The 72,089-nt window shown below is 43.7% G+C and overlaps 1 protein-coding gene across 1 annotated transcript; it reads right to left on the bottom strand.

Annotated features, from left to right (window-relative positions):
- Nucleotides 1-22,903: 22,903 nt before the first annotated feature.
- LOC128472427 (gastricsin-like) lies at nucleotides 22,904-29,377 on the bottom strand. Its single transcript, XM_053454269.1, has 9 exons — nucleotides 29,280-29,377; nucleotides 28,593-28,734; nucleotides 28,261-28,378; nucleotides 26,971-27,101; nucleotides 26,024-26,223; nucleotides 25,640-25,747; nucleotides 25,093-25,240; nucleotides 24,782-24,880; nucleotides 22,904-23,191 (listed from the first exon to the last, which is right to left on the bottom strand). The coding sequence occupies exons 1-9, from the start codon at nucleotides 29,330-29,332 to the stop codon at nucleotides 23,039-23,041; spliced, it is 1,152 nt and encodes a 383-aa protein (XP_053310244.1). The 5' UTR covers nucleotides 29,333-29,377; the 3' UTR covers nucleotides 22,904-23,038.
- Nucleotides 29,378-72,089: the final 42,712 nt, after the last annotated feature.

Here is a 72,089-nt window from a genome sequence, read left to right as displayed (position 1 = left end):
AATCCTATCCCTGGCAGACAGAGCAGTTCTATAGGAGACACCCCTTTATCCCAAGACTATCTGAGATTGGGCACTTTGTGTGGTATGCCTGTTGGGAAATGCAACAGTTTCAATCTCTTCTGTACGTCGTAAAGCGGCTTTACTCCTCATGGATCCCAGGTTGGCGGAATGGGGCCCTAAAGACCTAGGTACAGCCGCTTACTGTTTGGAGACACATTTGTCAAAGAATCAAACCGCCACGTATCGTAGATGACATCATGGAATAAGGCCAAACTGTCAATGAGGAAGGTCTTTCAGACTGGCCCTCGTTTTTCTGGGAGGGCTGGTCGACTGCCGGGCCACCAGCCGTTCATCTTGAGGCTCCCGGTACTTCCCTCAGAACCAGATGTCCTACAGGACTCCGTTCCAACAGAGGGCCTTCAACCCACGCGGGGACAGTAGAGGCGCTTCTGGATTTCCCAGGGGATGCTCCGTTTTCGGTAAGTCCGAATGTTTCTTGTCCTTCTTTCCCTTCCTTGGGTTACGGGCCATATATCTTTTTCCACGACTGGGTGTGGATTTCGTCGGACCCTTGGATCCCCCTAACGGTACAGGTTTTCCAGATAGTTTTTCAGCGCTCCCCCCTTTCAGGTACGCTGACCGCCCACATCTCGGAGGGCATTACGGATCAGGCCTTAATGGAAGCAGAACTCCGCACCTTACGCGACAAGGGGGCTATCCAGTGGGCAAAAGGATCAATCGGTTTCCTCAGCTCCTTTTTCCTACTACGCTAATGCACCGGGGACTTCCGCCCAGTGATCAATCTACGGGCTCTCAATGCTTTCGTTTATCGCCACTTCAAAATGGAAGGGATCCATCTCTTCTGAGACCTTATGTTGGAAGGCGACTGGTTTACACGGTTAGACCTCTCGGACGCTTTCTCTCCGTCCCGATTCACCCAGATTCCGGGCGATTTCTTCAGTTTTGCTGGGGCAGGCCGGTATGGCAGTTCAGGGCCCTTCCCTTCGGCCTAAGTTCAGCCCCTTGGTGCCTTACAAAGCTCCTGAAGCCGGTCATGGCTCTCTTCAGGTCCAGGGGTATCAGGTATATAGTCTATCTAGGCATTCTGCTCTTCTCTAGCTGGCGGGAGACCCTGCTCGTCCAGACCGATTTCGTGGTGCAAAATCCTTCAACTAGGGTTTCTAGTCAATTCTCTCAAATCCGACCTGGTCCCAAGCCGCTTTCTCTTCTTAGGCTTCTTAGACAACATGTCGGCGGTTTGGTATATCAACCGCTTAGGGGGTTCTCGGTCCAAGAACCTCACAGGTAACAAAGGACGTTTTTCGACTTTTGCCTTGCGTGCAGCATACTCTGCAGACAGGATACCTCCCGGGTGCCGAGGTTCTCTTGGCGGACGGGTTCTCCAGACACTGGCGGGATGCGAGCGACTGGAGGCTTCTCAGTCAGGTCTTGCACCTGGACCTATTTGCATCCAGGACGAATCGCCTGACTGTCATTTCGAGGGTCATCCATCACCTGTGTTGGGACGGGGGGTCTTTGGTTCTGGTGACCCCCCCCCGTGGCATGCTCAGCTGTGGTTTCCAGCCCTGCTGTGGGTATCTGCCCAGGATCCTCTGGAGATCCCATCTCTGTACTATCCCCTGACGGGCCCGGAGGGCCAGGTTCATCCGCACATCCTGGAAAGACATCTCCTCCTGGTGGTATGGACGATTTCAGGGGACCCCGAGCAGTCTTGGGCCTATTGGAGGAGGCTCAGTCATTGCTCCGCAAATCTTAGGCTCCAGGTACCAGTATGTCATACCGGACAGCTTGGCGAGGCTGGGCTCCTTGGAGTTTGGGACGGTACATGGATCCCCTTGGCTCCCTTAGTCTGCCACCTTTTGCGTGGTATTCGTTTATCCCGTCCTCCGGCGCCACGCTACGGTTCTCTGTGGGAAGTAGCTGTCGTGTTAGATTTCCTTCGGGATGGCCAGACAACGATTTGCTCTCCCTCCGACGGTTGTCGGTGAAACTTACCCTTCTGTTGTCTCATCATTTTGTAGGGTTTTGGATGTAAGCGCTTTGGATGCTCATGCTGTCTCTATTCTTCCTGAGTTGTTCTCATCTGTATCCTAGCCGTTTTTTCTAGGCGACCCAAATGTGTCGCCAGGTGTGTCAGGACTTATCTGTCACGCACGACGTCGATGTGTCTGGTCTTGACATCTCAACTCCTCTCCTTTGTGAAACCTTTCAAGGCTGTTTTCTTCTCCTACAAGAGCATCGGTGCTCTTTCCGTCAGGGGAGCTGCGGCCTCCTGTGCCCTTCGGGCTGGTGGAGCTTTAGTGGATATTCTGCGAGCGGCAGATTGGTCCCGTGCCTCCACCTTTTCGGGTATTTTATTTCGCCCAGTTTCTTCAGGGGCAATGGCGTTGGTTTCCGGCGTTAAAAATGCAAAATAGGAAGCTTCCTGTCTTGCCTTAAAATTTGAAATTATTCTAGCCTTGGTGCCCGAATAATTATAATTTTATTAAAGACAGGAGGCGAGTATTTTCCCTCCCTGCCCTCCCGATGGTTAGGTGTACACTCTGGGTAAGTAGGCCAGGTTTGAATTTGTTTTTTGGGGGTTTTGGCTGCTCCGTTGCGTTTGATAATTTGTGATGACAGTGTCAGTGATGCTCGTTCTAATGTGTGTTACCATGTTTGTGAAGAATTTGGTTCTGTTATGTCTCTTTGTTTCAGCTTGATACCATTTCCGTGTTGGCGGTTCTGTTTCCCAGTTGGAGTGCGTTGTCGCCTTGCTCTTGACTTTTTGGTTCCAGTTCGGGTGTTGGGTTTGGTTTTAAATTGCTAGACGGTTTGCTGCGTTCTACAGTTCCGGTTCACAGCGGACGAAAGAGGAAGATAGTTAAGGGGGTTTATATACCACCTGTGTACTGTTTCTATTGGTTGTTTTCACTTGTGTTATTAATTCTTTCTTTGCTGCTGTTGGTGAGAGTAAAGGAAGATATGCAAAATACTCACCTCCTGTCTTTATTAAAATTATAATTATTCGGGCACCAAGGCTAGAATAATTTCAAATTTTTCTTTATATTTAAAAAGTGCATCACTAGGTACGTTGTCTAGAGCTTTACACATCCTTAGAGTTCCGGTTAAAAATCCCGAGACATCATCTATGAAGAGTCTACTCCAAATGGGCAACATGAAAATGGAAGGCGGTTTCCTTGATCACCCCACCACCACTGATGCTGAAAGGCTCACAAAAGATACAGAGTCTGCTATAATGTATTAGGAAGATGATGATTGTTTGTTATGGCATACAATCATTAGTTTACATTTTTAGATCATAAACTTGTCTCCTTTTACATTAAGTTAGTGAGAGCCACAAGGGGAAAAGGAGGCATTTTGAATTGGCACAAATCCGATCCATACTTTTCTACCCTGCAAATTCACGATTTGGCTGGATTTCTTTGCCATAACACATAACTTGTGCAAAAAATGCTAAGCAGCACAAATGTGTTGGTAAACAAAGTGCAGGAAACTATTGCTATGGCTAAGTTTGACAGTAATTGGTGGCCAAACACCTGCATGACAAGTGTCTAGAAGCTCCTAGTATCATACCTTGGGTTGTCTGCTTTATAACTGTATTGGGATATTTTGAATTAGGGGGGGGCCAAACAGTCCCAAATGTGACATAGAACAAAGCAACAATTCAGTGCATACCAAGCAATTGCTATTCAAACAACACATAAATATTGGGGACTGGCAATATATGGCAATATATTGCTTAGCCTGCCACTATGTCAAAGTCACAGAAGGCATTACATTGCTTGAGAGTCTCATCTGAGTTAAAATGCAAGTGCAGTACCATTGATTCAGTTCTTTGGTAAGCACTATGGTCATGAAAAACTAGATGTGACTCTCCAAACTTGGAGTATCTTGCAGTGGTGGCAAGCTAAGCAATGTACGGCAGGGTCACCAGATGTCCCCGGTTTCCAGGTACAGTCCCCAGATTGAGGACACTGTCCCCAGACAAATTATGTCCCCGGATGCAGGGCTTGACTGGCCCACAGGGAAACCCGGAAATTTCCCGGTAGGCTAACATTCAAAGCGGCCGTGGTGCGGCTGCGAGGTTGAAAGCGGCCGTCGTGCGGCCGGGAGTTTCAAAGCAGTGGCCAGTGGCAGTGCCTCAGTGAAGCTCTTCGTCCTGCCCTTTTCAAGATGTGACACAAGGGGGCGGGCTCATAGAAGAGTTCCTTATGACAGAGAGATGATTGTTATGTGGGAGGAGAGCAGTAAAATAGAGAAGCAAAAATTTAAGTATTTCCAAAAAAAATAGTTAGGGGTTAGAGGAAAGGGGGGAAGAGGAATTGCCTTGGGACATCATTAAAAATTGAATTATACAAAAGAGGTGTGTGGCTGGGTTTTGACAAAATCAATATAAACAGTGGGGTGGGTGGTTGGGCATCACATATAGTATCTCACAAAAGTGAGTATACCCCTCACATTTTTGTAAATATTTTATTATATCTTTTCATGTGACACCACTGCAGAAATGACACTCTGCTACAATTGTTACATAGGCTGAAAAAAGACATGCGTCCATCAATTTCAGCCTTTCCCATATCTTGCTTGTTGATTTCTTGAACCGAAGGAAGGCAAAAAACCCTTTCCTTTGCCTTAGACTAAATCTCCTTTCTTCCAGTATAAATGCGTGACCACGTGTCCTATGCATAGTCCTGTTTATGAATAGATTTCCACACAATGGTTTATATTGGCCCTGTGAGTGTACAGCCTGTATAACAGTGTAAATTTGCTGACCCCTCAAAATAACTCAACACATAGCCATTAATGTCTACCATTAATGGCAACAAAAGTGAGTACACCTCTAGGTGGAAATGTCCAAATTGGGCCCAATTAGCCATTTCCCCTCCCCGGTGTCATGTGACTCATTAGTGTTACAAGGTCTCAGGAGTGAACGGGGAGCAGGTGTGTTAAATTTGGTGTTATCGCTCTCACATTCTCTCATACTGGTCACTGGAATTTCAACATGGCACCTCATGGCAAAGAACTCTCTGAGGATTTGAAAAAAAGAATTGTTGCTCTACAAAAAGATGAACTAGGCTATAAGAAGATTGCCAAGACCCTGAAACTGAGCTACAGCACGTTGGGCAAGACCATACAGCGATTTCATAGGACAGGTCCCACTGAGAACAGTCCTCGCCATGGTCGACCAAAGAAGTTGAGTGCACGTGCTCAGCATCATATCCAGAGGTTGTCTTTGGGAAATAGATGTATGAGTGCTGCCAGCATTGCTGTATAGGTTGAAGGGGTGGGGGGTCAGCCTGTCAGTACTCAGGCTATATGCCACACACTAATCAAATTGGTCATCCCAGAAGGAAGCCTCTTCTAAAGATGATGCACAAGAAAGCCCGCAAACAGTTTGCAGAAGACAAGCAGACCAATGACACGGATTACTGGAACCATGTCCTGTGGTCCGATGAGACCAAGATAAACTTATTTGGTTCAGATGGCGTCAAGAGTGTGGCGGCAACCAGGTGTGGAGTACAAAGACAAGTGTGTCTTGCCTACAGTCAAGTATGGTGGTGGCAATGTCATGGTCTGGGCCTACATTAGTGCTGCCGGCACTGGGGAACAACAGTTCATTGAGGGAACTATGAATGCCAACATGTACTGTGACATACTGAAGCAGAGCATGATCCCCTCCCTTCAGAGACTGGGCCGCAAGGGCCGTATTCCAACATGATAATGACCCCAAACACACCTCCAAGATGACCACTACCTTGCTGAGGGTAAAGGTGATGGACTGGCCAAGCATGTCTCCAGACCTAAACCCTATTGAGCATCTGTGAGGCATCTTCAAACGAAGGCGGGGTAGCGCAAGGTCTCTAATATCCACCTGATTTGTGGCATCTTCATGGGATTAAATGGGGTGAGAAATACTACTTCGCAACCCTTTTAGTTTTTGGTTCTAGGAGTAGTCCAAAACTCTTTCACACCTTAGCAGAGGCGTTGGCTTGGCTCCTGCTGAATTCTTCCTGTTGCCCCGTAGTTATTCATTACTTGGATGATTTATTAACGGTTGAGGTGCCCAACGTATCCCCTTGATGTCTTCTGAAGTTGTTGGAATTATTTAAGGAGCTTTGTATCCCGGTAGCCCAACATTAGACGGCAGGTCCAGTTACCGTCGTAGAATTCTTGGGGATAGTTCTGGATTCGAATAAAATGGAAGCTAGTCTGCCTAGTGTTAAACTCCAGAGAATCCAGGATATCATCCAGATTTTCATGAGGTCTGATACATTTTCAAAACTTCAATTGCAATCCCTTATAGGTCATCTTAATTTTGTGATGTGGATAATTCCTCAAGGCAGGTCGTTTATCTTCCATCTCCTGTCTCTGCTGTCGGCGTCCCATAGGTCTGAGGATCCAGTGATCATAGATCAGACAGCTAGGTCTGACCTCCGTATGTGGGCTAGGTTTCTTAGGACGTGGAATGGACGCTCCATGTTTATTCCCCAACCCAGTCCTTCTTCCCCTAGAATTTTTACTGATGCCGCTCCCACCCTGGGGTTCTCGGCTATTTGCCAGGATCAGTGGAGTTGGCCTTCTCAGATGCTCAAGATTCCCTACTTTCATAACACCTCGGCCTTGTTCGCAAGTGGACAGGTGAAACAGTCACCTTCTTCACAGATAACATGGCCACAGCAGAGATTGTCAATAGAGGGAGGTCGTCCTCAGTTCACATTATGGGGTTTATGTATAAGCTTACTTGGTTGTCATTATATTATAAATTCTCTATTAGATGTTTGCACGTGCCGGGTACGCAGAACATAGCGGCTGATGTGTTATGTCGTTTCAATTTCCAGAAGTTTTTCGAAGTCCAACCCTCAGTGGCAGCAGCACCGACAACTATGCCGGTCTACGACGTTTAGTCTAGCATAAAACAGCATCCTCACACAGCTCGCCATACTATTACGAGAGCGTTGTCCAGCAATACCAGGAAGGCGTACAATTTGTGCAAGCATCTGCCCCCAAGAACGGTTATTCGGTTGGCACTCTCCTAGCTTTTGCAGCGTACTGCCATTCTAGCCTAACCCTCTCGTATGTTATGATTAAGCTTTCTTTAACGGGAGTCCAACATCACATATCGCTAAACATGGGACTATGGGAAGCTATTTAGTGACAAAGATGCCTATAGGAAATTGGGGACAGAGTTTGCCTTTGCCCCCAGTCTCCCATAGGCATCTTTGTCACTAAACATGGGACTATGGGAAGCTATTTAGTGACAAAGATGCCTATAGGAAACTGGGGTAAAGGCAAACGCCGGCTGACTCACTTCTATTTCGAATCGACAGGGGTGGCAATTTAAGAAGCCGTCCCCGTTTATCCGAAATAGAATTGAGTCAGCTGGCCAGCGCGACTCAGTGACCTTCGTGGGCGGTGACAGCCCCGTTCAGTGAGGAGGGTGGGCGGAGCCGCCGTCAGCAGCGGGGTTGTCTGCATCGCACAGACATCCGCTGCTGCCGGAAAGGAGGATCCAAGTCCCCTGCAGCGCCGCGGGGGATCTGGATCCTAAACCCAGTTATAGGCTGCACAACCACTTTAAGTGGGGGGAAAGTGCGGCCTATAATAGGACAATTAAGAAATGGTTCGCGCGAACCGATCATTTTTTAAGAAACGGTTCGCGCGAACCGGCTGAATCCCACCACTGTTTCTCCCCCCTGGCTGCTGTTTGCGGTGTGGCAACGCCTGCTACCTCCGCCGGAGTAGCCATCTTACGCTAGGGCCTAGTGTCTGAGCTCTGGAAGTCCGCTGCCAAACATCAAGGACTGACAGTGTTTGGATGCTTTGCCCTGGGGTGAAACAGGTGAGCGGGTCGCCAATTGCCCACTCATTCGCCTTTTCCATTTCCTTTTCCATTTCATTTTTTTCCGTCTGATACACAACCTACCAAACATAACACATATAACACAGTGACATAACACACATAACACACACATGTACAATTCACAAATCACAAGGACCTTTCCTCCTGTTATTTGCCCTGGCCTTCTACACTCACTAGCATTAACGCAATAACTCACACTTCACCCTATAACATTTTTCCATCCGCATACCTGCCAACAGACCCAACTTTTTCAGGGACAGTCCTGCTTTTTTCCAATCCTGTCCCATCAAATTTAGCTAAACTAGGTATGCAAATGCAGGTAGGTAGGTATAGCTAGGTAGGTAGCACTATAAACATTACATAAATATAATAAAGTAAATACTAAATATAACTTTAAAAATATAATAAAAAGAATTAACCCCCTAATTTTTTTTAACACCCATTAAAATTTAAATTAAATTATTATTTAGACATAATACATCTTTATCCAAACCAGTGCACTGCTACTACTCTTAAACATAACCGTACATTAAGCTATTTTTAGTTCCTGTCCCACATTTTCCCATCCGCATACCTGCCAACAGACCCAACTTTTTCAGGGACAACTTTTTTCTAGTCCTGTCCGGTAAAAGTTGAGTTGTTGGAAAGTATGCCATTGTAAATAGGTAGCAAATGTTAGGCATGTACCGTATTTGCTCGATTATAAGACGACCCTGATTATAAGGCGACCCCCCAAAATCTAAATATTAATTTAGGAAAAAAAAAAAAAGACTGAATATAAGACTACCCTATAGAAAAAAAAGTTTTACTAGTAAATATTAATGCATGTAAACAATTTTTTCATATCTAATAAAAGCTATGATTGAGAAAAATATATATTTTTTTATTTGCCAACCTGCCCCCCCAGTTATGCACATCTGCCCCCAGGGTTGCCACTCTGCCCCCAGAAATGCCTTTTAACCCCCTATTTGCCACTCTGTCCCATGATGTACCTTTTAACCCTCTATATGCCAGAGTGGCATATAGGGGGTTAAAAGGCATATCATGGGGCAGAGTGGCATATAGGGGGTTAAAAGGCATTTCTGGAGATATATATATATATATATAATCTGCTAACAGCAATCACACTACTATCAAGCCAAGGCAGCCAGTACATGATGGAACCTGGGGATGATAGGAGTGTGAGTACAGCCTCCCTATGCCATGCTACCACCACCACCCACCTTACACATCCATGCTATCATACACAAACTCATTCACAAACATTTAAATACTCATTCATTTCATTAATCACACATACTTGCAAAAGTGGTCTAAAATCGATTTAAAAATGTAAAATCCCTATTCTTTTATTAAACATCTTTGGATATGTGTATATGATAAATAAGGTCAAGTTCCTCGGAGCGTTTGTCTAGACAAGACAACTGCTCGGAGGAACTTGGCCCTCAGTTTAGGGCAATGTGTATTGTGTACACCTCGAATAGCACCATGAAGGTACGTGTGTGCGACTGTATTGGTCATTTCGGCAGGGGGCTCGTCTGCCATCTACCAATGACGTGCATTCTGCAGTTCTGCAATTCATTTGTTGATGCCAGACAAGCCCCCGGCCGGCGACCTATACAGTCGCACACACGTACCTTCACGGCACCAAAGCATCTGCTGCTGCTGCTCGATGTGTTCTTAACCCCGTATTAACCCCTGCTAGGCAACCGGGAGAATGTCCACGAAGACAGGAACGTGCGAATATTCGCGGAATACGAAGATTTTTTTCCCCGAAGACGGTCACGAAGAGCCCCCTGGTGCCCAAGTCTACTGCATGCTATATTCGGCTACTCTGTGTTTTCATGCGGCTTCACACATCATATAAAGCTGCTCAGAATTTCTTTCCAATATGTCGTCCAGGAAAACCCTTGATAAACCTCTAACTAAAAGGAAAAAAAGGTGAATAAATGCACTGATCGTATTAGATTTCTCTATCCTAGATTTTATCACATAATGGTTCTTATTCATTGTACGCACCTTAAAGGATTAACCCTTTGTCAGTTTTTTTTCCCTCTTTAGAAGATTGGAAACCATAGATATATTACATGTTTGGCCGTTTCTCTTTAAGATAAGCTCAATACCTAAGCTTCCCCTTCTCCAGGTTCAATTATGGAATCTGAAATACGTGCTTTATTGTTAATGACAAGCGCAACTGTACAGAAGCTCATGATGGGTGTTGATTCTTCTGTACATTTTATGTTTAATGTTTCTTTGGTGTTGTGTGCGTCGCAATGTATACTATGGGGTTTGCTCCAGGGGATCCTCTATTTTTCCGTCTCTAATCTTTTATGGTTAGATGGATGACGGTAAATGCGCAGGGATTGAATACTATATATAAAAGAGATGCTCTGTCAAATATGTTGAAAAAAGAATGGATAGATGTTTGCCTAGTCCAAGAGACCAATTGGACAGTAGTTGTTAAAAAACCAAAAATCCAATACTACAACTTAGTTCTAGAATCCTCTCTTCTAAAACAGAAGAAAAGAAGAGTTGCAATACTGATTTCTGAAATTTTAAGGTATGAACATATTCACAGTGAGACCGATCAGGAGGCAAGACTAATAATCCTTATATGTAAAATAAATGGACATCTCTATACCGTTATGAATTTATATGCTCCTAACAAATTTCCCCCAACTTTTGTCAGAAAATCAATTGAGAGGGCTGAAAGTATTAAGCAAGGCTTATTTATCATTGGAGGAGATTTTAACATGGTGATGGACACAAATTTAGATAAAACTTTTCAAAAAGGTATTATTTGTCCCAAGAAATTGAAAAAACAATCTTTAGCTTTCCAGCAAATAATCAAAGAATTCGGTTTATATGATATTTGGCGAGTCTTCAATCCAGACCAAAAAGACTTCACCCATTTTTCTTATTCCTATCTATTTTATGCTAGATTAGACTTTTTTGGGGGGGATTCCTGGCTAACCAATATCGTATCTAAATCCTTTATCAAGGACCTTCTTTGGACAGATCATAATGCTGTAGCAATATGGACAAAAGACTCTCCGACTAAATCCTCAAACTATAATCCTTTTAATCCCAAAAGAGAATCAAAAATATCTAGAAAATACAACACAGTTATTCTTTGAAGAAAATAGGTCAACTGGTCAACTGGTATGCCTACAAAGGAGAGGAGATCACTAAATAAGTCACTCCCAGAACTATATATGACCAACTAACTAAAAGCAATAAAAATAATCCCACTCTGGGAGTATCCAAAAAAATTGTTGAAATAAAAGGCAAGATTAATATTTTACATATGTCAGAGGTTAAAGAAAACCTTACCAAATTAAGACAAACTTGGTATTATAAAGGCAATAGAGCTGATAGGCTACTAACCAATAAATTAAAAAAGAAAACTGCCCAGCAGCGAATATTTAAAATAGTAGATAAAGATGTCATGTACTATAGCCCTAAAGAAATTGGTTCCGCCTTTGGCAAATACTATGAAGATCTATACAACATTCCTAACTACCCTGATGAAAATTCAATAAAGAGGTACTTAGGTAATATTAAGCTTCCAACTCTAACAAATCATCAATTAGAAACACTGAATTCTCCCTTTTCACTAGAAGAGATTTGGGCAGTTATTAAAAACCTAAGAAATAATGTGGCTCCGGGCCCAGACGGATTTTATAAAATCCTGATGTCAAAAATAGAGAACCATCTAGTAGAGCTCTTCAATTCAATAGATTCCAACCTAGACTTCCCAGAAGAGATGCTACAGGCTAATATTGTAACTATATTAAAAAAGGACAAAGACACGACAGCAATTAACAACTACAGACCTATTTCTCTTCTTAACCCCTTAAGGACAATGGGCAGTCCCAAAACCCATTGAAAACAATGCATTTTGAGCCTGTACATGTACGGGCTTTGTCATTAGAGGGTTAACGTTGACACCAAACTTTATGCATCGCTAATAGCCAATATGATGAACGTTATAATTCCCACATTAATCAATAATGTCCAGCAGTTTATAAATGGTAGATGCCCCAGCAACAATATCAGAAGACTCATACAAATATCAGATATAACTAAGAGACAGAAAATTCCCCTGTTGACCCAGTTTCTTGATGCCGAAAAGGCTTTCGACAGGGTCAACTGGAACTTTTTGATGGCCAGATTAAAGACCTTTGGCCTTGAAGGCTAAATCCTGAATAGGATAGCTACTTTATACAAATCTCCCGTTGCAAGGATTATCGGGGCTGGTATCTCCTCCACTTGGTTTACATGTGTGAAAAAGATCAGAATCAAAATACCCAAACCGAAAAAAAAAAAAAATACCAATCTGGATTATTCTTAAATAACCTCAAATAAATATGAATATCATATAGGTGTGAGAATATGTGAATAATAATAAAATGAAATAAAAAAATTAAAAAGATAAGAAAATATACTTTTCTTTGGTGATTTTATGGGCAGACTCCCTGTTACAACACTCTCCGAATGTTGAAAACGAAATGTAAAAATCAAGGTCCACTAAGTGGGGCTCACGTAACCACAAAAAAGAGAAGAGATACAAATTGATAGTACAGACTGCAACAATGTATCCTTTAAATCACCGGAAGTTGTATACGCGTATTGGGTAGATGTCCTCCGCCGGCCCCGCAAGACACCCGGGAGTCTGCTCTGGTAAGTCAGGGGGGGGCAGAGTGGCAGAATATCTCGAAGGGGGAAGCACAGAGTGGCAGCATATCTCGGGGGGGACAGAGTGGCAGCATATTTCGGGGGGGCAGAGTGGCAGCATATCTCTGGGGTGGGGGGGACAGAGTGGCAGCATATCTATTACAAAACTTTTTCTTTAAAGAAGCACCAAACTTTTAGGGTGTGACCTAAATTCAGGTGCGGCCTATATCTTAGCCAATACGGTATTTGGTTAGAGAAAAAACCTAGAATCAGTACTAGAATACTACATAAGAAGATAGGAGGAATTGGGCTCCCAGACATACGTAAATACCATGATGCCTATATGCTAAAACATCTAATCAAATGGTGTAATGATAAGTTTATTAACGAAAAATGGTATCAGATAAAGACCCTTATCTTTTTCTAGACTTTTGTGGAAGGAAAAAAATGATCTCTTATTCTAACTTAGTAATAGAGAGCGTTTTGGGCTTCTGGGCCTCTTTTAAGAGAATCAAAAAAATTGGTTTTATTCCTCTACCAAATGTTTCTTTAAAATGTCTGGAATCTAACATTGATAACCTTTCACTAAAAAAAATAGTCAGAAAAAGGTCTGTTAAAATATAAACAATTAGCAAATGGCGACTCTCTCCTGATGAAATATTTACCTGTTTAAGAGTCGGGAGCAACATTATGGGAACCATAGGTGAGCCAAATTATACTCATAATGAAGTATTGATTAAGATGTTCACTGAGGACCCAAAAATTTGTCAGATATATCATAGTCATCTCTTCGAACTTAAAGATTTCTCCAAGTACAAATCAATTGTGAGAGAGAATTAAGCATAGAGTTTGATTTAGAGACCTGGAATAAAGTAATAGTTAATTTAAAAATAAATATACACTGCCAAAATCTTATCGAACTTCAATATAAACTTTTATATAGATGGTATTTAGGTCCAGATAAATTAAACAAATGGCGTCCAAGTTTTTTCTGCAGTGGGCCACTTCATCAGAATTGTATACATGTGAGGGCCGCACTCATTTTTCACTGTGAGAAAATATGGCCTTTAATAAAATATGCAGATTAAAATAAAGTAAATGACACAAAACCTTTACTTTTCCTCTCACTGATTTCTGGGCCGAGAAAGGTTTGTGACTGCAAATTCAGGATAATTAAAAATGAAATACTTCTATTTATTTATTAGCAATACTTCTATTCTACTTAGGGATGCACCAAAATGAAACTTCTGGACCAAAACATTCACGGTTCACTTAGCCAAAACCGAAAATGACCCCCCACCTTTAAAAATAATAATAAAAACTCACATTTTTAATAAAAGTAGGTAACACACCACAATTGGAGAAAAAAAATAGCAATATGACTTGGCATGATAGGAGTGTGATTGCTAACAGCAATCACGCTCCTATCATACCCAGGCAACCAGTAAATGCTGGAACCTAGGCAGGATGGGAATGTGCTTGCTGTGATTGCTGTACATGCTGGTACAGGGTGGCTGTAAGTGATGTGTAGACCCCATACTGCTGGCAGCATCAATACACAAGGGGGGCAGCTAGCTAGGTTTCAGCATGTACTGGCTGACCTGGCATGATAGGAGTGTGATTGCCAACATCAATCAAAGTCCCATCATGCCTAGGTTCCAGCACTTACATATCCAACCAGTAAATGCTGGAACCTAGGCATGATGGGACTGTGATTGCTGTTGGCATGATAGGAGTGTGATTGCCAACAGCAATCAAAGTCCCATCATGCCTAGGTTCCAGCACTTACATATCCAACCAGTAAATGCTGGCACCTAAGCATGATGGGACTGTGATTGCTGTTAGCAATCACACTCCTATCATGCCACGTCAGCCAGTACATGCTGGTACAGGGTGGCTGTAAGTGATGTGCAGACCACATACTGCTGGCACCATCAATACACAAGGGGGCAGCTAGCTAGGTTTCAGCATGTACTGGCTGACTTGGCATGATAGGAGTGTGATTGCTAACAGCAATCACAGTCCCATCATGCCTAGGTTCCAGCACTTACACATCCATGCTATCACACACACACACACACACACTCATTCATATACTCATTCATTCACAGATTCATTCCCTCAATCACGCATACTCATTCAAACACCCTCCCCACCCCCTTACCTGCACTGCAGCTCCTCGATGCCGCTCACAGACTTCAGCAGAGGGCGCGGCCTCCCTCTGCGTTCTCTGGTACTGCACAGAGGAAGCAGAACTGGAGCAGTCATGTGATGTCACGTGAACTCTGCTAGGTTCCGCTTCCTCTATGCAGTACAGAAGACCCTCCCACAGGTAAGTAGCAGGGCTCGAGGTGCGGCCCGCGTAAGATCGCTTGCGCATGTTGGACGCCCCTGTCCTAGCCTATGCCAATTTTGGACTATGGTTAATAGCATTTTAGTATATTTGGGGATAATTGATATGAGGCAGAATAGTGAAATATTTCTTCTCCATTTAAATTGGCCTAGATTGGATAATATAAAACATACTTGCTTTCCCATGTCTTAATTGCTGCTAAAATAACTATAGCTTAAAGCTCAAACCGAATACCAACTATGGTAGAAAAGAGTCACACATTATTTTTGGGTGTATGCTACAAGCCACCCAACATTAGTGATGAGGGGGAAGATCAGCTGTTATTTAAAATTGAAAAGGCTGCATATAGGAATGAAGTTTTAATCATGGGAGATTTTAATTACCCAGATATAGATTGGAATAGTGGAACTTGTTCCACTAAGGGCAGCAAGTTTCTGAACCTGCTTAATGACCAATTTATGTCTCAATTAGTAGAGACCCCAACCAGAATGGATGCCTGTCTTGTATGTAGGTAGTGTGTACCGTGCATTGCAAACCCGTTACCATTTAACCCACCAAGTAACGACACGAAGACTGAAATTGGATAAAGCAGGCCACAGCACAATTTTATTACAAAACCATAAAAACACTGTGTTGGGCTAAAACACCATAAACCAATAAACAAGAATATACAATAAAACCGATAAATAATAAATACAAATATACATAACACATTACCATAACCTGTCCTGATGCACCAACAGCGGACCCCCCACCGCCGGGCACACCAAGAGAAACTCGTGAACCGACGACACCGGGCAAATAGGTGAGCCCGCAATGGAACCCAAACAAACGCAAGACCCCCTACCCAGGACATCCGTCTTCGAGCGCCGAATGCGAAAGCTCAGACCACCCGCCATCAATTCCACATCCTCCACCAAAATACCCCCAGGCACACGCTTACTAGGGCTAACCAACTCCCCTTTCCGCATAGCCCCGAAAAAGGCTAAGCTAAAAGCCGCCCTGAACAACCGAACTTCAAATTCTGAAGAAGCAAGCCGCGAACCCGAGCAGCGTGAGTCGGGAAACCCCCACAGTCGTCCTCAAACACTGCCCACTCGTCCCACACCTTACCATACATCCCCCAGGTGGACCTGGAAACCGAACCTCGAATCCACTGCGTTACTCGTCCAACCCAAGGGCCCACAGGTCCACTGGACACGAGACCCCTTCTTCGTCCGCGAACGGTGCCGTAGCTCAAAACTCTGCCCACTGAAAGTGAGAAAGAGCATCAGCCGGGTATATGCACGTTTTTGACACCGGGTATATGCACTGCCTTACAGGTCACATTCAGACCCAAACACCGCAACACCAGCCGACGCAAAAGGCGAACCGGAGGGGATGAAGCCGTCAAAGTATAGCCTGAACAACCCCCAGGTTGTCACAATGAAACAGCACCCGCTGATCACGGAGAACATCACCCCATACCTCCACCTCCACCAAAATGGGAAAAAGCTCCAGGAACGCCAGGTTCCGGGTGAGCCCCGACTCCCTCCACGAGACTGGCCATTCCTCAGCACACCAGTGCACGCCCAGGATAGCCCTGAAACCCACCGACCCCGCCGCTTCCGTGTAAAGATGCAGCTGGGAATTAGAAACCTGGGGCGCCTGCCAATACGACCGACCATTGTAGGCATCCAAAAAAGACCCCCAGACAGCCAGGTCGTCGTGCAGCGGACGAGTGAGCCGAATAAAATGGCGGGGCCGAACAACACCCGCCGACGCCGCATCCAGCCGCCGGCTAAAAACCCGACCCATCGGCAAAATGTGACAAGCGAAGTTCAACTTCCCCAACAGCGATTGTAACTGACAAAGCTGAACCTTCCTCATCCCCCGCACCCTGGCAACAAACCCCTTCAAGTCAACCAGCTTATCAACAGGCAAGCGGCACTCCATCGCCACAGAATCGATCTCGATTCCAAGGAAACTCAGACAGGTGGACGGCCCCTCCGTCTTATCGGCCGCAAGAGGAACTCCAAAACGACTCATCACGGCCTGCACAGTATGCAGGAGACGAAGACAATCCCCAGAATCCCCTGACCCGATACACAAGAAATCGTCCAGATAATGCAGGATAAAAGCCAAACCCGCCTCTTCCCGAACAACCCACTCCAAAAACGTGCTAAAACATTCGAAATAGGAGCAGGATATAGAACAGCCCACCGGGAGGCACATGTCAGCATAAAAACAACCCTCGAACTGACAACCCAACAAATGATGGCAAGCCGGGTGAACCGGGAGAAGGCGAAACGCTGCCTCAATATCCGTCTTTGCCAACAGGGCGCCACGACCCGCCGCCCGCACCATGTCAACCGCCTTATCAAAAGACGCGTAAACAACCCTAACCATTTCAGCCGAAATGCCATCATTAACCGAACTACCATGGGGGGTACGATAAGTGATGAATCAAACGAAACTTACCAGGATCCTTCTTAGGAACCACCCCGAGTGGGGACACCCGCAAATTCGCCAAAGGCTGCACGACCAAAGGGCCCGCCATGCGCCCCAACTCAACTCCCTTACGCAACTTGTCCCTCACAACATCAGGAAATTCCGCAACAGAACGCAAATTCTGAAAATTAACCGAACTAGGGGCATCCACAACCCCCGCAACAAAATGTCAGCAGCCCGTCGGTCCCTATAACGGCTTAGCCACGGGCGCATCGCGGCGACGTCCACTGGCGTCGTCGCCCTTCGATCCCACATCTGCGCGCTCCCCCCCTTGAAGCAGCGGGAGTGGGGATGGGCTCCGCCACAGCCGGAGCACTCATGCTTGAACCGACAGGACGCCCCAAACTTACACTGCCCGTCGTTAAACTGGTAACAGCACCCCGGTCGCCGCTGACCGGCCGGAGAGGGCGTGGCACCAGATACCCCCCCGGCCCCCCCAAGAAACGACGAGAAACCGCCCTGGTGCGTGGCCGGCCGAGTCATAATGGCCAGCCACAGACCAGTGTCCATTTGATCCCAACCGATAGATGGCCGGACCGCCAAGCGTTGGCGGAACTGTTCATCGTACCGCCACCAGCCCAGACCCCCATAAGTCCGACACGCACTCCAGATGAGATCTTGATACGCAAAAAGTGCCGAACATTTTTCAGGGCACCTTTCGCCTATCACACTAGCCAAGATAGAAAAAGCGCGGATCCAATTACCAAAGGTCTTTGGAATCCGCGATACCGAAACTTCTCTTTCTCCTTTTCCTTATCCTTCTCCTCCACCGCAGGGGGAGGAGCCTCCTCCAGCGGCAGAAGGGAGAAAATCCCTTTACAGATCTTCTCCTTAATCTCCTGTTTTAAGTGCAGCCCAAGTGGGCCCGACCAACACATGTAGGCCGCCCCACGAGCCACGTCCGCACCCCTAAAGCCGCATCTACAATCGGCGCCGAGCCGGCGGGGCTGCCACCACCAGAACCCCGGGGGCCACCGGGCCAGACGTCCCGGCACCAACCGACACCGCCACAGCAGGCGCAGAAAGGGAAACCCAACCTAACGACTCCGCGCCACCCCCAGGTTGCTCCCACACAGACCTGACTATCCAGCCCAGACCCCGACGGACCAGCACCCCCACCGCGCTCCCACGCATTCAAAAAACCCGGCAGACCTGAAAGAAAAGCACAAATAGAAGAGCCCGAGCGACCTTCCACCCCGGCTCCCGAGAGGCCCACAGAATGCGAAGGTAACTCACCACCAAGCGGCCGGCAGACCTCCTGCGGCGCCGTAGCTGAAGCCGTGTTGATAGAAGGTCCTTGAAGTCCTGGTCCCAGCAGCGGCGAAGCATCCTGCAGCAGCACACCAGACACAGCCTGTGTAGAGGAAGTGGATGAGTTAACATGTCCTGGAACAGCCGCAGTACCAGAAACCACCGGCAGGGGGCTGAGCCTGGGCAAGCCACCACCAGGTGCCGTATGGAAAGGGGGGAGGGGGGTAGCAAAAGCCTCCGCATCAGAGGAGCCGTATAACAGAGGTGGAGACCCCCCCATCCCTTCCCCCTGAGGAGGTAAGCGGGCCGAGGGCCCCTGAGAGAGGGGCAAGTCGTCCCCGGAGGACCCCCCTGCCTCCTCCGAGTCATGCCCCCCAGCAGGACCCCCAGCCGCGCTCCGTGCAGCCCCGCCGGGCCTACTCACCCCCCCCCGCGGCTTGCCTGACCCCGGATGGGGATGGGGCTGCCGCAACCGATCGCGACGTCTTCTGGCAGGCTCCACCAACCGTCCACGGCCACCGGAACGGCCGCGACGAAGCACCGCATCCCGCGGCGCCCGTGCAGGCGCCGGGGCCTCCGTCGCCGGCACCGGCAAGGAAGCGGCAGGTCTCGCGAGCCGTGAGGCAGCCTCGCGAGACCGCCACGAGGACGCACGCCGCCGCCGCCGCCGCCGTCATCTCCAAGACCCGAAGCGCGCCCGTGAGACGGTGCCTCCACGGCCCCACCAGACCCGGCAGTCACTACAGGCACCGCAGCCTGAGGAAGTAAGTGAGCAAACTGCTCACGAAGCGCCCTACCACCGTCCTGGTCCGCACCAGCCCTGAGAGCAGCGAGGATCGCCTCCACATCCATACTCCAGGCCGTCAGGGTACACCAAAGCACAAGCAGGTAAGTCTGTTGGCCGTGTCTGTAAAAGGACAGTGACCGGGGTCACCCATAGGGCACCTTATATCACCTAGGGTCTCCCGCCCCTCAATTAACATACCCCAATCAAAACACGGACATGCCCTAAGCATGCACTAACCCACACACATACATGCTTCCTGTCCATTTAGATACGCTGATTCCCAGGGGCCTAGATCTGGTAATAACTAACAATCAGGGCAGGCCCGACAATGGAGCCGAGTGGGGCACTTTGCCACCCCAAGCCCTTTTTTTTGTGAGTGGTTTTCACTTACAAAGTTGTCAGTACCCGCTCGGCGCCCCTCTCTTTCCTCTGCGGCGAGTCTCCCTGTTCGGTCTCTGTGCCGGCATGTATACTATATATTGTTTTTTCAAGGCGAGATAGAGCTTTCTCTTGATACCATAGTTGGATGATTAGCTGAAAATTTAGAATGAGAAATTTAGTAAAAGCTAGTGAAAATGTGAAAAAAAACACCTAATTTTTTTTTAATTTTCCCTCTGAATCATCACAAAATTAGGTAAAGTGATGGAAAATCCCCTCCAAGTTTATCAATTCAGGTGTCCTGATTTCAGAAATACCTAATTTATATAGATTATCCATACTTTCCCAGCACCAGGGAGCATACTATAAAGGCGTACATTTTTTGTAGAATTTTTATGCTTATGGCTTAACGGGTTTGGGGATTGTGAACGGGGGCAGGAGCGTTATACTGGGTAGATGGGGCAGTGCTAGGGCAATGGGATGTAAGGTTTTTTTTATTTTTTATGATTATTATCCTTTTTATATATGTTTTTTAATTTTTTAATTTTATTTTTTATATATATATATATATATATATAGGGACCTCCTGAACATGCCAGTGATGTCACAATGACATCACTTAGCTCACATTATTATTTTTATTATTATTATTTATATTATTATTTTAATTATTTTTTTATTATTATTTTTTAAATGAATAATGTTTTTTTTTCTCCTTCTCTGTTTCAGGACGGGAGGGGGGTGAGAGACATGGTTTCTCACTCCCCTCCCCGCGATCCCCCTGCACCGATCATACTGTGATCTCTATGCATGTCCTCAGAGACGTACATAGAGATAGCAGCGTCTGTGCCTCATCGGAGGACAGAATATCCCTTGCAGGGGATATCCTGTCCTCAAATGAACTTCTGGGTTACGTCATCGCGCAATCGGGCAGTTTGAAATGTGACAGCTTTTCCAGCAAACATGGGATTGCTGCAACGGTTCCTTAAGATTAGCCAGCAGGGGCTCCGTCATTGGCTCTTCCTTGGTATAAACAGAAGAAAAAAAAGCATTTAACCCCTTCAATCCCCTATGGACGTACCGGTGCGTCCAAAAAACGCTTTCCAAGAATCCCCTATGGACGTACCGGAACGTCCAGCCCTTCTTGCAGCGTCAGGAAAACATCCCTGCCGCTGCACGGGAGATCAAGCTGTCCTTTGACAGCCTGGACTCCCCCCTGACAGCAGAAGCCGGCATCGCTGGCTTTCTGCTGTCTGATCTGATGTAACAGCTTCCCTATTCCCTATTCTTAATCATTGAACGTTCTTTTTTTTAATAAATGAGAACTCATTGCGTCAACTCTAAATATAAACAACAACAACAAAAAAAACATCAATTCTTGTAGGGATCCAGTATAGAAACAAATATCACCTACACAGGGATGCAAAATGGGCTATTGTACACATTCCCATAAACATTTAACCCTTTAATGACCAATGACGCTACAGGCACCTCACGCAAAAATGACATTAAACGCTTTCTTTGCTTAAACGGTGTTGCTGAATGCCTCGACATCAGCATCAGGGGCCATGTCTGGGTCCTCCCCAGGGTGCCCATTTTAAAAGAGTTTAGGAGGCGATCAATGATAGCGAGGCATTCAGAACATCCACCCCAGGACGTGACCCAGTAGCGTACCTAAAGGGAGGCGTGGGGTGGTGGTCCGCCCCAGGTGCCACTCATCAGGGGGGTGACCTGATCGTCGCCTAATGCGGGCCCGCAGCTTACTGCTGTGGCACCCGCGCACTGTATGAGGGAATTATTTTCCCGCACTGGGGGAGCAGGAACGTGGGCGGGAATAGAGTCGGGCCTCATAGATGACCCCCCCCGGTGATGCATGGCTGGCCCCCGGACCAGTGGAGTCTGTAAGAGAGGTAAGGGGGTTCGGGAGAGTGAACGGGTGAATGAATGTTAGTTAGTGGGTAATTAAATGAATGAATGAAGTTAGTATGTTGGTAGTGAGTAAGTTAGGGTTTAGGCACAGGTAGGCTGCTAAAGGGGCAGTGGTGGCACAGTTAGACTGCTAAAGGGGCAGCGGTGGAACAGGCAGGCTGTTTTAGGGGCAGAAGCCTATCACGTCAATGTCTTGCTTCGTATATACTTATAGGGGTTATGCTGCACTACCATCAATGTCTGGCTCAGTGTATTGTGGTGGGAATTACGCTGTGCTATATCTGTTCAGTAAATGTTATTTATTTAAATAATTTCATTCATATTTTATTTTTCCAGATTTCTATTTTTTTTCCAACTGACATACAGTTAAAAATGGGTGAAATAAATACTCCTGTCAACATTATTTTTGTGTGTGTGTGTGTGTGTGTGGGAAGTGCCTCATACAGGATCCGGCCTGGGTGCCAAATACTCTAGGTATGCCCCTGCTGAGGAATGGACCTAACAATCTTGAAAGCTTGCAATTAAACTCAGTTAGTTAATAAATGGTATAATTTTAACTATATGTTTCTTCTGTTTTTCCATGGCTAACATGGTATAAACATTTTGATCACTTAAATCTTCTTTAGATTCTTAAATCTGTAATGAAACCAATCTTCCATGTGTGTTTTTGCTGACAGTAACATATCAAAAAATACCCGGGCTCCTATGCGCAAACCTTGTAACTTCTGTGCTCAGGCTACCTGGATCCTACCCTTGCGGGATGCGGCCTGGTCTTCCCACTGTGACCAGTGGGAGGTCCCGATGACACGGGGGGCATTCTTGCTGACATGTTGGGCATTCCCGCTGATGTCAACAGGCGTTCCTGCAGTTGGCAGTGGGTGTTTCTGCTGACATGGTGGCGAAACACCCCCATTTAAAGGGGAAATGGGCTGGGAGTGGGGCATGTCAAGACCCCGCGACCCGGAGGATTCGAGTGTTGACCTGGAGAACTGGAGCATTGCCACTTCTGGAGTTCTCCGGGCCAAACCGGGAACGTTCCCAGGTATGCCCATGTAAGACTTACGTTTGGGGACCCCAAGCTTAATCATACACACAGTAAAATGCTTACACTTACAAACAAATACTAACACACATAGCATAATTATGTATTAAATTTTATTTTTTTAAAGATTAGTGACCCTACAAAGACATAAAGGAATCAGCAAGCCCAGAGTATGATGATTCCTTCCTCACTCAGAGATCTTGTGATGTCGTCAGTTTTATTAACTCATTGTTAACAGCAAGCAAATTATGCTACTGAGGCAAAGCCAACACGGCTATTTCCAAAGTCATAGATGGAATAATATTGCCTAAGAAATACATCTCCTAGAATCCACAAGGGGTCCCCATTCTGAGCAGGAAGACTAATGCTCAAGAAGTTGGCATAGCAATATCCATTTTCCTGCAAGACAAAATCAATGAAATATCACGTTAGTGAAATTTTTTTAAAATATTTAGAAAAGGTCCAAGCACATCTTTGCAGCCTAAATACACATTTATATACAGATATATTCTGTGTTCCTAAAGGAAATGGTGGACTTTATCTGTGTTCATGCATAAAATTATTTCAAGTGAAAAAAGTAAAACAAAATATTCTAAATGTATTAATGTGCCTTTAATACCCAACTATTTATTTCTGCTGTCATGTAATAATAGGAAAAACGTGCCCCTATAGTGGGAAAACAGCAAGGCTTTGTGTGCTTAAGGAATTTACCCCCACACCAAAGTGTCCCTATGTCATCGCCTACACTTCTAAATTTCCTTTAATTTCTCCTGTATGGCATGCATCCTTGTTGACAGACAACACAGAGAATTGATTTAATACTGCAGGTGTCAAAGCAGAGATTACATATACAGATTGAGCAACTACTTTGAGACTATTGGTCTAATGTAGGAGGAATCAGACACAGATCCTGCTTAAATCTATTATTATATCACTCTTTAATTGCCTTTTTGTCTCTTTAACCCCTTCATGATGATGGACTTAATAGTAGATCCCAGAATTCTGGCACTTGATGCCAGAGGACATACGTAGGATATTCCCTGGTCAGTTCAGTTGGCTCTTCAGGGAACATAGGATGTAAGGGTGTTTACTAATATGTAGAATATATACCGTATTTATCGGCGTATAACACGCACTTTTTTAACTAAAATATGAAGCTGATACGCCGATAAATCCTAGAGCCAGTGGCGGAACTACCGGGGTCGCAGGGGTCGCAACTGCGACCGGGCCCTGGAGTTGCTGAAGACGACCGCTCGGCAACTCTCGGGCCCCCCTGACTGACAGAAATCCAGGACTTCTCATATGACGTCAGACGCCGGCGCTCAGCAGTGAAGCGCCGGCACCCGAGACAAACGCCTCACGCTTCCAACACAGGAGTTGAAGGTAAGTGACCGGGGGGGGGTTAAGGAGAGAGAGGGGAGATCCTGAGAAGGGGGGTTAGGGAGGGAGAGGGGAGATCCTGAGAAGGGGGGTTAGGGAATGAGAGAGGAGATCCTGAGAAGGGGGTTAGGGAGGGAGAGGGGAGATCCTGAGAAGGGGGGTTAGGGAATGAGAGAGGAGATCCTGAGAAGGGGGGTTAGGGAGGAAGAGGGGAGATCCTGAGAAGGGGGGTTAGGGAGGGAGAGGGGAGATCCTGAGAAGGGGGGTCAGGGAGTGTGTGTCTGAGTGTGTGTGTCTGAGTGTGTGTCTGAGTGTGTGTCTGAGTGTGTTTGTGTGTGTCTCTGAGTCTGTTTGTGTCTGTGTCTAAGTGTGTGTCTTAGTGTGTGTGTATCAGTGTGTGTGTGTCAGTGTGTGTGTGTCTGAGTGTGTGTGTGTGTCTTAGTGTGTGTCTTAGTGTGTGTCTGAGTGTGTGTCTGAGTGTGTGTGTCTTAGTGTGTGTGTCTTACTGTGTGTGTCTTACTGTGTGTGTCTTACTGTGTGTGTCTGAGTGTGTGTCTTAGTGTGTGTGTCTTAGTGTGTGTGTCTGACTTTTTGCACAGCTCTACATACCTGTATAATGTAAGCAGATGGAGGTAGAGGTAAGGACACTCCATTGATGGTAAAGCTGAGAGTTGGCATATTCTGGAGATTGTTGCAGTTGACATAATACTGAAAAAGAAAGTCAAAGTGATATATCATACATGTATTTATTAGTATTGCTACTAACACTTATCAGCATTATCTTCATAATAGTAATTTAGTGATCACTTAAACATCTGTAAGATATGTTCAGGCATTCTTCATAGGTAAAGGGTCTAATGATACTGTGTATTGGCTATCATTTATAATATATTTTTTTCTTGATGTTGTTAATTCCTTACCCCTCCATTTTGAGTTTGTTGGATGCCAAGGTATGGCAGCAGCTGCCCCATGTATGGTTGTGGGATGTTGAGCTGTGTGGTTCCAGTGTCTACGATAGCTTGACAGCCTTGGCTACACCAACCAGTAGCTTGTCCGTTAATGGAAAACCTGCAAATTAATGAAGATTTTGATGAGAAACACTCTGATCTAAATCGAACACTTTGTTTTCTACTCCACTGTTCAATTTTATTTTGCAGTCGCAAATTGTAAATATAATTATTTCTTGAAGAAAATAACATATTCCTCTATCTCTAACCAATACTAAAATGTCATGGTAAAAGGATGTCTGGCATCAAATTGTCAACAATGCTATACTTGATCGTAGTTATTATAGTTTTTTTTTTGCAAAGTGAATCTGAGTATGCAATGCATTGTTAATCAATAGCCATATCACATGTTTGGTTAGTTAGTCTTATGTACAAAAATAAGATATTGATACTAGCTAGAAAATAGCAGTACAATGTTTAGGAATATGTCTTCTGGATTCAATACTTAGCATGGCCTTACTCTTGGAGGGGGATCTGCCAATAGAGTTCTTGTGAGAGAGGAGCCCAGTAGATTTGTCCAGTGTACAGGTTGCTGTCTACCCCTCCAAAAATAACTTCACCTGATTGGCTGTTAAAAAAAATACATGGTTTATAAAGATGTTGTTCCAGATTTAATTTTTATCATCATTAAAACAGAAGAATATTCAGTGCATTAGGCCATAGCGTGAAGAAATAATAAGATTCACATTCATGCACAGACTGTGATGACACTGTATTAAGTACCATAGTTAAGACTATGAGGGTTAGAAGTGTTAAAGTAAGCAGACTACAAGGATAAAAATGAAAAACAATCTACTAACAGGATCCAAGAAAAACAAACAAGAGGAAAATAGTAATGTAATACCTTCCCAAGAAGACACTGAAAATAGGCTGATTCAACACATTCTCCTGCAACATTCCCTGCATAACAGTAGTAGCTCCTCCCACAGACAGGCCAGGATAAGCCAACCCCAATATTCCATCAAATGGAGAGTAGTAGAAATTGGAGCTAGGCTCAGTAATAGTCAACCCAAACTCTTGATTAGCAATAGAAATACCTTGAATCTAACAAAACAAACATAGTAAAATACATATTAATAGATATAGGTTAAAGTACATTTTATTCAATATTCTATTATATTCTACTTGGAATAATATTATCTTTGAATTCAGCTAACATTAATCGTAGGTTACATAAATAAATGATGTAATCTATTGGAGTCATCTTTTTATTATTATTATTAAACAGAATATTCCAATTACAAGGAGGGAAACATTTAAATGGAGCTGTCACAATGTCTCCAATTGAATAAGAAGGCTGGCTGTATCTTTGTTTTTACTGATATATGTTTTTTCAGTAAATATGATGTTATTTCAAATGTGGTACTTTCTATTTCAGACGGATAAACATATTGTTAAAAGTGGAAATCCCTGCACTTGTGAATTTACATTCTTTTGCGTTGTTTCAGATAGGAAATGGGATAGATCAGGCTCACATAGATTAAAATATGCTTCCAGAACCTGTGATGTGAAACATTAGGGGGGGGGGTTGATGTCAAGTTCTCTGAACAGATGGGTTTTCAGAAAATGTTTAAAGGAAAAAAAAGTTGGTATATGTACGGCATTGACAGGGGAAAAGAGTTTTCAGAACAGTATTTTGAGCAAACATATAAGTATATGATGTTATTCAAGGCTCAGTAAGTTAATCAGAACTAGACTTTTTGATTGGTATAGATATTTAGGTATTAGGTTGTAGTAGAGGGACTATGTCCACATGGCAATATGTTTTCCCCTTCTTTATTCCCAACTTACAGTCACAGTGTCATAGCCAAACACACCAGTGACACTGCTGGCAACATTTCCACCTCCATATCCCATAGTAAAGCGCTGGCCGTTGGAAGAGTAGGTGGAGGACTGGCTTGGATTAAACACATGATGGTTTGCTAGAATAGATAAGGTAGACATAAGTTAGACTTAATATGTGTCACCAGCTAGACCAATAGATACATAAAAATAAGGTAGATAAAAGTTAGATTGTAGTAGTCATTTCCTCAAGCGTCTCATAATTAAAACTGCAAGACGACTTCACAAGCCCACATCAGAGTGACTTGAAACATATACTGGTGCAAAACATAATGTATAAAAAATGTGGACAATTTAACATACTGATGCCTCCGGGAGCCAGAGTGGGCCTTGACTGGGATGCTAAGTAGGACTAGGCCTGGCAGCGTTTTTGAGTTTTGGGGTGGAGCTAAAGGGAGGTTAAGTAAGGGTGTCATTAGGTTAGGGCCCATTCTTTGTGTCACCCTACTCCGTGTAGTTTGTCCCACCCTCCCTCTTTGTTTGTAGTGTTTAGGTGGGTCGTTAAAATTTGTCACAGTTAGGGGTGGAACCATTTGGCAGTATTCTGGTGGAAGGTTCCGGTGTGGTGGAGCTTGGAACCTCGGGGTTGGGCATTCGGTATGTCCTTGCCTGTGTTGGTGGGATCTTGATAGCTTGGTAAGCTTAGGGGAGTGTTTCTGTCATTGTTATTTATTCATGCTAATTATTTGTTATTTTTGTTATTTATTGGAGTTTAGTTTTTGGTGGTCATTGCCCTGTTAATGTACCTTGTTTTGGTTTAGGTTGAGTGGCAGTGACTAGGTTAAATAAATAAGTAGATCGTCTATTATAAGTTATAAGTAGATTGTCATTATTGAGTAGTCAACTTGAGTTGGAGGCCTGGCCCAGACATCGTGGATACATCAGTCAAGAAAAAACACATTTTCTGGAACTATTCTTGAATAAACATAAACACAGTTAATAGTCAGGTCAGTTCTTGTTCATCTTTAAGTCAATATCATAAGCATAGAAACAGAATTTGACAGCCGATTAAAACCAATCTGCTCTTCTAATGTGCCTATTTTTTCTTGCTCTAAAAACTCAAACCATAATCAGCCCCTGGTCTCATCTTAGATTCAGGATAGCAACATGCTTATAGCAAACATTTTTAAATCCCTACACTTTTTAAAATGTACAACATATGTAGTATTTCATCTGATGACTGGTAGACATTGGTGTCTACCAATCACAGGTTGACAGGTACCTATCACAGGTACTTACTACAAGCTGTGCTTTGGCAGTAGGTTGAGGGAACCCAAAGGTTGGAAGAGCCAGTGTCAAATAAGACCAGGAAGTTCTGGGGTGGGGTTCCAATGCTGATTTGTCCGTAGTAGTAAGTCTAAATATGGGAAAGGCTGTAGTTATTATAAGGTAAAATGAACAATACCTCACATTCAAAATAGCCCATGCATTGTATTATTGTTAACATTTTCAAATCTTGTATTGGGAGGAAAAGAAGGGTGTGAGAATAAGTAGCAAATGATAAAAAGTGTTAGAAGAGTATGCACTGATTGATGCTTTATTTGTAAGACAATAATATTCTGAATACATACATCAAAATACATTGATTCGGAAGCGACAGCATATCCTGTAAATCGGTCAGACAGATCAATCTTGTGTGTCTGCATGTACTTGTTCAGAACTCCAGCTTCACGCATATTTTGCCGGATAGACTTGCCTTTAGTTAGAGGAACTCTGTAAAAAAAAATAATTGTACAATATTTTTTTGTAGCCATTACTTTATAAACCAATGTTCTGATGCCATGGACCAAAATTATTCTTGATTACTAATGGTACACGCAAAGCTTTGGAAAACTTCACATTGTACTTATAATAAAGTGAAGAAAAGGAAGGCATTGCCTTTTATTCCTTCAGTGGTACACATGGATTCTAAATGAAGCTCAGAGCAAAATCAACAGAGCAGCAGGTAATCAGTTTGTACCAAGTACAGGGCCCCTAATATCTCACTTTAAGATGTGGCAATAAATCTCATTGAGCCCCATCTATGATCCTCTTTTAATTAGGGCTTAATTTATAACCAGCGCAAGATGAATTTGTCTTTTATAATTGCCGTGTTTCCCTGAAAATGACTCTCCATTTTTAGACAAATTTCAGGATTTGCTAATATTTGTCTTTAAAGCCCACAGAGTAGGGGAAGCTGTTCAGAGACTTCTAAAACCATTCAATCCCTCCAATTTTACATATCTGTAATTTGTTATTATCATGCGGTGGATACTCACCTTATGAGCGACTCTGAGAGCTGCAGACATACAAGCAAGATTAAAATCTTCATGATTGCAGCTTTCTACAGACCTCTTAGCAGAATCTGAAATATATTACATAAATGATCTCGGCTTATATACCCAAAGAAACTCTGTTTATTTATAAGATCACACCATCCTGCAATCACACCACACTTTTTGCTTCCCCAATGTCAACAATGTTCTTTCTGATATTTCTATCATAGTTTTTTTATGTCAAGTAAACTTGGCAGTCTGTTCACAGAAGCCTTGATTGTATGTAAGAGATAAGAGCCTTGTAAGGTTAAAGTAGCAATTAGGACAATCAACCCAAGAAAATGTTAAAAAGGAAGCCTGGGGTTAGTTGTGTGAAACACAACTAGATCAATTTGCCTTTGTTTGCAATTCAAGTTATTTGGTTAAAAAACCAATAAAGCAAAAATACATGTGGCAAGGTAAGGTTTAAAATACTTATATAAAGATTGTAACTAATGGTGGTAACTGTTTTAGGTAATTATTGAGACTCTCTAAAGGGTCAGTCCAACTTGGACCAGCCCACTGGCGGTAAAGTAGAAGGGGTCATGTAATGCAATGTTACATGACCCCATGATGAAAGCATGGCTGCTCATCCACAATTTGTGATTGTAGGTTCACCTAGAAAGGTAAGTAGAGTGTCTTTAAAGCTTTCAGGCAGTAGGTTTTCAATAAATATCTAATTTATCTATGTTATTTATGTGTTCAGTAGTAGTTTTAACCCTAAAATCATGAAGTGCTCCTTTCTCTGTGAATCCATCTTGATTATTTTGGCCACTTGAATTACTTATGTAAAACAGCAGAGCCACAGCCTGCACCATAGGCCTCTCCCCATTCCACCAATTGGTGGTGAGGTCATCTCCGTAGATTGCTCCAAGGCCCTGCTCTGTTACAGAAGCAGTTCAGGAGGCCAGGTTAATGGTGAGATTAGTGTAGAGAAGTAAATCAAGAAAAAAAAGGAAAAACAAGAATACAGAAAAGCAAACAGGGACATGGAAGGGCTCAGAGGAGAAGGTAGGGAGACACTGACACGATGCGTGAGTTTGCGTGAGAGAGAGACCGTGAGTAACAGTGAGAGTGGAAAATGCCTACAAAATGCAAATTGAAATTCAGAATCTGAATTCATCCAAATCTGAACGCACAAGTCTAGTGTTGAAAATGTCCTCCTACACAGAAAATCTTTCCAGACAACTGGTACTTTAAAGGTTTAAAGGTATCTATTAAACTTGATGATGCAATGTCTGTGGGTAGTGAATTCAATTTAATATTATTACTTTAAAGAACCCTTTTCTCTGCTTTAAGTGAAAAACTTTTCTGAATGGATGACCTCGAGCTTTGAACATTTCTTTTCATAAACAAGTCACCAGAGAGCAGCTGATAATTGTTCCTGTAAATATTTGTATAATGATATCATATCCCCTCTGAAATGTCTTTTTTCCCCGATGTCAGCAAGTTCAACCTTAGCTCAATTGAGCTAAATAAAACTAAGGTGTTCCATTCCTCTTATTAACTTTGTACCATGTCTCAGCACTAAACAATGCCCTTTTTTAAGAACAGCTTGTGGAGGTAACGCTACCTCCACAAGCTGTTCCTAAAAAAGGCCACCTAAGAGAGCGCGATAGCAAATTTATATTAAAAAATATATATATTACAGTAATTTTAGGTGTAAAGGGAGTTAAAGTGATCTGACCTAACTAAACAACATTTGGCCAGTTGATTTATCATGCTCACAGAAAGGACATGCAGAGACTTTTATTTAAATACAAATGTGGTCTCCTTAAGCCATCCATACATACATCCATTCATACAAACACATATATATATACATCCCAGCTAACCAGCTAATTGCTAAAAACAAGGGGTGTGTTGACTTTACACTCAATAGTTATTGGTTATTGATGACATAACAGTATATTCATACAGTAATTGTTATTCAATAATTACAGTAAGATTCATAAAACACGGACTCCTTTATAACAAGCTGTACCACTCTCAGTTTCTGGATTGCTATACACTATATGGTATAGTATACTCCCCTTTTAAAACAGTTTAGGAGGCGATCAACAATCGAACAATGGTGTCGCTGACCATCCTATCCACCACTGCAAAAGATTTTGCCGCTCACAAGATGGTGGCGTCCTTAAAAAAAATAAAAACAAGTGTCCAAGAGGGTCTCTGCAGACTGTCCTGACAACTCTGGCTTCCATTGCAGGTTGAATACAGGTACTGCATTCAACCATGCAAGTCAATTAAGCCCAGCTTTCTAATCACAATGTGATTAGTAAAATATTTTAAATATTTTAAAAAAAAATATGGAAAAAAGAAAATTAGCTAAAATTTTTTTTTAAACATTTAAAAATAATTATGCATGGGAAAAATCCAGTTCCAGCAAAAAAAATCCAAATAATAGAAATAATAAATGAAAAAGTTTATTATTAAGATTAAGTGCTAAAATAAGCGCTGTATCTTCCCAAAAATCCTAAAAGAGTTAAAATACTAGCAGGTACCTTCATTAGCTTTTATAAATAAGTAAAAGATTTTTCAAATAAAAGGGAGAAAAAGTGTTTTTTTTTATTTTTCATCATATTTTATTTAGTTTTATATAGGAAATTAGATGATATGATCAAAACAATAATATCCAAAGAAATTCCTTCTTGTCCTGAAAAAAACAGTATATAACTTGTGTGGGTTCCCTAAATGGGAGAGAAGAAGATCACCGCTAAACATGAGCACCGCAAAAGTGTTAAAACAGCCTTAGTCACAAAGGTTACAAAATAAACAACAGGCTTTTAAAACGGGCGTCCGGGGACACTCTGGGAAGGGAGCAGACATGGCCCCTGATGCCGACCTCGGTGTTGCTGAATGCCTCGACATCAAAGTATTACAGCAACACCGTTTAAGCAAAGAAAGTGATTGTAGATCACTTTCTAAGCTTGTTTAATGCCATGACGTTCCTGGCCCGTCATTGGTCGTTAAAGGGTTAAGATCCCACTGCTCCCATAATGTAGCATGGTACAGGTAATATTTGAGAAAATATTAACTTGGAGGTTCTTGCTTATGTCAAGGGATAGGCATTTGGCTGCCCAGAATTTATCACAAAACCAAGGACTCATTAAGATAATAAAAAAATAGACAGACTAGAAATTACATTTTATGTTTCTTATTCTATGTTCTATTGTATGAGTTTCCATTATAATAACATTAGTCAAATAGAAGCTCTCATTTGGAGAGCTTCTGGCTGGAAAGGAATATAGATTAAATAGCCTGGAAAGGGGACAAATTAGTTATTCTTTTCACTACAAAATTATATCTGGAAGAGATTGCTGATAAGACAAGGTCATTCAGGACTCAGTACACATATAATTCATGGAAAAACACATATTGATTTTATTAAGTACAAATAGTTTTCTCCATTCATTTCCAGTAGAGTTTATCCAATCAAAAAACTAAAAAGGTAATGTTTAGATTCTCTAGTTCAGTCTTGCAATCAGTTTCCAGAGGAGCTGGTCTTCATTGTCATGAAGAACATCAAGAAAAAAAAATGATATATTTATATACATAGTGACACTGTAAACCCCAGGGAGATGCTTAGTTTGGCATTTTGAGCATCCCTGAGCCAAGTGAGGCAATACCTGCCTGGACCTTTTGTGTGCTGTCTGGGGGAGGTTTTCCAGAGCCTGGCTTAGCTGGGTCTGTCTGGGAGGTCAAGTTAGTGGGTGATTAGGCTGGTCAGTCTGGGCAAGTATAGTTTAGTTAGAGAGGGCTCCAATTGGGAGCTAGGTTTTTCTTTTTATGATTTTGTTTTTGGGATTTGGCATTTGAACAGTTAAAATAAATCGCTGTTTTTGCTACAAGCTGACTCTGATTGCCCTAGATGACTGTGCTTATATTAACTGTGACATTTATGGCCCTGCAATTGCGGCAATGCAGGTGTTTGACAGCAGCAGGCTTTGTCACGAATGCATTGCGGGCCAAGGTCGGAGGGTCAGGAACAATGTCGCGGAAAGAGGATGCTGCTCAGGTGGATGACACACTGGGCTTCATAAGCTCTCATGGTGGATGTGCCCCAGTGGCGAAGAGTTCATCGGGACCCTCACAGAGCCTTAAGTAGGCATGCAGAAGGCTAGGGGTTGGCACACTGCACCAGGACAGAGCCTGATACAGTTCTGGTTTCCAGGGCTGCAGGAGGGCTTGAAAGTGGTGGAGGTGCATCCTCTGGTACCCTGGGGGGTACCTGGACCAAGCCAGTTGCATCAAGTATTCAGACTTGGGATGGCCAAGCTGGTGTGACACAATCATTATGTGGGGAACTTATCTTTAATTGTCCCCCTAGGGTTCTGCCATGGCCAATGCTTTATTGGCAATGGGCTTTTTTTTTCTTTGGGGCCTTGGGCCTCTGCCATAACTAGTGGTTTGTCTCAGGGGGTCCTCTTTGCCGCCTGTGTCAAATGTGATTGTATCTAGTCTGAGACAGTGAGGACCTAGGCAGTCACCAGTGGAGTTAGCACCTCAGCTTCTAGAAGTACCACAGGGATTCGAGTGGTAGATGATGCGGCAAAGGGGATGTTTATGTTTGTTTTGAAGGCCCCTTGGATGCTCGCCAAAAGGCAGAGAGGCAGAGGGAAAAAATATGGTAAGGCGAATATGTGGATATTTTTTCCCTGCTCCCGCTTTAATCTAGAAAGGCGTAAGAGTGGTGAAGAAAGATCAGGAGGAGAAGCATAATTATTGTTGCATACCTAAGACCTTTTCCAATTGGTTACAGCGTTTGCTATCATTGCTATCCCTTCGTTTTTGCATTACTTGGACAATTTTCTTTGTGTTGGTCCTCCTAGGTCCAATGTTTGTTCTGTGTTCCATGCCATGCTTCAGGCTAGTTCGGGGGATTGTTGTATCCCCCTTGCCTTGGAGAAGACTGAAGGTATGTGTACTGTCCTAAAGTTTTTGAGCATTGAAATTGACACCACGAAAATGGTTTTCATGCTACAAATTTCAGGATTTATTGGAACATATAGTTGCAGTCTGGGGTGCAAAGAAGGTTGCTTTGAGGCAACTGCAATCTTTGTTGGGTAAATTAAATTTTGCCTGTAGAGTGATGTCCATGGAGGTAATTGTCAGGTGACTTATAATGGGAAGGCCCCTCATTTTCTGCGCGTGACCAGGTGTCATAGGGATGATTTGGTGGTTTGGGAAACCTTTCTGAAATCATACAATGGCCGGTCTCTGTGGTTGGGTACTTTGGAGTTTAGTGCCGATTTAGACTTATTTACGGACGCTGCGGGAGATTCTGGCTTTGGGGCCTTTTCTGGGAATTGGTGTGTGGCTCCGTGGCTAGCACATTGGTATATATCTGAGTTGACAAAGAATGTAACATTGTTAGAATTGTTTCCTATTGCAGTGGCAGTTGAGTTGTGGGATAAGTGTTCATTGGAACAATATGTCTGTGGTACAGGCCATTACTCGCCTTTCTTCTTCTTCTCCTTCTGTTATCACTCTCTTATGGCATATTGTGCTGTGTTGCTAACAACTTAATATTGCTTACCGGCACGGCATGTTTCTGGCATGGTGAATGAATTGGGTGATGTTTTGTCTTGGTTTAATTGGGAGTGCTTCAGGGCGTTGGCTCCAGCGGCCAAGGCTCAGGGGATGCCTTTCCCACCCTGGATGTGAGATTTGGTGCTCTGTGGATGAATTACTTAAATGTTCAGTGGCTCCAAATGTACGAGTCGGTGTGGAGGGACTGGGAGAGGTGAAAGGTATGGCACTTTGTGTGGGTTTGGAAGATATGTTGCTGTTTTACATTTGTAAGGCATTCATAGAGGGTTTCTCTGCGGCCTCCATTACCAGACGGATGGCTGAATAAGCTTTTTGGTTTAAATATCGTAATTTATATATTGTGCTGTGTTGCTAACAACTTAATATTGCTTACCGGCACGGCATGTTTCTGGCATGGTGAATGAATTGGGTGATGTTTTGTCTTGGTTTAATTGGGAGTGCTTCAGGGCGTTGGCTCCAGCGGCCAAGGCTCAGGGGATGCCTTTCCCACCCTGGATGTGAGATTTGGTGCTCTGTGGATGAATTACTTAAATGTTCAGTGGCTCCAAATGTACGAGTCGGTGTGGAGGGACTGGGAGAGGTGAAAGGTATGGCACTTTGTGTTGGTTTGGAAGATATGTTGCTGTTTTACATTTGTAAGGCATTCATAGAGGGTTTCTCTGCGGCCTCCATTACCAGACGGATGGCTGAATAAGCTTTTTGGTTTAAATATCGTAATTTATATACTTTCACTAAAATGTTCAAGGTCAAACAGGCATTAAAGGGTAATAGGAGGCTTGATAGTCCGACCGACTACCTCCACTGACTTGTGCTCCCTTAGCCTGGGACAACACACTCTTTGTCCAGTTTCCATTCAGTAGCTGTCATGCTGTCGGGTCCCCGAAGCACCTCAGCGGTCCCCAACCTGTCCGCTCTATGCGACTTCCCCGTCAAGAACCAAAATGGCAGTCAAGTGTATCGCATAGCCTCCACTATGCCCTAAACCAAGATGGCTACCACATGTGTAACAGGAGACCTATACCCCCTTACTGCCTACAACTCCCAGAAAACCTCACTCAATAAGAAAAGTGTCAGATAGCACTATTGGTCCACTAGCACACAATGGCCTACATCTGGAGTATCCTCTGATGCCTGTGGAGGATTGTAGGAGAGTCTGTAGCAACACCATAGCAACACACACCTGAAGGTATATTCTCTCTGTCTGTGATTACCAGCTGCCTATTTAAACCTGCTTGCTGCAGTACTCATTGTTGTTCAATCTGGAAGCTTCTCTTGTGAGTTTATCCTGTTGCAGTACTTCTCTATTATTGCTATATGCTATTCCTATGTATCAGACCTCTGCTTGTGACCCCGTTTATGATCCAGAACCGCCTGCCTCTGACCCCTGTCTGTGACCTTGTTTCTGATCCTCTGCTGCCAGCTCTGACCTCTGCTTGTGACCGGTACCTCATGTCTGGACAATTATTGCCCACTGACACAAGTCTCACCCCCTCATTTGTGGTTATATCATCATTCCACTGAGGCGGTGTATATATTTGCACGAGTGAGATGTTTACCTTCCGGGATAGAGTCCATATGCAGGAAGATAAGGGAACTCCGGCATTAGACCAGCCGGGACTCGTTGTAGGGTATAAACAAAACGAAGACACACGTGGCTGGATATAGCAGCAAAGCACACATTAATATAAATCAGGATATTGGGATACAATGAGTACACAACTGCCCCCTTAATCTGCCTCCCAGATAGGGTCAGTAAAGGGATTAACAATACAATGGGGTCCCCACCTCCACTATCTATTACTGGCCGAAATCAGTTCCAGGGAAAAGAATGGTTTGGCCGGGGTAAATGTCTGTAGTGGTGGGACTGGGGGGGGGGCTGACTTATACAACATATTAGTACACCATGGGGTGGGGGAGTAGAGTCTGACATTAAACTGATACAATGGTCGTCACTCCCTGGTTGCATATCCTGGCTTTCTGCCAGAGATAATCCCCTCAGCAAATAATGAGATCTACTTCTGGGGTGGACACAGAAGTCTTTACCAAGCCAGGGCCCATAGTCGGTAGGGAGGAGGCTGACTCTCAGGCCTCTCCAGTAGCCCCAGTGATGGAGGGTTCCATCACAGGAGAGGTCACGTGGTGACTGACAGACATTGCCCAGTGTCTTTGTCATGTTTTCATGTGCATTTTTAAGGGCTTTCGGGGTGGGGGAATTAGCCAAGTAAGAAGGCATCTGGGGGCCTATGGTTGAGGGATGTGAATGAGGTTTCTTCGGGAGTGGCATTTTGGACTGGTGGAGGACAGTCTGGGTAAAGGTCTTTGTGATGGTAGCCGTCTGAGACTTGTGGGCATACAAGGATTAATGTGTATTTTGTATTTTCAAACTGATGTTCCTTCTTTGTATAATCCCTTTATGTTTATTGGTGCTGTTTCCTGTCTGTACTGCCATTATCTGGAGCTGATGTTATTAACCCTTTGTTGTGGTGTGAACTATTGTATCCCAGGATGTATTTCATGTGTTTAAAAGTTCCTGCCTTGTATAATCCCGTTATGTTTATTGGTGCTGCTTCCTGTCTGCAATACCATTATCTTGAGGTGATGGTATTGATCCTTTGTTGTGGTGTGAACTATTGTATTGTATTAATCAAATGCCTGAGTTAATCTCCTTATGTTAACTTTCCTTTTATATACAAAGTACTTTGTTTCTAGTGTTTTACCCACCCCTTGTTTTCCTATATAACCTTGTATGCCTTGCAATAAACAGAGAAGTCTTCCCCAAGAGTTTGGTGTGCGTCCATTTCTTGGGAGGGTTGCGGCAGAGTCTTCGGATCTGTCAGCATTGAGCTTAACACTTGGCAGCCTCTGTAAGGGCTGTACTTGGAGGCAGAGGGATCAATACATGCCTCCCTATCAAGTGGCTAAAGGACTCCATGCCTACCCCAGCTCAGGTCAAACCTGCTACCGTCTACTGACCCTTCAACCTCGCACCAAAAGTTTCCCCTACTGAGACCAGCATCCTGGGGGAGATACAGTCACCGACTTGACCCCGGTCTCAGCAACACTCCTTTCTGGACGATACATCCTGGGGGAGAGGCTGCTCCAGGTATCCGTATCGTCACATTTGGTGGCAAGCTGTGGGATGTACCTACTCTACCTTGGTCAGCACTAATACCAATGGACTATGAACTGCTGACTGTTCCCACTCTTCGTGAACTAGTGACTGCCCGAGGAGGTGATCCTGGCCAGCAGCGAAAAGCAGCATTAATCCAAACCCTGCACAACATGGATGGGGAACAACACAACATGGCTACCCCACAGACAAGAGTTTGATCTCCGGATGAGGGAGGTTCTTGCTCTCTATGATAGGCCTGCCACCTTGGAGGAAAAGTTGGCACTGCGGGATAAAATTCGTTTGGAACTTCAAGAGTAGCAGCAGAGCTGCAGCCAGCGTACACAAGGGGAGTCTGACTCCCATGGATTACAAATAGATTTAAGGGTGACTCGGCAATCCTTCCTACCCTTTGATGAAACTAAAGAGGATATTGACGCCTTTCTACAGGGCTTCGAAAAGCAGTGCCAGGTCTATCGGATCAGAGAGGCTGATTGGGTTCCCCTGCTGCAAGGTAACCTTACGGGTCGTGCTAGAGCTGCCTTTCTGGCTCTACAAGGTGAGGGGGCCCTCCATTATGCAACAGTAAAAAGAGCTATTTTGGACCGATATGCCTTAAACGCCAATACGTATTGACGGCAATTCCGAAATGATAGACTGAAAGATTCAGAAACCCATAGTGAATGGGTCAGTCGCATAAACAGGTCCTATGAGCAGTGGCTCCTAATGGCAGATATCCAGGACTTTGATAAACTAAAACAGCTGATGTTAATGGAGCAATTCTTTTGGCACTGCCACGAGGACATTCGGAACTGGGTAAGGGATAGGAAACCTCTTACCCTCAGTGATGCTGCCCGGCTGGCAGGCGAGTATGTGGCAAATCGAGATATTGATATGCAGGTTCGCCATCATAACCCACTAACAGAGCCACTGACCAGACAGCCTTGGGCCAGAGCGCCAGCTGGCAACACCAGACCTAAGACAGAGAACACACCATCTTTTCCCACCCGAACCACATCCTTTACTCCTCGGCAGTCCTCCTCCGGAAAACAATGCTACAGATGCAATGGATTTGGACATGTCCAAGCTCAATGTCCGAGGTCTGCTGTTGTGGGATTTGTCCAAGGCGAACCATACTGCAAATTTTCTCCTGTGACTGAGACTGTCTATGAGGCCTACACTACCCATCTACCTAGTAACTCAAGTCTAGACAGACATATGCAGGCTGTTACTGTGGGCGGGAGACCCTTCACAGGATTGAGAGACTCTGGGGCCACTATCACCTTGGTCAAACCTAAATGTCTATCTCCAAATAACCTGTTACCTCAGGAGGTTACTATCCGCACAGCCGGGGGTGCTTACCATACCCTCCCCACTGCCAAGATCCACCTGAATTGGGGGACAGGACAAGGGACTGTTGTAGTTGGAGTAATTGATGGATTATCTGCGGATGTATTATTGGGAAATGATCTGGGAATGTTGGTTAGCCAATACCGGCCGCAGGAAGAAATAACTGCTGTAACTCGCAGCCAGACCAGAGGAAACGGCAACCTAGCTGTATCTGAACCAGCCGGAGACCCTTCTACAGTGAGTACGCTTCCTTCTGACTTTCCTGACCTTGACTGTTCACCTTTAAAGTGGCCCCACCCTGCTGACTTTAAGACACAGGTAGCAAGGGACCCATTGTCGACTCTCTGGTCCCAAGCAGATTCAGGGGGCAGGGGGAAGAGCATGAGTCGAGTGCAATGGGAGGATGGACTGTTGTATCGTATAATAGAGAGCCCAAACCCTGCACAACCCTGGTTAGAGAAAAAACAACTAGTGGTACCTCGACCCTACCGGGAGACACTTCTTAGAGTCGCCCATGAGATTCTGCTGGCGGGTCATTTGGGGGTGAAACGGTCTACTAAACGCTTGTTGAAGGCTTTTTTTGGCCCGGTGTCACAGGAGACGTGCGTAACTTTTGCAAATCCTGTGATACCTGTCAGCGGGTTGGTAAAAGTGGAGATCACTCCCGAATGCCTTTACATCCCTTACCCATCATTCAGGAGCCCTTCTGGCGGGTCGCTGTAGACATTATTGGTCCATTAGCCAAACCCAGCCGATCAGGGAAACGATATATTCTTACAGTGGTTGATTATGCTACCCGCTACCCTGAAGCAGTGGCGTTATCTTCCATCACTGCTAAGAGGTAGCTGAAGCCCTTATTGTTATTTTTACCCGTGTAGGTTTCCCAGGGGAGATCCTCTCGGACTGTGGTGCTCAGTTTGTCTCGGACCTCCTACAACAAATTTGGGAGTTGTGTGGGGTCCGAGCCATTCGGACCGCCCCCTACCACCCCCACACCAATGGTCTCTGTGAGTGCTTCAATGGCACATTAAAAAGCATGATTGGGGCGTTCGTGGACACTGAGCCAGACTGGGAGAGATATCTGCCGCACCTCCTCTTTGCTTATCGGGAGGTGCCACAGGAATCAACAGGATTCTCCCCCTTTGAACTACTATATGGGCATAAAGTACGGGGACCATTAGACCTACTCCGGGAGTACTGGGAAGAAAAATCACTCTCGGAAGAAAATGCTATCCTTCCCTATGTTCTAGAACTGCGGGAAAAATTAGTGACGCTAGCCCGTTTTGCCCATGATAATTTACGAGCTGCTCAGACACGTCAGAAGGTCTGGTATGATCGTACAGCTAGATACCGTGAGTTTCAAGTGGGACAGAAAGTTTTAGCTCTGGTGCCTAACCCCCAGAACAAATTGCAAGCTAAGTGGTGTGGACCTTGGACCATCAGTGAGCGACTTAACAATACCACATATGTAGCAATGCGAGACCCCCCAGAGGGCGGTCAACGCACCTTTCACATCAATATGCTAAAGTTTTATGTGGAACGTCCTGAGACAGTGACAGCCATCTGTATCGCCCCTCAGGGGGAACAAGAGAATAAGTCTATCCCTGATCTACTTGAAGAGACTCGTAAGGCAATCTCTCTTGACCAGGTTAACCTAAATTCCCAATTAGGAGAAAAGGCCGGCAGACAGGTCCGACAGGTACTTGAGATTAGGAGCGCTATGTTTACTTCCCTCCCAGGCCGCACGCACCTAGCACAGCATGGGGTTGACACAGCAGGACATCGTCCTCTGCGTCAGCCTCCTTATAGAGTGCCCGAGGCAGTGCGACACCACTTAGAGAAAGAAATAGCAGAGATGCTTGCTCTGGGTGTCATTGAGCACCCTGATAGTCCCTGGGCATCGCTGGTAGTGTTAGTCCCTAAAAAGGATGGGACCACTCGCTTCTGTGTTGACTACCGTCGACTCAATGACATCTCTGTTACTGACGCTTACCCCATGCCCCGGGTAGACGACCTTTTAGACAAATTAGCAGGAGCCCAGTATCTGACCACCCTGGATCTCAGCCGGGGCTATTGGCAAATTCCTCTAGCGGAAGAGGACCAGAGAAAGTCGGCCTTCATGACCCCATTTGGCCTATACCAGTTTAAGGTTATGCCATTTGGGATGAAGAATGCCCCAGCCACATTTCAACGGCTTGTGGATCGCTTGCTCGATGGAGCGCAGAGTTATGCCTGTGCTTACCTCGATGACATTGCCATCTATAGCCGTAACTGGGATGAACACCTACACCACCTTGGGTGTACTAGACCGAATACAAGCTGCAGGACTCACTATCCGTCCTGATAAATGTCAGATAGGGATGGCAGAAGTGAACTACCTTGGTCATAAAGTAGGAAGAGGACATCTCAGACCTGACCCCCAAAAGGTTGCCGCTATTGTAGACTGGCCCACCCCGACTACCAAAAAACAAGTCTTGGCTTTCTAAGGCACTGCTGGTTACTACCAGAAATTTGTGCCATCATACAGCAGTATTGCCAAACCCTTGACGGACCTGACTAAGAAGGCTTTACCCCGTATTGTCATCTGGTCTCCGGCTTGTGCTCAGGCATTCCAAAAGTTAAAGGAAATATTAGCCAATGTTCCAGTACTAGCAGCCCCTGACTACTCTAGGAGGTTTGTAGTCCAAACTGACGCCTCCATGTTTGGTATTGGAGCTGTCCTCAGCCAGATCAATGAAAAGGGAGAAGAACACCCCATAGCCTTCCTTATTAGGAAATTGCTGGATAGGGAGGTAGGGTATGCAGCCATTGAGAAGGAATGTCTGGCTTTAGTCTGGGCCCTTAAAAAGTTCCAGCCCTATCTCTATGGCAGGGAGTTTACAGTAATGACTGACCATAACCCCCTGCAATGGCTGAATCAAGTATCTGGGGACAATGGGAGGTTGTTGCGCTGGAGTCTGTCTCTCCAACCTTATAATTTTAATGTCCAATATAGACCAGGCCGCGCTCATAGTAATGCAGATGGACTATCCCGCCAAGAGGATGTTTAACTAAATCTCTCATACATATTGCAGGTCAGACATTGTGAGGTCTCGGGAGGGACCACCCCAATCTGCCCTCTATAATTGGGGGGAGAAGTGTGATGGTAGGCATACAATGATTAATGTGTATTTTGTATTTTCAAACTGATGTTCCTTCTTTGTATAATCCCTTTATGTTTATTGGTGCTGTTTCCTGTCTGTACTGCCATTATCTGGAGCTGATGTTATTAACCCTTTGTTGTGGTGTGAACAATTGAACTGAGGAACCCAATGGGGCCGGATGCCCGTTGAATAGCCCCTTTGTCTCGTAAGGCGCGAAGTTCTGTCTCTATCAGGGCCTGATCGGTCGAAGACCTGATGGAAGGGCGAGGTCTGCGTATCTGAAAGGGGGGAGAGACGAAGTCTATTTGGAAACCCTGGACCGTTTGGAGGATCCAGGGGTCTGACGAAATCCACACCCAGTTGTGGAAAAAATGGGATATACGGCCCCCAACCCGTAGAGGGAAAGAAGGATAGGAAACATTTGGACTTACCAAAACTGGAACGTCCTCTGGGGAATCCCTGAGCGCCTCTGCCTCTGCTTCCTCCACGTGGGTTGAAGGACCTCTGGTGGTATGGTGGCCTGTACGAAGCTTGTGCCTGAGGGAAGTTCCGGGAGCCTTGGGATGAAGATCGGCTGGCGGCCCGGCCCCGCAGCCGTTCCGCCCTCCCAGAAAAACAGGGGTTTGGTTGAAAAACCCGCCTCATAGAAAGCTTGGCTTTATTCCAAGATGTCATCAGCGATACGTGGCGATTCAGTGCTTTGACAAATGTGTCTCCGAAAAGTAGGCTGTTGGCGGCAGCTCCTAAATCTTTGGTGCCCAATTCAGCCAGACGGGGGTCCATGCGTAGCAAAGCCGCTTTGCATCGCTCTGTAGCTATGGAAACGTTTGCGTTTCCCAGCAGACAAACTACTCGAAGGGCCCAATCACGAATAGTTTTGGAGTCAAGGGGGGTGTTTTGCAAAAACGCCCTGTCCGCCAGGGATAATATCTGGGTGATCGGCCCCACTAGATCCAGGAGTTTATCCTGTGCCGACTTAAGGCCTTGCTCTAACCCTTTTCTAGGATCCCTCCTATTAACAGATAACAGAGCGGCCACATTAGGATCGAACTCCGGAGTGGGGGCTACTTTATCAGGGATGCACGGCCGTGGGCATTCGGCCCTAAGCTTATTGCGGACCTCCTTGGGAAGAGGTTTCTGTAGCCATTTGTGGAGATAGAGAGCGATATGCTCAGGGGGGGCCCGCTCGGTGGCCCTAGGGTGACGCATGGTAGTGGGGTCAAACAGAGAAGACCCTGTAGGGTCAAGGACCGGGAGGTCAGTGGACGTGGAAGCCATATGGGTTTGTTGGGGATCAGCAAGGTGGGGCTCATCCACCAAGTACTCACGGACGAACCCAGAGTCTAAATCTCTGGACGAGACCAGATTAGCTGACACATCAGATTCGTTAGCTGAATCTGCCCGCCATTCATCCACTATGGACAGTGGGTCATTAATAGGAGTGCCAGAGGTTTTGGGGCGTTTTGCGGGTGCTTTGCCCTTGCCAGCTGAAATGCTACTGCCCTTCCAGGGTCGCTTAGTGCCGGAAACTTCCCCTTCGGATTTGTCAGATTCTGACCCAGATCGAACCGTAGTGGGGCCCGGAGGGACAGGCGGTTGAGCCTGGGGTATATTAGCCGACATTTTTGAAAAGAACGACTCCACTGAATTAGAAAATTTGGCTTCTAGCCAGGCCATAAAGGCATCCTGGGAGGGCAAGTTATCTTGAGACATATTGTCTGCAGAGAGAAAAAGAGAGAGGGTAATGAAAAGGGGGGCAGTAGCAACAAAGCCCCCTATAATAAATTTTTTGTATCTGCAGGGACTCAGCCTGGGAGATATATAGCCGATAATTCCCCAAATTAAATCAGTGAGAGGACAATTCAGGGGCTCAGCCTGCTGGAATATTGACAAACAGGGACTCAGCCTTTATAAAAAACCAATGTAAAAGGTGCCAAACAGGGACTCAGCCTGTGGGAAACCAAGGTGAATAGACAGGGTCTCACCTGATGTGTAACAAGGAAGAAAATTTGCAAAATCGCCGTTGTATTTGAAGAGTAAGCCGAATGTCCGTATAATAACACAGCAAAAATGGCGACCGGAACTCGCAGGAACGTCGCAAGGCGCGGCCGCCACTCCGAAGATGGCCGCGGTTAAGCCGTGCCTGGAGAGAACACCAATATGGTCGTCGAAAAAGCGCGAAACTAAGAAAGAAAGATGGCCGCGAGGTCTCGCGATACGAGACCCCGCCAAAAACTAGAAGACCAGTCAGAAATGCCGGACCACGAGAACGAAGCTCCCGCGGACGCCGGAGGATACGGAAATTAGAAAACGCAAGGGAGATATGATAGAACGTAGAACGGTAAGTATAGTGAGGCACTGACTATCGCAGATAACCGCAGGATAAACTGTAAATAAAACGAGGGTGGTCACCAGGGACCGGGGAAGGGGTAAAGGGAAGGGGGGGGGATAAAGGGAGACCCAAGGACGGGGTAGAGGAGAGGGAAACCCCCCCAACGGACCGGTAGCGTCCGGGGAAAAACCTATACCGATAAATCAGACAAAATACGAATAAGGTATAGCATACAATAAAATAATATAACGGAATAATATCAAATAATATCAAATAATATACGGTATATATAAAATATTCAATAAGTAAGCATGAAACACGGAAGAGGACTGACCTGCAGCTACGGTGAGCAGCAAAGAAAGAGGAAGAGGAGGATGGCTTAGGGGTTTATATACCACCTATGTACTGTTTTCTATAGGTTGTTTCCACTTATCTTGTTAAATCTTTCTTTGCTGCTACTGTGAGAGTAAAGGAAGATATGCAAAATAGGAAGCCTCCTGTCTTGCCTTAAAATTTGTTGCTATGTTGTCCTACTTTGACTAAGTGTCACCAGGCAAAGCTATCTCTGTTTAGGTTTCTTGCTGAACAAGGATGCAAGGCCTCGAAAACCAAGTTACAATTTTGCAAGGAAAAGATTATTTTTCTGGGGCATTGTATTTCAACAGGTGCTAAACACCTTACAGACGATCATAAAATGGCTATCCAAAAATTTCCGTTACCCCTTAGTCTTAAACAACTACGAACATTTTTAGAGCTTGTGTCATAATACCGTTCTTGGATATGTTCCGCCTCTGAATACATGCAACCGGTGTATAATTGTTAAACAACTAAACCGTTTGTACTGACATCTCAAGCTGAAGATGCATTCCGTACTCTAAAATTGTTGGTGACTACGGCCCCCGCATTGGACCTCCCTGATTATGACAAACCATTTGCTTTGTATTGGATGGAACGGAATGGGCATGCAACTGCTGTTGTTACACAGCGACATGGTAAGAAACCTAGACCAGTTACATATTCTTGCCAACTCGATCCTGTGGCACGAGATGCCCCTTCGTGTGTACGGGCTGTGGCGGCTGTTACAGCCCTCCTAGACAAAACATCTAAAACAATTCTTCATATCCCAGTGACTGTGTTTACGCCACATGATATTCACAGTATATTAAATCAGGTGCAGCCAAAGTATCTCCATATTGCCAGACATCTGCGTATGCAATGTGCACTCCTTATGCCACCCAATGTAATTCTTAAACGATGTTGAATCCAGCCACATTGTTTCCGCTAGATTCAAAAGGGGGGAGTGATGGGGTGGAGCATGATAGTGGCGTGTGTGAACCACATGATTGTGTTGCAATTATGTCGCAGGAAACAGCAGGTTCTGAACATTGAAATACCATTGTCTAATCCAGATTTTGAGTATTTTGTAGATGGATCACGGTATGCAGAGGATGGTGTCTTCTACACCGATTATGCTGTCATCTCCGCACACAAAGTAGTTAAAGCAGATCCACCAGCTCCTCACTGCTCAGCATAGGAGGCAGAGCTGAAGGTTCTTGCTGAGGCGTGTCTATTGGCCGAGGGTAAGACTGCTAATATCTATACTGATTCCAGGTATGCGTTTGGCATTGCACATGATTTTGGACCGATTTGGCGGGCGAGAGACTTTTTGACGTCCGCTGGAAGAGCGAAGGTATTGGGAATAATTATAGTCAAGGCTCATGATAAAGCTGATGATCCAAGATCTCTAGGTAATGAGCGTGCGGATAAAGCGGCTAAAGTAGCTGCACGGAAACCATTACATGCAGATGGGCTGCTGCTGGCCCAAATAAAGGAAGAAGTCAAGACACCAGTCACCCTAGATATCCTGAAAAGTCTACAAAAGCAAGTAAGTATGGAAGAACGGGACTTGACTTGATGCTACAGAAGAAGATGAATTGTGGAAAAAGAACAACAAACTATGTTTTCCATAGTCATTATACCCAAAGGTGGCACAGGTAACTCACGGAAGAACTCCTTTTTAACATGACTATGATCAAATTGGTCCAGAAGGTTTGGATTGCTCCTGGATTTATAGTTGCTGCTGCCAAGTTTACCCAGGGGTGCATGATCTGTGCAAGGTATAATACGGGGAAAACTGTTAAGACACCCCAAAAGCATTTAGCCAGGCCTTAATACCCATTTCAACTATTGCAGATTGACTATATTCAGCTACCCAAATCTGGGGTATATGAATATGTGTTGGTTTGTGTAGATGTCTTTTCGAGTTGGCCTGAAGCGTATCCGGTGGCAAAGGCAACCGCAAAGGCTATGGCAAGTAAATTTCTGAAAGAACTGGTATGTAGGTTTAGTCTACCCGAAACGATTGAAAGTGATAGAGTCACACACTTCACAGGAAAAGTAATGCGACAGATTTTGACGCAATTTGGGGTAGAACAGGCTTTTCATACCCCGTACCATCCCCAGAGTAGTGGGAAGGTAGAAACATTAAATGGAACACTTAAGAATAAGATTCAGAAAGCGATGACAGAGACAGGAAATCCTTGGCCAGAATGTTTACCATTAGCATTGTTTTCTATCAGATATAGTTCTCAGAAGAAGACAGGGATGTCGCCGTTTGAGATAGGCAGTGCCCCATGGATAGGACTGTATTTCCCTCAGTTGTTAACTATGCAACATAGTAGTATGACAACCTATGTTCAAGCATTGCAGAATAGGCTTAATGTGGTATATAAACATGTATTTGATTCCCTTCCAGACCCAGATGTAAGCAATTCTACGCATGATTTGCAACCTGGTGATTGGTTCGTAATAAAAAAACACACAAGGAAAAGCCTTAAGCCCAGATTTGATGGTCCTTTTCAAGTGCTGTTAACCGCTACATCAGTTCTATTAGAAGGAAAGGTGAACTGGATACATGCTAGCCAATCCACGAACCTGGTGATACAAAAAAACAGTACCATGATTGCAATTCTTTTTCAAGCTATATGGATTTGCTGTGCTTTTATTATCAGCTTATCATACCCAGGAGCTACATCACCTTGGCTAGGGTCGAACGAGATTTGTCCATTTCACATGAAAGTGACAAGTTACTACAGGAGACAAATATGTGGATATATCTCGCAAAAGAAGTACTTAATGTATCTCATCTTTGTTTATCCAATATGGTGGATGCGAGACATTTATTACGGACTTGTCTCATAGCTATACCAGCACCCCAACAGACTTTGCTCTACTATTTCACAAACGTATCACATAGCAATGATACGATCAATATGGATTTGCACGATACCATTTTCTTAACCCCATATCATTAGTGCAGCAATTTTCCTACTACATTTGATCTCAAATGGAAGGATTTGAGAAAGATGTAACAGGACAAGTTGTTAAAGGGGCTATTTGTTACAATATGACATGTGATCCAGCAAAATAGATAAATGTGCCCATTTATCTATATATCGAAAGATCTGAGGAACCCCGAAACGATACCATATGTCAGCAAAGAGTGTGTACATCGGTCACTAATCATATAAAATGCTCTTACGCGTCGAGACAAGCCAGTTTTGACCAACATGTTAAGTTGCCTAAAAATGTTTTTTTTCTGGTGGTAATGTATCGTATTCATATATACCTGGATATATTACAGGAGGACCATATACTCTAAGCAGGATAGAGTCTGTGCTTTCTATGTCTGATAGGTTTAAGCGTGATACTATCTTAAGTATAAGTGAGGATTGTACATCTGACCTGATATTATCATCTAGGTCAGAATATATGAGTCTTGGGGTATCAATAGTTGGGGTAGTCTGGCAGTCTACAATACTCAGTGCTTTAGCCTGCGCTATGGTGAAGGGGTTAAATCACACATCAATGGCTTTAAAAGAAATGTTGCTAGATTTAAAAAGGTACACAAGAAGCTGTGTTGCCAAATAGAGCAGCTATAGATTATCTTTTATTGAAACATAACCATGGTTGTGAATATTTTGCTGGTCTCTGTTGTTTCAATTTGACTGACCATTCTAAATCCATACAATACCATATACAATCCCTCAGAAATTTGATCCAAAAGATGAAACAAGGTGCAGATCAAAGACGGTGGGATTGGCTATTTGCATGTTTGCCCAATTGGGTTTGAGTAAAGACTTTGCTAAGTATTTTAATTGCTATAATAGTTATAAGTATATGTTTATGCTGTTGTATTTAATGTATACCTAATTTTTTAACAATTTGCTTGAATATCTGTAGGGACAAGTATTAATACACTAGATAAAGCATGAAACAGCTTTTTGCAAGCAGATAAACTCAATTTTTCTCTAAGTGCTTGTAACGTTTCACCCTTCGCTGTCTGGAATTGTTTGAACTCTGAGCTGCTCATTTTCATTTCCAACCACTAGTGGCCGCCCTTGCCACTCTGAACCACTCAGAGTGATTATCATGTCCAGCTGCACTTAGACCTGATTACCATGTTCAGGTGCACCTTGTTTCCTGATTATCATAGCCTGTATAAACCTGCCCAGCCCATCAGTCTGGGCCTTGACATTGACGTTTTAGGACTGCCTGTTTGTTTGGTTCCTGATCTGCTCCTGTTTGGTTCCTGATCTGCTCCTGTTTGGTTCCTGATCTGCTCCTGAGTTACGGCCAGCGACCCACAAGTGGGATATCTGCCGTGTGCCCTGCAAGTGGGCTTACCTGTCGTGTGTGTGCCCCATCCCGAGGGCTTCCTGCCGTGTGTGCCCCATCCTGAGGGCTTCCTGCCGTGTGTGCCCCATCTCGAGGGCTTCCAGCCAAGAGACTTTCCTTGTTTATATGTTGTTGTACCATCATCTGCAATGCAACTATTATCAGCATCTTCTGTCTGTGATTTATTTCCTGCGCCTGTCTGTACCAACCTCAAGCCATCATGCATGGTGGGGTACAGACAGAGCCCCTTGTATCCCCTGCACCTGGGCAGGAGCGGATACAGCCACTTCACAACTACTTCTAATCTGCAATATAAGCTACCTTCAAGCACTGTCATGGACCGGGTGATCAGGTCTGATAGGAATCAGACCTGATCACCCGGTCCATGACAGTGCTTGAAGGTAGCTTATATTGCAGATTAGAAGTAGTTGTGAGGTGGCTGTATCCGCCAACACGCTACTATCATGGAGGAGGAAGAGATCGAAAAAGAACCCATTATTCCAATGAACAGGATACTGGCCATGGTTAAAACAACACGGGAGTCTCCTCTGATAACCAGACTCAGGGCTATGCAACACCATCTTCCTACCAACCTACCACAGGGAAAATTGTTTGTTCCCATGCGGGAGAGGATTCCTGTCATCTCAATCCATCATAATACTTTACCTACTGGAGATCCAGGTGTTTCTCAACCATTTCCTTGAAGAAAAGATCATACTGGTGGCCTACCATGAATAAGGACATCAAGGAATATGTGTTAGCCTGTCAAGCCTGCGCCAGGGTGAAGACACCTCACTCACTACTTTCTGGTCTGCTACAACCACTTCCTCTACCCGAACAACCTTGGACCCATCTATCGATGGATTTTATCTTGCACTTGCCGCCTTCCAATAGGTATACTACTATTCTGGTTGTGGTCGATAGATACTCGAAAATGGCTAATTTCGTTCCGCTTCTTGCTTTACCTACAGCAGCAGCACTTTCTACTATCTTCATAAGAGAGCTCTTCCGATTGCATGGACTACCTAAAGAAATAGTCTCAGACAGAGGGAGCCAATTCGTGTCAAGATTTTGGAGAACGTTCTGCTCTGAGATGGAAATCAATTTATCGTTTTCATCTGCCTACCATCCCCAATCCAATGGGGCAGCAGAAAGGACCAACCAATCACTGGAACAGTACCTTCACCTTTTTATTTCAGACCATCAGGACAATTGGTCCGATCTTCTTTCCTGGGCAGAATTTGCCCTCAACAATGCTACACATGAGTCCACTAAAACATCTCCGTTCTTCTGTTGTTCCGGTGTACATCCACGATTCCTACCCAACTCCTTTCAAATCAGTAACATTCCTACTCTGGATGACAGATTGGTGGAATTAAGAAGGACCTGGAATACAGTTCGGAAATAGCTACAATGGGCTACCGAGACAAAAGAAGAGGTGGAACACCCTCCTATCTCCCGGATGACCGTGTATAGCTATCCACGAACAACATTAGATTACGTGTTCCTACATCCATACTTGCCCCTAGATACATCTGTCCTTACAAGATCCTCAGACGCATCAACCCAGTGGTTTACGAGTTGCAACTGCCTCCGACTCTTAGGATACCCCGGGTATTTCATGTGTCCCTCCCGAAACCACTTCACTGTAACAGGTACACCACTCCGGATCCTGTCCCGGATATGGTCCAGGTTGATGGTCAAGAAGAGTATGAGGTGCGTTCTATACCTGACTCCCGTTTCCACAGGGGCTCTTTACAGTATTTGATCCATTGGAAAGGTTATGGATCCGAGGAACGTTCCTGGGTGTCGGCCAAGGATCTTCATGCCCCACATCTGGTGAAAGGTTACCATCGCCACTTTCCTTCTCGTCCTAGTTGTGCCCGGCCCTCGTGGAGGGGGTTCTGTCACCTTTCGCCGGCGGGTCCCTCCGGGGGGCTCCACCGCTGCTGTGCGTCCATCTCGCGTCCCGCTCCTTCGGGTGGGGGCGTCCTCGATGGTGCCCGCCGTCAGGTTCTCCAGCGCTGCTCGCCGCCGCAGATCACCCTGCGATGGGACCGACCTCTACCCCGACTGGGTACTCCCGCCAAACGTTGCTTCCTCCTGCCGGGACACCACCAGGCAGAACCAGCGTTTGCACTGAGCTGCGTTTGCACTGTGGCTATCCGAAGCTTAGCTACACAGTGTGGCAATTGTCCTGGAAAAGAACAATAAAGGATCATAGCAGCCCACCTCAAGCATCAGGCAACACTCATGTTGAGGTGCAAACAGGATTCTCTTATTAAAACCAAAGCCAGAGCTATATATACACACAAGTAAGAAAGGGGCAAGACAAATATCACATGATCTAATTACCATGGCAGGAAGGAAGTAATTAGATCAAATCCTGCAACACAATATCCGGGGGAAGGACAGAATGACATGAGACATAAATAATTACATTAATTGGGGACGTAGACGTTGAATGACGATAGACATATAATTGGCTTGAGACAGACAATGGCCAGGACACAGGGATAACAGGAGTTCACAGGATTAACAGCTACCTGTTATGTAATTGAAAATTAGGTATGCAGCAGTGACACCTAGTCATACCTACAGGGGGTCTTAAGACAAGGGCAAACTCACACAATAACAGGGGAAACACTTCACACCTATACAATTAACAATGCAAAGACAATCAGCCTTTTTCCTACCACAGGATGTCCAGCTGACGTTACAGTTTTGAGACTCTGAGTGCTTAAACATGGGGAACATCAGCAGAAACTGAACCCCTGTATCCAGACACATAAGTCTCTACAAGGCCTGGGCCCATAGTCGATAGGGAGGAGGCTGGCTCTCATGCCTCTCCAGGGGCGCCAGTGATGGAGGGTTCTGTCACACACCCTCTTCGCCTTCCTCGGCCGTCGGTCTCTCCTGCCGGGGGTCTGCGGCGGGGGTCCTGGAGAGGTTCTTTTCCCGTCCTCGTTGTGCTGGAAGTGTGCACACGTGCACGCTGTCAGGGCGGCCCGGGAATCCCATACCCGGCAACTGTGTACGTCACGCTAGGGGGCGGGTCCTCCCGCTTTTTATCTGATTGGTTCATTATTTGCTTCAGCTATTTGGCACTAAATTTAAACCCCCTGCTCACTCTACTCTGAGCCCTTGTGTGGTACATAGATTATCACTGTCTCAGTGTGTTATATTCTGATTTACTGGTTTCCTGACTCCTGCTTTGTTCCTGACTACTCTCTGATCGCCGCCTGGATTGACTTCGGATTGCTTTTTCAACATTGCCTGTTTGCTGCCTGCCTCGACCTTGGACTGTGATCTGTTTATGCTATTGGAACTTTCCTACTGTTGTCCCACTATTCCTCCTACGACTACCCGTCCTGATAGCTCACCATTCTGCAAACGGGACCCGTCTCTCGTCGGATTGTTACAGCCCCCTTCTTATCCCCTGCCTCCATGGCGACAGAGGAACACCTACTCCGTGACATCATGGGCTGGGGGCAAGTTTAAAACCAAGCACTGACATCCATTCAGTGCTTGTTTTTTCTGTAGGCAACCTGCAACCTGCTGCAACTAGCCACAACCCGCAGCCTCACTGATCACTGATAGGGTCACACACCTGACCAAAACCTACAAACTGTTACATAACACTTTACTCCAGGCCCAACAACGGTACAGAGCAGATGCTTATCGTACCGCTATTCCCGTCTACATACCTGGCAACAAGGTCTGGCTCTCAACCAGACACCTGAAACTGAACTGTCCCACTAAAAAGCTGGGACCCAAATATATTGGACCATTTGTGGTGGCCAGTGTCCTATCAATGGTTACTGTCGAAGTGCTGTTAACCCTGTCAATAAAGCTACACCCTGTACACCCTGTCTTCCATGTGTCACTCCTAAAACCATGGACAGTGAACCCTTTTCCTAGAAGACATCCTGTGCCACCTGCTCCTGTTGTTGTTTTTGACAATTCTGTCCACTGCCGGCATCTCCGAACACCCGTGTGTAGCGGGTGCTCGCGGGGCCTTCTTCTATCGCCAGGAGGTGGGCTAGGGATGCGCGTGCTTGGTTGTTGTGTAGGCAACCCGCTGCAACCATAACTCCATGGAGCTCATTGACATCTTGCTATACTTGTGGACTGTGCTATTAACCGTTTCACAGCAGCACCCATAGTGTTTGTGTGTTTTGCATCGCTGTTGCCTTATCCTGTTCCTCATTTGGTTCAATAAACCTGTTTCTACACTAGTCCCTGCATACTGGGTTACTTTCCCGAGTCCAACATTACATATATCCATAATGCGTCACGATAAACAGGAATCTTATTATACAAACACTCTTGTCTGTGTGTCTAATTTCTCTCAAACTGGTCAATCAGGATACCTATACAATTTGGAACCACAAGATATAGAAGTACTCGGAAATTCTCCGACAAATCAAATTTTATCAAATATAAGATGAGGGTTTTTTCAGAGCAAATGTTCTGAAAAATACCCCTAGTATTATATTCTGATCTCAAATAGAGGTCAGAGGTGCTGCAGGGGACCTGGATCCTCCTCTTTGGCAATCAGTGGGCATCTGTGCGATGTGTGCAGGCAACCTCCGCTGCTACCTGACACTTCCACCCAGGCTTCTATGATAGAGCACCGTGACGTGACCTTCCAGTGCCCAGTCATAGAAGCTCCAGCAGAAGTGCCGGCCAGCAGTAGCTGAGGTTGTCTGTGTACATCACACAGATATTCACCGGCTGCCAGAAAGAAGTATCCTTCACAGCGCTGCAGGGACCTGGATCCTCCACTCTGGAAGCCGTGGGCATCTGTGCTTTTAGTGGACGAAGGTTGATCAACGGACGGACACCCCCACCTTTTTTGGCCACGAAAAACAGGTTGCTCAGAAACCCTGGCGCATCGCCGGGGATGGGGCATATGGCCTGTTTGGTGAACAGAGCCTGAACCTCCGCAGATACCAATGCCTTGTCCGTCTCGGAAAACCATATCACCTTGGGGAACTGATATTGAACGGGAATTTGAACAAAATCTATATGGTAACCCAACACCGTGTCTAGAACCCAAGGATCCGATGTCAGAGATCTCCAGGCACTGAAACAAAACCGGAGCCTGCCCCCGACCTGAGAATCTAGAGGTAAAAAGGGGAGATGTGTACTCACCATAAGGACGCCTGCCTTGGTAGGACCCTCTAGCTCAGAGGTTCTGCCATGGGCGTGACCATTGGGGGAAGAAAGGTGCGGACGTCTGCTTGTGGTCCTGAAAGTGCGACCTGGACAAACCGGGGCCTCGGGGACCGGAATATGGTCCTCTGGAGTTGCGGCCAGGCAGACGGCCCCTGTGTCTGCTGGCCCCTCCAAAAACCTTGCCTCTAAACACTTTACGCATGTTGCATTGCGCCTTATCCAGGGCGGTAAAAGTGTGCACGAAGGAGCCCAGATCCTTGACGAAAGAGTCGCCAAAGAGGAGACCTTTTGCCTGTGGGCCAGGCTCAGAAACCGCCATATTAACCAGTTTAGGTTCTATTTTAAGTAAATATGGGAACATGCTATAAGGTGTAAATTTTTGGTAGAATTTTTATGCTTATGGCTTAATGGGTTTGGGGGTTGTGAATGGGGGCAGGAGAGTTATACTGGGTAGATGTTATGCTAGGGCAATGGGATGTAAGGTTTTTTAATTTTTTTTATGATTGTTATATATATATATATATATATTTTATATATATATATTGTGGCAGGATGGCCTGATTACAGACAAGAAACTCCAAACACCAGCAGAATAAAAGCAAAATGTGGTTTATTTTAGCTTTCTGTAAGGTCCACAGTGTTGCACTTTGCAGTATAAATAAACAAAACAAACAAAACAAAATCCTACTCCATCTTGGAGACTAACTATACAAGATTCTTATCTCACTAACTAACCAGCCAGCTAATCCAGTCCCAGTCATCAAAGTAGTAGCAGTACAAAACAGTTTGTTTGGACCGTACCTTTTTTTTTTTTTTTTTAATAAAGTCTGAGGACCTCTTGCTTGACTGCCTCTCTTCCTGTTTCCAGACAACTAATGCCTCTAACGACTACCCTTTAAATACCTCAGTGCAGGTTAATTGGTTCCACCTGCTGACCTCCAGCAATTAACCCCCTCATGCTGGGAATATTGAGCATTCCCAGCATGAACGCTGCCACTGATGTAGACAGACTCCATTATATTGCCACAATATATATATTGTTCTAAGCACAGTCCTCTAGGGCAATCAGAGTCGGGAACGCCCCCAAAAAACAAATCAGAAAAATAAACACCTAGCTCCCAATTGGAGCCATCTCTAACTAAACTATGCTGGCCCAGAATGACCAGCCTAATCACCCAATACCTCAACCTCCCAGCCAGACCCAGCTACGCCAGGCTCTGGAACACCAGCACACAAAATGTCCAGGCAGGTATTGCCTCACTTGGCTCAGGGGTGGTCTTCTTGTTCAGGGCCTCTCCTTGCCCTGGGAGCACAGGGAGACCTCCTCTTCCCCCAACAGTCTCCCTCAGTATCAAGCTCCAGTCCAGAGCTTTTTAATGCCCAGCACCTGTGCCTGATGCTGGCCCCATAGGAATCCCGGACTGGATCCTGCAGATATCTTGCCCCCTGGAAAACCCACAGCATGGGGAAACGGAGCATTGGCCCACCGTGCTCTCCAATTGCTCCACCCCATGGACCCATATGTATAATCTGCATAGCAGCTGTACCCAGATGCCATGCTAATCATCTCCCTGGGGTTCACAGTCTCACAATATATATATATATATATATATATATATATATAAAACATAGTGTTCCTAGACACTGTATGAATTGTAATTCCCAGATTTCAAAATGATAGGGATTGACCTAGTGTCTCCCCACTGGCTGACTTCTAAAAGGGATGGCCTGAACGTTGAATTGGATATATTAACATTTATAAATTAATTATTATTTTTTATATAAATTAAATAAATTAATTATTTTCATCATATATACATACATATTTTTATACTCATTTTTATACATAGATCTTTTTAATTATATTTATATATATATATTTTAGATATACATTTATGTTCCCCTTTTTATTTATATTTTTACATTCTTATATTTAATAATATTCATTTATATCCCTATACCTCAATTATATATTTGTATTCACGTTTACATCAACATCCATCAAGATTCATTTTTATTTTATATTATGATAACATCTATTAAATATATATTTCTTAATACATATAATAATTCTTAATACATATACATTTTTTAACATCATCATTAAATATATCGTTTTATTAACATCTACATATACATATTACATTCACATCCATCTTATATCCACATTACATTATCCCATCATCTTTTGTATCTGACTTTCATCACATCCTCCGGACTTTTTTATGCTTACCCTCTATTTTTGATTTACTATATCTCTTTGGATTTTCCTTCTATTTACGTACCACACTTTTCGTTTTGCATACGGGAAATGAATACACACAATCGGGTTTATGTAATACCATTTATTTGACATTTATTTTTATTTCTGGTGCTCCGCTCTTCATCTACGATTTCGAGCCGTTATAAGCCACCGCGATGCCAGAGAATGGAGTGAGGATGTTCTCTCCGTCGCATTCCCCCGCCCATTCGATCACGCCATAGAATGAACTTTATTGGTTAAACAACAGAAAGACAACAAACTGATCTATCAAGATAGAAAGACGGCAGGGATGGCACTGATGAAACGACGTGATGACGTAACTACACGAGGACGGCACCCGGAGCTTTTTAAATGGACTATCGACATGAAGAGATACAGATTGCATTTTATCTTAATTTTCTACTGAAGAAGCTAACGCTAGTTGGCGAAACGCGTTGAGATTCTTTTAACCTACGGATTTACAACAACGGACACTTTTATTTCCTTGGTCTCGGTGAGACCTCCCTACTGCTTGTATGCGTAACTTAGCCGTTATGCCAACTTGTTTGTAAGTTGTTCTACTTCTTGCTATTAAATTATTGTTAGATATTACTGTACCATTTGTGGCATCTTCAGACCTCAAGAAGATGCAAAGTTCTTTCTGATGAGCTTCCTTTTAAAGTCACTTTTGTGAGTGCATTCAACTATACTTATTTTAATTTTGGACCTGAATTTACTATACTATTTTTATTTATTTTTCCACATGTTTATGCGCCCCTTTTCGATATATTGATTCTTTGAACACTTGTGAGGAGTGTTATTTGGGAGCAGCAGAACGTGTAGGGTACATATTCATTTATTGACTTATTTATTTTCACACGAAGGTGGTTCTTTTTGTTTTTCATTATACCTCCTATATGCCAGAGATTCCACTGTGCCCCCTGATATGCCACTATGTCCCTGATATGCCTTATACTCCTTATATGCCAGTGATATGAAACTGAGCCCCCTGATATACCTTATACCCCCAGATATGTCATATGCCCCCTGATATGCCTAATATCGATATGCCTTATACCCCCTATATGCCACTGTGCACCCTGATATGCCACTCCACCCCCCATAAATGCCCTGCATCACCCTGAAATTCATTATACTCCCTGATTCACCACTCTGCCTCCCCCAGATATGCCACTCTGAAATTCATTATACCCCCCCATACACCACTCTAACTCCCCCAGATATGCCACTCTGCCTCCCTGAAATTCATTACACCCCCATACACAACTCTGCTATCCTGAAATTCATTATACCCCCCATACACCACTCACCCATAAACCACTCTGCCTCCTCCCCCCTCCCATACACCACTCTGCCTCCTCCCCCCTCCCATACACCACTCTGCCTCCCCCTCTCATTCACCACTCTGCCTCCTCCCCCTCCCTATTAGTTGTTGCAGCCCTAATATATATATATATATATATATATATATATTTAATGGTTAGAGGTCCTCTCAGGGACCTCCTGAACATGTCAGTGATGTCACAATGACATCACTTAGCTCACATTATTTTTTATTATTATTATTTATATTATTTAAATTATTTTTTTATTTTTTAAATGAATAACGTTTTTTTTCTTTTCTCCTTCACTGTTTCAGGACGGGAGAGGGGTGAGAGACATGGTTTCTCACTACCCTCCCCGCGATCCCCCTGCACCGATCACACTGTGATCTCTATGCAGGTCCTCACAGACGTGCATAGAGATCGCAGGGTCTGTGCCTCATCAGAGGACAGGATATCCCCTGCAGGGGATATCTTGTCCTCCGATGAACTTCCGGGTTATGTCAGCAGTGACCAGTATGTCCATAGGGGATTCTTGGAATGCGGTTTTTGGACACACAGGTATGTCCATAGGGGATTGAAGGGCTTAAAATATGTCCCGGGGAAAGATGCTGGCAGTTTGCAAAACATGGTAAGGGTCCCTGAGACGGAGCATCTGGAAGGGCAGGGTGGGCCAGTGCTCCGACAGCACTAATTGCTGTTTTGATCCTGTCCAGAGCCTGCATTCTGGACAGGAGCTCCACAGGTGTGGACTAAGTAACAGCTCACCTCTGGTTGATTAATTAGCAGGCAGAGGCTAAAAGGGATTGAGCCTGATACAGAGGGAGAAGCCATTGTTATGCCAGCTAGGAGAGCTGATGAACTGAGGAGTGGTTTCTCTCTGAAAAGCCGTTTTGATGGTAACTTGTGACTTGTTAAAAGGTGAATGTTTGGCTGTTTTGTCCTAAGCAAATGCTCAAGCCAAAGCAAAGACTATTATTCTGTGGTGCTTATAACTGCTGCTGTTTATTCCTGCAAAATAAACATTAAAACTGAGCTGGATGTGTCCTGGGCTTCATTTATCCTAGAAGATCCTTGAGAAAAATCCCAAGGAAAAGGGAGGCGTGTCACAATAGTTACTAAAAGTAATATTAGTACTTGGTTCATAATATGTTGCAACTGACGCCTATAAGTATTATTTGTATGCAATTCAAACTGTTTGTAACAATGTTCAGTTTTCTAACAAAATAAAAATATTTTTAAAATCTTGTTTTTTTGAGATCAGAACTGGGAAATATAACCAAAATGCTTAGCAAACTTTAATTGAAACTTTAAGTGGTTTTATGGAGCCATATAATGAATTAATGTCAAAATACTTCACTGCCATTGTCATATTAATGTTATCAAGTTACTAAAATTAATATTTGTTCTTAAGCAGTGTCGGTCTACATGAGTTTGTTTCTGAATTCTGTTCTGGCACAATAAATATCTGGAAAAGCAACACCTGGTGGTAGGATATTTATACAAATGCTGAAGAAACTTCCTTTTTTTTGTTTGTTTGTGTGTGTGTGTCAGGGTCCACAAAGAAACCCCCAGCGCAGCAACTCACCGGAGTACCCAGTGACTGCGGGTACCACGCCGCCGCTCCTGCTACAACGCCTGCTCTTGCGACGTACTCAGAGAGCGCGCGCACGCTCCCCCACCTCTCCTTATTCATTCCTGAATGGAGAAGGTAGGGAATGCACGCCAACGACGCCACGCATGGGGGCGGGGCGACATCTAGTGCTGGATTTAAAAAAAGAGCACTGAATATCATTCATTATCAGTTACACTTTTACGCTGCTGTCTCCAATCCTGACCCTTTGGCATTGATTTCAGACTTCGTCTGTGTATCCTGCATACCGGGTTCCTCACCTTAAACCTGACAGTGTGGCTCAATTGTTTGATTTGGATCATAGTTTCTGCCACATGCTTTTATGGTTGTTTCCCTAGTGACATGTGTATCATAATATTTCATTATTGGGGACATTTTTTTTATCGGTAATGGGTGTACCGGTTTTCCATTTTCAAAATCTAGTCACCCTGTTCTTATGTGCTCACCTATTGTTCCTAGAGATGTCACTGGAGATGAAATCAACAAATAAAGTTGAAAAGAAGATTATAACAGTTTTATACTATTCAAAACCAAAGCAAGGCAAGTTTGACATTTGGACAAATTTCTCAATTGTTGATGACAAGTATGGAAAACAGTAGGACTTTGTATGTTGCAACAAATATGCAAAAGTATTAACTAGATTTGTGCATTCGTCTTCGGGCGAACATGAAAACTAACACGAAGAGTGTGTTTTTTGTTCATTCCGAAGAAACGTAGAACAGAATACAGTGCCGGTAAAACGTAGACAAAGACGCACAACACGAAGAATCGAAGATTCATCTTCGTTTTCGTGGCGCAACCGCCAAATTTTCACACAGGAGTGAGCTGATCCTCGTCTGTCCAATTGCTCGCTCTTGTGACGTCACGCTAGGGATCTCGTCCAATGCCTGTGCTGCTGTTTTTTTAATTCAGAAACCACCAGAGCTTGCCTGAGAGATCTATTCATTTTCGCTGTGACTGCTTTGGCAACACTGCTGTGCTGCATCCGAGCGTTACAGAGAGACATTGTTCTGTGTGAGACTGGTAAGCCTCAGCCTGCCATTTCTCACAGTGTACTCTTCTTCACTTCAGTTCTACTGAATTCATAATTTAGTCATGCCCAAAATGTCCCTAATGGTAGTTTCTCCCCCCTGGCTACCTCTGTTTGCGGTGTGGCAACGCCTGCTACCTCCGCCGGAGTAGCCAGCTTACGCTAGGGCCTAGTGTCTGAGCTCTGGAAATCCGCTGCCAAACGTCAAGGACTGACAGTGTTTGGATGCTTTGCCCTGGGGTGAAACAGGTGAGTGGGTCGCCAATTGCCCGCTCATTCACCTTTTCCATTTTTCAATCATCTACCTTTTCTCAGCAAATCTTTCATTTCATTTTTTTCCGTCTGAAAACCAAACATACACGCGCACATGTACAATTCACAAATCCCAAGACCTTTCCTCCTGTTATTTGCCCTGGCCTTCACTTCTTCACTCACTAGACTCCTACTCATGCTACCACTAGAGTGAAAGCACCGCCAGCATTCAAAAGTGACCAAAACATCAGCCAGGAAGCATAGGAACTGAGAAGTGGTCTGTGGTCACCACCTGCGTTCTGCCCCCCCCCCTTTATTGGGGGTGTTTTGCTAATTGCCTATAATTATCACCTGTTGTCTGTTCCATTTGCACAACAGCATGTGAAATTGATTGTCCATCAGTGTTGCTTCCTGAGTGGACAGTGTGATTTCACAGAAGTGTGATTGACTTCGAGTTACATTGTGTTTTATATATATATATACAAAGATGTATATAGATGTATATTGTCAATTGGAGAATACAAAAATAGAGATAATAAATAATACTTTATATAACTTATGATTTTAATTCTTATAAGAATCTCCAAAGGTAAAATATTTCAATAAAAAGAGAGAAGACATACATATATATATAAAGAGTATATATTATGAATTTAATTTATAATATAGAGAATTAATTTAATTTATAATTTAGAAGATACAAAAATAATTATTTATAATTTATATAATTTATGGTTTTTCAGAGATAAAAGTTTTTCAGCAGAAAATAAAAAGACATACATATATGGCACTAGGAATATTGGGTAACCATTAAAAATCCCACTAAAAAATATTTTACTTAATTTTATAATCATAAAAAATCAATATATGTATAGAATGTATGTTAATCTTAAACTGTGTGGAATATTGCCCTCATAAAGTAGCCATGAATAAATAAATAAATAATATAATTTATCTAGAGATGTTTATTAGCAGGGATGTGTGAATTATAACTCTTTAAAAATCTTAAAATATAAATATAATAAATTAGATTAAAAATGTAATATTATAAATTAACATACAAAATCATCATAAAAAATCATGTGTGTTAACTATTAATCCATAAAGGTGAGTATATCTAATTCGGTATTTAACCCTCCTTTTTTGTAGGTCTGAAATTTAAAAATCCATTCTGTCTCTTTCTTCGACAAAGCTGAGTTGATATGCCCTCCTCTCCAATGTGTTGTCACCAGGTCAATACCCATAATTTTAAATTCAAGGAGGGAAAATGTTTTACATGTGTTGCAATGTCTTGGAACACTGTGTTTTATATTCATGTTGCGTATTCCTCCTAGATGTTCTAATGCCCTGACTTTCAATTCTCTTGTGGTGCGGCCGATATATTGCATTCCACATTTGCATTCTAATAAATAAACCACATTTGTAGTATTGCAATGAATAAAATCTTTAATCAAATACTCCCTCCCTGTGTTTGTGCATTTAAAAGTTATCTTCTTTTTTTGGACATTACATGTTTTGCATACTTTACATCTTTTGCAACGGTGGAATCCAGGAGATTTGTCTGCTAAAAAATGTTGGTAATCTTCCTTTCTGTCCATGGATGGGAGAGCACTAGGAGCTAAAATAGTCTTTAGGTTAGCCATTTTTTTATAGATAATCTTGGGTCTCTCTGGTAGGTGATTTAATATCAGTCAACATCTATTTAATGCTTTTTTAAATCTGAGGTGCTTTGTCATTGTACTGTGTCAAAAAGGAGAACTCAAAACTTTCTTTATTTCTGTGTTTGTTATTATTCATAAGTTCTTCTCTTATTTTACCTTGTATTGATCGTAAACTCTTTGTTAAAAGATCTTGCAGGTAATTTCTCTCCCTAAATTTGTTCAACAGGTGGTGACTCTGGGCTGTGAAATCGTCGTCATTCGTACAGTTCCTACGAATTCTAGTGACTTACCCCTTTCGTATATTTTTTTAGCCAACTACGATGGTGGCGGCTTGAAAAGTCAATGAAGCCGTTCCTATCTGTGGGCTAAAAAAAGGTCTTTGTATTAATCCTGTTGCCTTTAATAAAAAGAGTTAAATCTAAAAAGTCTATTTTTTGTTTATTCATACATGATGTAAATGTAAGATTGTATTTGTTATGATTAATATATGCTATAAATTTATGTAAGTCTTCCACTACTCCCTGCCAGATTATAAATACATCATCAATATATCTATTCCAGAGAACCAGATTCACGCCGAACAGATTGTTAGTCCAGATGTAATTAGTTTCCCAATCTGCCACGTATAAATTGGCATAGCTCGGTGCGAATCTGGTTCCCATGGCTGTACCGCATGTCTGAAGATAAAAGTTTCCATCGATAGAAAAATAATTGTGTGTTAAAATGAATTGTATACAATCTATAATAAATTGACTTTGCAATGGGTCCATATTGGTGTCTAGAAGTAGTGTTTTCTTTATAGTTTCTATACCCAATTTATGTGGGATCACAGTGTATAATGAAGCAACATCCACCGTTGCCCATACATAATCCGTCGACCATGTGATATCTTCAAGGATTTTCAAAATGTGTGTCATGTCTTTTATATATGAGTGGCTTGAGGTTACATATTATTGAAGAAAAACATCTACATACTGTGATACATTATTGGTCAATGAATCTATTCCGCTAATAATTGGGCGTCCCGGAGGATTGATTAAATTTTTATGTATTTTTGGTAGAAAGTAAAAAATCAGTATCCTCGGGAATTTAGTATCCAAAAAATTAAATTCATTCTTATTTAAACTTTGTTGTTGTGCCCTTCTTGCAACAATATTCTCAATTCCTTTTGGAATAAGTTTGTGGGATCTGTGTGAAGTTTTTTATATGTTTTTTTGTCGTTCAAAATACGGAAGGATTCACTTAAATAGTATGTTCTGTCCATAATCACAGTGGTCCCTCCCTTGTCCACTGCTTTAATTACTATCTGTTTATTGTCTTTTAATGCTTTTAAACTTTCTTGTTCAATTTTGGTTAAGTTATGTTGTCTCTTATTATTCTGTTCTATTTCACTAAATTCTTTAAGTAGCATGTCTGTAATCACTTCTATATGGACACTTTTATCCTGTTGTGGGAAAAAATTTAGACTTTGTTCTTAAAGTTGTGTGTGTAAAGGGATCTCCTTCAAGAGGTTTTGCATTGTCAATCGGTTCATTTTGTCAGGAAGAACCTTTTTTTTTTGTTTTGTTTTTAAAATATTTGATTGAATCTGTTACAAACGAATATACACTTACAAACATAAAATACAAACATATTGGACAAATGTAAAATTCCCATTGGTTCATAGACTATTGATCTGATGGTCTTGATCTTATATTCCCCGCATCACCAGGATTTATTTATTCTTGATAGTATTAATTTCTAGATAATCATACTTTGAGACTCTATGTCATCCTATTATTAATCTAATTTGCCCTGTTGTAATTGTTCTATCCAGAAGCTCCAGAAAAGGTATTTTTCTTCAATAAAAATTGGTTGAGTTACAATTCCCTTCTCCATTTGACATTGATAGATTAATTGTGATTTAACTTTAGTCTAAATGATCCCTTTAGACTTTTTCCAGTTTCTTGTCACTTCTATTTTTATAGCTGTTAATAAGTGGAGAAGGAACCTTAAATCATTTTTATTTGTATTAGGGAAGTTTAAATGTAACAGAGCTTGATCCGGGGTCAGTCTCCATTCTTGCCCAAAAACCATTTGCAGGCGGGATGATATAAATTCCCAAAATTTCTTAACAAAAATACAACTCCACCAGATGTGTAGTTCATCTCCCTTTGGTGCTCCAAATCTCCAGCAATTAGGTATAGCATTAAGATACATTAACTAGTATTGATGGAACCCTATACCATCTGTTCATTAGTTTAAACTGTAACTCATTAAGATTTAAGCAATGAATATATTTAGTTGTAAGCTTCAGCGCATAATTACAATCTTTTAGTTCTATTATACAGTTTAGATCTTTTTCCCATTTCTTTAGGGCTGGGGGAGGAACAGTTTTTTTGTAGGAGTTAATTAGGCCCAAAGATTTTGTGATTGTTCTGCTATGGTCATTGGCTTTTAGAATTTTTGTAAGGAGAGCAATGGAGCTATTTTTATCATCTAAACAAATAGTTTTAGTTAAAAAGCTTTTCATCCGTAGGTATTTAAAACATTCTCCCAGAGATAGGAAATATTGTGTTTGTAAAGTAGAAAAGCTTTTAATAACATGTCCTTCATATAGGTCTGCAATCTTGAATATACCCACTTCCTTCCATGATATTAAATTTAGATCTTTAATAATTTTCAATTATATTCAGTGGTAGAGATAAAATGATTTTATTTTCAAGTCCCATTTTCTTTTTTATCTGGGTCCAAGTCTTAAGTAAATGTATCAGGGTTTAATTCTTACAGGTCTTCATATATCCTATACATTTATTTTTAGGAAGCCAAAAGGGTGCCTGAAGATCTTTAAATAGAGCATTATTTTTAAGTTCTAAGTCATACCAGGATTCTTACTGCGCAATATCAAATAAGGTCATTAATATATGAGTAAATTCTGATGCCAGCATATAGTCCTTGATAATTGTAAAATACTTTTTTGCCAATAAATAAGAATTCAACTTGGATTTTGTGAATGTTCCTTGAATTAATCCTAACCATGCGTCAGGGATCGAGAATGGTATCAGTCTGAAAATATATATACATTTTGGTAATACATACATTTTAACGGCGTTTAATCTCCCCATCCATGAGATATATAATCCTTGCCATTTTTTAAATGATTGGTTCATCTCCTTTATGATTGGCAATATATTAATTTCCATCCACAGAGCAGGATTCGCTGAGATTTTTAAACCCAAATAATCTAAAGAGTTTTTGGCCCATGAAAAACCAAATTTTTTTATCTGTGGCTTCTGAGCGTTTTTTAAGAATAAAGGTAAGGCAAGTGATTTTGAGACATTTAATTTGTAATTAGACAATTGACTATATTGATTAATTAGTGGCATAAGGCCACCTAATGATGCTACTGGATTCTGGAGTGTTATGAGAATATCATGTGCATACAACTTTATTTTATGGATCCCATCTGCTCCGCATCCCATAATCTCCCAGCTGGACCAAATCTCTCTGTCAAGGGGTTCTATTGTAAGAACCAGGATGACTCTATTCCTGGTCCAACCACTCTTCCCTTAGGAGTTGTATATAAAGCCATAATAGCTTGATGAAATTTTCCACTAATATCAAATGAAACCAAGGCTTCTGACATGTATCCCCAACTGACCCTGTCAAAGGCCTTCTCCGCATCCAGTGACAGAGTCAGTTGGGGAGCCCCCTTTGCTATCGCCTGTTCCAACAAGTTTTCTAACGCTCTCACATGTACCAGTAACAAATCCCGCCTGATCTTTGTGGATCAGGTTAGGGAGAACCTTCTTTAATCTTTGGGCCAAAATTCCTGTATAAATTTTTAAGATCTAAATTCAATAAAGTTATAGGTCTATAGCTAGAGATCTCCCCTGGGTTCTTTCCTGTTTTCAAAATAGGTATTATATTGCCTCTTAGTAGTTCAGTAGGAACAGTCCCTGTGTTCATAAATTCATTAAAGGTGACAGTCAGCCTATGAGCTATTCCCTGTATAAATATTTTATAAAAGATGGCATTAAACCCATCAGGGCCCGGAGTTTTTTTTTATTTTAATGCTCTGATAACTTTCTCAATTGTTATGATTCTTCAAATCATTGTTTATTCAAATCATTGAGCATTTCTTTTGTAGGTTTTGGAAAGATCTTAGCACTAAAGTCATTTTTTATATCAAACTCTGAGCGTTTCTGTGGGATATTATATAAGGCGCTATAGAACTCGTTAAAAGCCTGACCTATCGATCTAGGATCCATCAAAGTTTTATCATTGTGAAGCAACCTTGTAATTTGGTTTCTGGCTCTTTTTTTTTAAAGCAGATTAGAGAGCATTTTATCCACTCTGTTACCCTTATAGTACCTATTTAGGTTCAAGGAGTTCAATGTTTTATGTGCTTTCTCTATTAAAAGATGATTAATCTTATTTTTGATTTCTTCAATCTTTTCTATTAAGTGAGTTGATGGTTGCTTTTTATTTTATATTGTTACTTGTTGAAGATTAATATATAATTCCAAGAGAGCTTTTTTCATTTGAGCCTCCATTTTGATAAAATGTCCGCTTTATATGCGCACCATAAAGTGCGTGCTGGTATCTCTCCTATATCATTCTCCTTAAAATATAATTGAGTGATTTCATTTATGTATGCAATATCCGGATCCCTCCTCATTAAATTGTCGTTTAGTCTCCATTCCGAGCGCAGCTTAAGTGGTAAATCTTCTACGTCAACTGTCACTAAATTGTGATCAGACCACGTAATTTCGTGGATTCTTGATTTCAAACCTAAATCTCCGAACGCTAGATCTATTCTTGAATACGCTTTATGAGATTTAGAAAAACAGGTGTAATCCCTTTCCATGGGATGAATGGTTCGCCAGATGTCATAAAGGGAGTGGCATTGTATCAGTGCTTGAAATCTCTTAGCTAGCGAGATAACATTTTTATATTTCGTCATGTCTTTCTGGGTCATTTTATCGAGGCTAGGATCCAGTATACAATTGTTTAATTTTCATTACCTTTTGAAAGAGAGATGTAAGAAAGGGCACCTGAGATCTATTTGGAGTGTACACATTAACCAATGTCATTAGTTTTTTCTTTATTTCAGTTATCATTATAATCTATCTACCATCTGTATCTAGCTCTAATAATTTTATATTAATATCTATACCTTTTTTTTTTTTTTTCAGTGAAGCCTCAATTATAATAGGGAATCTCTGCGTTTTCTCTCATGTTTATTTTATCACTTAATCTCCAATGTGTCTCTTGAATACAGCATATTTTTATCTTTTCACTCCATAATCGATTTAAAAGTATTGATCGTTTTTGAGGGTAATTTAATCCTTGAGCGTTAATCGTGGCAAATCTAAGCATTATATTCAAATTGATTAATTTTTATTAATATCCTGGTGATGCCTTGTAGTCGCCCGTTTACCAAAGGGAAATTTATGTTAACATATACAACATTTATACAACATTTAAAACATTCAATGGTATACAACCCACATTTGGAGAGCGGTATATACTTCCGCATGTGTTTCTCACTACAAGCACAAGAGAGAGAGAAACACAGGCGAATGTTTGTCATCACACAGATGGCTGTCGGAGCATTTTGGGGTACATATTGCTAATAGGCATAATTTACCTCATAAAAGAGAAGCAAATGGAAGAAAAAGAGAAAAAAGTATATTAACATCCGTCAACAGTGAGCAGTGTTCATTTATAATACCTATCCTATATATCCTATATAGTAAAAAAGGAGAGTCTTTTCTGTTTTCTGTTCTTTTCTGTCTTTCCTGTTTTCTGTTCTTTTCTGTCTTTCCTTGTAGTTTTTTCTTGCATTTTTTTAGAAGCCATTATGTAGGACGTTCTCCTTGCCAAGGTTATCAGGCTTTAAGTGAACTAGAGTCCTAATATTCCTTTATATTTATAAATAGTCCTTTATTCTTTATACCCAGAAATCAAGTGTTTTCAGCAAAAATATAATAATTAACTTCAAACTTCAAACCAAGTATATTCCTATATTCTGGAACATCTTTAGATTATATAGATGATAAAGTCTCTTTTAGTTCTAACCATATATATATTCAGATATTTTAAGAACTCTTTAAGTTCTAAGAACAACGGGTCACCTTTAGGTCTCCTTTTTGAACTTATCAGACTTTATACTGGTCTGAATAATATATCTTTGTTCTTTATAGGGAAATATAGCCAGAATGTCATATGTGTTCACAAGAAATATAACATTTCACTTCTAAGAATATATACAGAATCTTCTGCGGCCTTCTGTGGCCTCTGTACCTTTTATATTTGATATGGTCTTTATCCTTTTCTTTAGATTATAGCCAGACAGTCATGTATACTCAAAATAGATTCTTTTACTTCCAGAGCAATATACATAAATAATCAGAAAATATTTTGCATTCAAAAATAGTGCAAAATCTGCAATCCATCACACAGTGTATATATATATGTGTATATATATATATATATATAAGGAAATTTACTTATCCCAGGATCATGTTTAGTAGACAGTTCTCCACTCTGATCTCGTTTTTTTCTTTCAGCTTTGCTTTACTTATTCAATGCCTTTACATCTCCACCGTTGCTTATAAACTCATCCCGGGTCTCCCACTCTGTCATAGATGAAAAATCTGTCCGTCCCAGCTGCAGAATAAAGAGCCGGTAACGTCCATCAACTGCCTCTCCGTCTGGGAAAGCCGGCAAATGAATATCCTCCGGACACAGGCCGCTAGACCTACCAAGCCGCCAAGACCAGTACGGCTAGCCTACCGGCGTGACCGGCAAGCCGGGAAAACCAGCAAAGCCGGCAATGCAAGGCTGGTAAGAACCAGTCGGACCGGCGTGGTTGAAAACCAGCAAACCCGACGCGGGTCGACAAGGACCAGCTGAGCCGGCAGGACTGGCAAGCCCTGCACGGCCGGCAGAACCGGCGCGACCGACAGAACAGACGCGACCGGCAGGACCGTCAGAGTCAGCAGGACCAGCGGGGCAGGCAAGACAGGCGGGACAAGCAGGACCGGACAGACCAGGATAGGATAGATGCCGCGAACCAGGACGCCAAAGTCAAAGGCCCAAACTCATCTCGCCTGTTAGGATCCACTCTCTGCTACCTGAACCCTGGCTGTATCATCAGGTGGTTGTTCCATCTGCTACCTCTAGTGGCCACCCTCCCCCCTCTGGAGTGCTCTGGAGCTCATTATCCGGTACAGCTGCGCCTCATTGACTAAGTAAAGCCCTGCCGTTATAAGACCTGCCCTGCCCTTCAGTCAGGGCCTTGGCATTGACGTTGAAGTACTGCTTTGCTCAGAGCCGCTTGCTGTACCTGAGTTTGTTCCTGAGCCTGTGCCCGTTCCGGCCTGAGCCTGTGCCCGTTCCGGCCTGAGCCTGTGCCCGTTCCTGCCTGAACCTGTGCCCGTTCCTGCCTGAACCTGTGCCCGTTCCTGTCTGAACCTGTGCCCGTTCCTGCCCGAGCCTCTGTCCATTCCCGTGCCTGAGCCGGTACTCGTGCATGATCCAGTATCTGAGCTTAAGCCTGTACCCGTGCATGATCCAGTACACGTGCCTGGCCCGGTAGTACTCCGTTCTCGTCCGCCCTGCCAGTGGGCCTCCGTTCTCGTCCGCCCTGCCAGTGGGCCTCCGTTCTCGTCCGCCCTGCCAGTGGGCCTCCGTTCCCATCCGCCCTGCCAGTGGGCCTCGCCTGTGCCTGAACCTGTGCCAGAGCCTGTACCTGCCTCAGCTCCCGAGCCTGTACCTGCCTAGGCTCCCGTCTCTCTGCCTCAGCCCCCGAGCCTGTACCTGCCTCGGCTTCCGTCTCTCTGCCTCAGCTCCCGAGCCTGTACCTGCCTCATCTCCCGTCTCTCTGCCTCAGCTCCCGAGCCTGTACCTGCCTCAGCTCCCGTTTCTCTGCCTCAGCTCCCAAGCCTGTACCTGCCTCAGCTCCTGTCTCTCTGCATTTCCAGTCCTGCTACTCTGTCTGTACCTATCTCGGTGTCACCATGCATAAAGGGGTACAGACAGAGCCCCCCGTATCCCCTGCACATGGACTCCTACCAGACCTGCTCGCCCGGGTCCTGACACAATGCCAAGGCCATACCAAGGAGTCCGCGGGGATGACTGCAGTTCTGGAACTACTGGCGGAGTGTCTTTTGCAGCTGTGTAAATCAGTACGGTCTGTGTTGGAATGCGAAAGCACCAAACAAAAGCCTATGACTATGACTGTGACCAAAGGCAAGAAAGCACCACAGAAGAGCGTTAAACGTGAGCCTCTCACCAAAGAAGAGAAACAAAAACGGCGAGAGGACAACTTGTGTTTTTATTGCGGTGAGACCGGTCATAGGATAACGTATTGTCCGTGGAAACCTGCTAAGCCACCCGCAACCCACACTGATCAACCCCGTTCCCAGGAATCTGCATATGACACCAGCACCCTTTCACAGCTGGAGCACACCCCGTCTCTTCCTCAGCCCGGTGAAGAAGAGGCTTCTCGTATCACGGCACCAGGAGAACCTACGCCGTCTGAAGCCATGTCAGAAGATTTCCAGATCATGTCGGACGATCCTGACTGGTCTGACATGGATGATGCTCCTTCAGAGGCTGAGATGGCTTACACACCCGAGCTCAAAAACACGGCTGTTTTTGCGGTTGGGACTACCACTCCCATCACTCACAGGAGGAAGAACAGTAAACCCCAAACCGCAAGACACCCCCTTGGGGCTCCCGGTAATGTCCTGGCGTCCGATGGGACGATCGTGCACAGGAGAAACCTCAATCGGTACGAACAACTTCTGCGCGATCAGAGAATCTATTCACCTTTCTCCATTCCTGCCTCCATCCAGTCCTGTCCCGATAATAGCCCACACTTGTCAGAGGGACAATGTGTACAGGGGCAATCCCTAACCCCTGACGAATTCAGAAGTCAGTCCAGACAAGCACTCACCGGGACTGCGTATCCAGCGGCTAACGTCCATAACACCCAGGTCAGCACATCCAAGGCCATGTCACCAGAGTGCGTGGTGGCGTCTAATGGGACTATTGTACGCCGGGGTGACCTGCACGTTTGTGAAAATGCTCTACGAGCAAGAAGAGCAGTCAGCACCATTTGCTACTGTCACCCGGCTGTCCTGGGATCGCACAGAGGCCGCTTCTTGAGGGGGGGGGTACTGTTAGGATCCACTCTCTGCTACCTGAACCATGGCTGTATCATCAGGTGGTTGTTCCATCTGCTACCTCTAGTGGCCACCCTCCTCCCTCTGGAGTG

The sequence above is a fragment of the Spea bombifrons genome, chromosome 2 (assembly GCF_027358695.1).
Source record: "Spea bombifrons isolate aSpeBom1 chromosome 2, aSpeBom1.2.pri, whole genome shotgun sequence".
NCBI lineage: Eukaryota > Metazoa > Chordata > Amphibia > Anura > Pelobatidae > Spea > Spea bombifrons.
This window is presented reverse-complemented; position numbering and strand designations above follow the sequence as displayed.

What these genes read in the sequence shown, in the direction of transcription:
- LOC128472427 (XM_053454269.1), bottom strand. Translation starts at nt 29,332, where the DNA reads ATGAAGATTTTAATCTTGCTTGTATGTCTGCAGCTCTCAGAGTCGCTC. An exon ending in CTGCCAAAGCACAGCTTGTA is followed by an intron (nt 27,102 to 28,260) that starts GTAAGTACCTGT and finishes TATCTATTCTAG; the next exon opens with CAAACCATCATGTGTTTAAT. An exon ending in TTGGCTATGACACTGTGACT is followed by an intron (nt 26,224 to 26,970) that starts GTAAGTTGGGAA and finishes TTGTTTTGTTAG; the next exon opens with ATTCAAGGTATTTCTATTGC.